Here is a 68050-nt window from a genome sequence, read left to right as displayed (position 1 = left end):
TTTTCTTTTTTTATTGTCTCTTGTTCTTTTTTCTTTTTATTTTGATTCTATTATTCTTATTATTTTATTTTTTCTATTCTACTTATCTTCTTTCATTTTTTTCTTTTTCTTTTTCTTTTTATTTTTATTTATTTTTTTTCTTTTTCTGCTTTTCTTTTCTTTTCTTTCTTTTTTATTTTTTCTATTTCTTTTCTCTTTTCTTATTCTTATTTTTCTTACTTTTTTCTTTCTTTGCTTGTCTATTTCTTCTTCTTTTTCTTTCTTTCTTTTCTTTTTCTTCTTTTTTTTATCACACAAAAAACCACCAACTAATAATAATAATCACTCACATCCCACAACCACACACCCAACACACCACCCAAACCCACCCACCCACCAAACCCCACCACACCACCACCCCACACACCCCACCACACACACCCCACACCCCACCACCCCACCCACCCCTCCCCCTCCACCCCCCACCCCCCCACACCACCCACCCTCCACCCCTCCACACCCCTCCTCCCCCTCCCCCACCCTCCCTCCACCTCCCCACCCCTCCCCACCCCTCCTCCACCACCCCTCCACCCTCCCCCTCCCTCCCCCCCTCCCTCCCCCCTCCCTCCCCACCCCCCTCCCCTCCCCTCCCCCTCCCCCCTCCCCCCTCCCCCCCACCCTCCCTCCCTCCCCTCCCCCCCACCCCTCCCTCCCCCCTCCCCTCCCCTCCCCCCTCCCCCTCCTCCCCCCCCTCCCCACCCCTCCCCCACCCCACCTCCTCCCACCCCTCCCCATCCCCTCCCTCCCCTCCCTCCCCCCTCCCCCTCCCCATCCCCTCCCCATCCCCCTCCCCTCCCCCCCCCCTCCCCATCCCCTCCCCCTCCCCCTCCCCTCCCTCCCCCCTCCCATCCCCTCCCCCTCCCCTCCCCCTCCCCCTCCCTCCCCTCCCCCCCATCCCCCTCCCCCTCCCCCTCCCCCCCTCCCCTCCCCTCCCCTCCCCCTCCCCCTCCCCTCCCTCCCCCTCCTCCCCCTCCCCCCTCCCCCTCCCCCACCCTCCCCTCCTCCCCCCTCCCCTCCCCTCCCTCCCCTCCCCTCCCCTCCCCCCTCCCTCCCCCCCTCCCCCCCTCCCGTCCTCCCTCCCCCCCCTCCGCCTCCCCTCCCTCCCCCCCCCCTCCTCCCCCCCCTCCCGTCCCTCTCCCCCCCCCCCCTCCCGTCCTCTCCCCCCCCCCCCCCCCCCCCCCGTGTCCTGGCAAATCGAATAACTAGGGCAGTAGACAGGGCTTTAAACTAATGAGGGTGGCGGGGTGGGGTAGGAGGATTCAGGAAAAAGTAAATTTAAAAGCAGCAAGTGAAATGTCAAGGCTCTAGAGCAGAGCAGAGTTTTGGGTAAAAATAAACAGCATGGGTCAAGAAGGGACAGAGAGAGTAACATTAGGGCATTAGTGACTAATGTGAAATCAACAAAGAAAAATAGAAAAAAGTCAAAGCTAAAGGTACTATATCTGAATGCGCGAAGCATTCGCAACAAAATAGATGAATTAATAGCACAGATAGAAGTTAACAGGTTTGATCTAATAGCCATAACGGAGTCGTGGTTTCAAAGTGACCAAGGTTGGGAACTAAATATTCCAGGATACTTAACTTTTAGAAGAGATAGGCAAAATGGAAAAGGAGGAGGTGTAGCCCTGATAATAAAGGATGGGATAAAGACAGTAGAGAGAAAGGATCTTAGTTCCAAAAATCAAGAAGTAGAATCAGTTTGGGTGGAGCTAAGAAACAGCAAGGGGCAGAAAACATTGGTGAGAGTTGTTTAGGGAAGAGTGACCATAATATGATAGAATTTTATATTGAGTTTGAAAGTGATTTAGTTAAGTCTGAAACTAGGGTCTTAAATCTAAACAAAGCAAACTACATAGATATGTTGGCTAAAGTAGATTGGGAAACTACATTAAAAGATATGACGGTAGACAAGCAATGGCTAGCATTTAAAGAATTAATACATAATTTACAACAAGTATGCATTCCTTTAAGGCACAAAAACCCCACAGGAAATGTGGTCCAACCGTGGCTAACAAGAGAAGTTAAAGATACAGGTACACTATCCCTTATCTGAAAGCCTTGGGACCAGCTGAGTTTCGGTTTTCAGAATTTTTCGGATTTCAGAAGGTATTATTATAAGACTGGGAAATTTGTATTTAATATAAATTTTAAAAGTTCAGGCTACCTCTTGCGACTGTTCGTGTCTCATTCCCCTTCCTGCTTCTCTGGAAAGCCAGATATCGGCTGACTCCTACTAAGCTGGCCCGCAAATCAGGTCGGGGGTCGGGTGGGGGGGGAGAAAAGAATATCGGACGGGCCGCGGTTCAGGTCGGGGTCGGGGGTCGGGTGGTGGGGGGAGAAAAGAATATCGGACGGGCCGCAGTGCGGTGCGGTTCGGTTCGGGTTGGGTCGGGTGGGGGGGGAAAAGAATATCGGACGGGCCGCGGGTCGGGTCGGGTCGGGGGGGGAGAAAAGAATATCGACGGTGGTCGGGGGTCAGGTCGGGTTGGGTCGGGTGGGGCGGGGGAGAGAAAAGAATATCGGACGGGCCGCTGCAGCTATCGGACGGGCCGCTGTATTGTTGGGTTCACTCTCCCGGTACCTCCTTCACATTGCCCGGCTCGGCCTGCAATCTCCTACCCAGGAGGGAACTCTGTGACCCTCTGCCCTGCTCAGCGCAAGTCATGCACCACTCTGGTCATGTCGTGCGCACGACTTACGCTGAACGAAAAAACTTTCGGTTTTTAGAGGTTTTCGGCTTTCGGAAGTTCGGATAAAGGATAGTCTACCTGTAGTATTAGATCAAAGGAAGAGGCTTACAATGTTGCCAAAAAGAGTGGTAAGCCTGAGGATTGGGAGGATTTTAGAATTTAGCAAAGGAGGACTAAGAAATTGATAAGGAAAGAGAAAAAGGAATATGAGAGTAAATTAGCAAGAGACATAAAAACAGATTGTAAACGTTTCTATAGGTATGTAAATAAGAAGAGATTAGTGAAAATAAACGTGGGCAGAGACAGGAAAAATTATCATGGGCAATAAGGAAATGGCAGACGCATTAAACAAATATTTTGTATCTGTCTCCATGACAGGAGACACAAAAAACATTTTGGAAATAATGGGGAATCAAGGGTCCAGAGAGAAGGAGGAACTTAAAGAATTCCCTGTCAACCTTCATCCAATCATTAGCAAAGTGATGGAGGAAGTCAATATAGTGCCAACAAGCTGCACATACTCATCAGTAACCAGCTCACATATACTTAGTTATGCTTCCATCAGAACCACATGATTCCAGTCCTCATTAAAGCCTTGAGCCCATAATCTAGGCTGGCACTCCAGTGCAGTACTGAGGGAGTGCTGCACTGTCAGAGGTGCCATCTTTCAGATGAGACATTAAACTGAGGACCCGTCTACTCTCTCAGGTGGGTGTAAAAGATCCCATGACACTATTTCGAAGAAGAGCAGGGGAGTTATTCCCGGTGTCCTGACCAATATTTATCCTCAATCAACATCATTAAAAAAACAGATAATCTGGTTATTATCATATTGCTGTTTGTGGGAGCTTGCCTTGCACAAATTGGCTGCCACATTTCCTACATTACAACAATGATTACACTTCAAAGAAGTACTTCATTGGCTGTGGTCTGGTGCTCATGAAAGGCGCTATATAAATGCAAGTCTTTTTCTTTTTGCTCCAGATATAGACATAAGAGCTGTATGCCAGAGAGATGAGAGCAACTGCTCATAACATTAAGGCAGCATTTAACAGGCTATGACACCAAGAGCCCTAGTAAAAGTGAGGTCAATAGGAAAACCCTCCAGTGGCTGGGAATCATACCCAGCATAAAGGAAGATGGTTGTGGTTATTGGAGGCTAATGATCATTGCAGGAGTTCATCAGCGCAATGTCCTCAGCCCAATAATCTTCAGCTGTTTTATCATTGAATTTCCCTTCATCATAAGATCAGTAGTGGGGCTGTTCATTGATAATTCCACAGTCTTCAGCTCCATGCACAATTCCTCTGATAATGAAGCAACCCATGCTAGCCTACAACAAGACCAGGACAACATTCAGGCTTAGGCCGAGAAGTGACATTTGCACTACACAAGTGCCAGGCAACAACCATCTTCATCGTGAAAGGGCCCAACCACCTGCCGCTGACCTTCAATAGCAACACCATCATCACTGAGTCCCCCACCATCAACATCCTGGGGGGTGGGGGGTCACCCTTGGCCAGAAGGTTAACTTGACCAGCCATATCAACAACATGGTTGCAAGGACATATCAAAGGCTGGGTACTTTGTGAGAAATGGGTCACCTCCTTACCCCTCAAAGCCTCTCCACCATCTACAAGACAAGAGCGTGATGGAATACTCACCACTTGTCTGGGTGGATGCTTATTGCAACAACACTCAAAAAACTCATCATTATCCAGTCTGCTTGATTGCTACCAACTGTACAGAATTATTACTAAGTATTTATCTTTTCTTGACAGCTAATCTGAAAGGTGTATTTAGAGATATACAGAATTCTGTTTCCCCTCACCCATCTGCAAGATCTACTGCGTTCTCAAATTTGTGAACTGAGATAAATATTCCATAATAGTACAAGGCTTGTTGACTATTTCAATTAATTAGATGAGAACTCATGATGCTTGGATACCAAAATTTTCTTTGTAATTTATAGGAATGAAAGGAACAAAAAAAACTATTCTGAACAAGAAAACTCATATCTAACTGGCATGGTTTAAGTTCAGGTGGGGTTGTGTGTGTATTTATTGTTTCCACATCATTTACTACCTGGTGAATCTCTGTCAGGTTTCCTCTTCGTTGCTTCTTCTAAAAGTTGAAAAGCTTGTTTACCAACCTTTCCTGATAACTGAAGCTAGGGAATAACTAGCTACGTGGCTCTTCTGCGCACCAGCTCCATCATTTTCAAGAAAGGAGGGAGAGAGAAAACAGGGAACTACAGGCCAGTTAGCCTGACATCAGTCGTCAGGAAAATGCTGGAATCCATTGTAAAGGAAGTGATATCAGAGCACTTAGAAAGTCATAACATGATTAGGCAGAGTCAACATGGTTTTATGAAAGGCAAATTGTGTTTGACAAATTTATTAGAGTTTTTGAGGATGTAACTAGCAGGGTAGATAAAGGGGAACCAGTGGATGTAGTATATTTGGATTTCCATAAGGCATTCGATAAGGTGTCACATAAAAGATTATTACACAAGATTAGGGCTCATGGGGTTGGGGGTAATATAATAGCATGGATAGAGGATTGGTTAACGGACAGAAAACAGAGAGTCGGGATAAATGGGTCATTTTCAGGTTGGCAGGCTGTAACTAGTGGGGTGCCACAAGGTGCCACAAGGATCAGTGTTGGGGCCTCAGCTATTTACAATCTATATTAATGGCCTAGATGAAGGGACAGAGGGTAATGTATCCAAGTTTGCTGATGATACAAAGCTAGGTGTGACAGTAAGCTGTGAGGAGAACAAAGAGTCTGCAAAGGGATATAGATAGACTGAGTGAGTGGGCAGTAAGGTGGCAGATGGAGCATAATGTACGGAATATGTGAGGTTATTCACTTTGGTAGGAAGAATAGAAAAACAGAATATTTTTTAAATGGTGAGAAACTTTCAAATGTTGGTGTTCAGAGAGATTTGGGTGTCCTCGTGCATGCAGGTGCAGCAAGCAATAAAGAAGGCAAATGGCATAAGAACATAAGAACATAAGAAATAGGAGCAGGAGTAGGCCAATCGGCCCCTCGAGCCTGCTCCGCCATTCAATAAGATCATGGCTGATCTGATCCTAACCGCCAATCCACTATTGTTGGCCTTTATTGCAAGGGGGTTGGAGTATAAGAGTAAGGAAGTCTTGCTATAATTGTACAGGGCCTTAGTGAGACCACAGCTGGAGTACGGTGCACAGTTTTGGTCTCCTTATCTAAGGAAGGATATACTTGCCTTGGAGGCGGTGCAACGAAGGTTCACTAGATTGATTCCTGGGATGAGAGGGCTGTCCTATGATGAGAGATTGTGTAGAATGGGCCTATACTGTCTGGAGTTTAGAAGAATGAGAGGTGATCTCATTGAAACATACAAGATTCTGAAGGGGATTGACAGGATAGATGCTGAGAGGTTATTTCCCCTGGCTGGAGTATCTAGAACTAGGGGGCATAGTCTCAGGATATGGGGTAGGCCATTTAAGACTGAGATGAGGAGGAAATTCTTCACTCAGAGGGTTGTGAATCTTTGGAATTCTCTATCCCAGAGGGCTGTGAATGCTAAGTCTTTGAGTATATTCAAGGCTGAGATAGATAGATTTTTGGACTCCAGGGAATCAAGGGATATGGGGATCAGGCGGGAAAGTGGTGTTGAGGTCGATGATCAGCCATGAACTTATCAAGGGGCCATTTGGCCTACTCCTGCTCCTATTTCTTATGTTCTTATTTGAACATCTTCCTTGTGCTCGGCCAAAATGGACACAATACTATTTTAACATTGCCTCCTCTGACTTAACGTCGAGGAACCAACCAGAGATCAGGCCATCTCAGACTGGGTATTATGTAATGAAAAAGGATTAATTAGCAATCTTGTTGTACAAGGCCCCTTGGATCAGAGCGATCATAATATGATAGAATTCTTCATTAAGATGGAGAATGAAGTAATTGACTCAGAGACTAGGGTCCTGAATTTTAAATAAAGGAAACTACAATGGTATGAGGCGCGAGTTGGGTAGGATTGATTGGGGAAGGTCACTCAAAGGGTTGACAGTGGATAGGCAATGGCAAACATTCAAAGACCGCATGGATGAACTACAGAATTTGATCATCCCAGTTTGGCATAAAAATAAAACAAAAAAGGTGACTCAACCGTGGCTAACAAGGGAAATTAGGGATAGCATAAGATCCAAGGAGAGGACATATAAATTGGCCAGAAAAAGCAGTAAACCTGAGGATTGGGAGCAGTTTAGGATTCAACAAAGGAGGACAAAGGGATTAATTAAGAAGGGGAAAATAGAATATGAGAGTAAGCGTGCAGGGAACATAAAAACTGACTGTAAAAGCTTTTATAAATATGTGAAGAGAAAAAGATTGGTGAAGTCAAGCGTAGGTCCCTTGCAGTCAGAATCAGGGGAATTTATAATGGGGAACAAAGAAATGGCAGACCAATTAAATACATATTTTGGTTCTGTCTTCACAAAGGAGGACACAAATAACCTGCCAGAGATGCTGGGGAACATAGGGTCTGATGAAAGGGAGGAACTGAAAGAAATCAGTATTTGTAGGGAAATGGTGTTAGGGAAATTGACAGGATTGAAGGCCGATAAATCCCCAGGGCCTGATAATCTACATCCTAGGGTACTAAAGGAAGTGGCCCTAGAAATAGTAGATGCATTGCTGATCATCTTCCAACATTCGATGGAATCTGGAACAGTACCCATGGATTGGAGGGTAGCTAATGTTACCCCACTATTTAAAAAAGGTGGTAGAGAGAAAATGGGGAATTACAGACCGGTAAGCCTGACATCGGTAGTGGGGAAAATGCTAGAGTCCATTATAAATGATGTAATAGCAGAGCACTTGGAAAACAGTGACAGGATCAGACAACGTCAACATGGATTTACAAAAGGTAAATCGTGCTTGACTAATCTACTGGAATTTTTTGAGGATGTAACTGGTAAAATAGATAAGGGAGAACCAGTGGATGTGGTGTATTTGGACTTTCAAAAGGCTTTCGATAAGGTCCCGCATAAGAGATTAGCATGTAAAGTTAAGGCACATGGGATTGGGGGCAAGGTATTGACTTGGATAGAGAACTGGTTGGCAGACAGAAAGCAAAGAGTTGGAATAAACGGGTCTTTTTCCGAGTGGCAGGCAGTGACTAGTGGGATACCGCAGGGATTGGTCCTTGGACCACAGCTATTCACAATATATATTAATGATCTAGACAAGGGAACTAGATGTAATAGCTCCAAATTTGCAGACGACACAAAGCTGGGTGGGCGTGTGTGCTGTGAGGAGGATGCCGAGAAACTCCAGGATGATTTGGACAGGTTGGGTGATTGGGCAGAAGCATGGCAGATGCAATATAACGTGGATAAATGCGAGGTTATCCACTTTGCTGTCAAAAACAGGAAGGCAGATTATTATCTGAATGGCAATAGATTGGGAGAAGGGGAAGTGCAACAAGACCTGGGTGTCCTTGTGCACCAGTCGCTGAAGGTAAGCATGCAGGTGCAGCAGGCGGTTAAGAAGGCAAATGGTATGTTGGCCTTCATAGCGAGAGGGTTTGAGTACAGGAACAAGGATATCTTGCTGCAGTTGTACAGGGCCTTGGTGAGACCACATCTTGAGTATTGTGTGCAGTTTTGGTTGCCTTATCTGAGGAAGGATGTTCTTGCCATGGAAGGAGTTCAACGAAGATTCACCAGGCTGATATCTGGGATGGCAGGAATGACATATGAGGAGAGATTGGGTCGATTGGGCTTATACTCGCTGGAGTTTAGAAGAATGAGAGGGGATCTCCTTGAAACTTATAAAATTCTGACAGGACTGGACAGACTAGATGCAGGAAGGATGTTCCCGATGGTCAGGGAGTCCAGAACCAGGGGTCACAGTCTAAGGATAAGGGGTAAGCCATTTAGGACAGAAATGAGGAGGAATTTCTTCACCCAGTGAGTGGTGAACCTGTGGAATTCTCTACCACAGAAGGCAGTAGAGCCCAATTCATTAAATATATTCAAGAAGGAGTTGGATATTTTTCTTAAGGCTGAAGGGATCAAGGGATATGGGGAGAAAGCAGGGACAGGGTACTGAATTTGGATGATCAGCCATGATTGCATTGAATGGCGGAGCAGGCTCGAGGGGCTGAATGGCCTACTCCTGCTCCTATCTTCTATGTTTCACTATTCTGTAAAATTCTATTTGGTTTGTTAAATGCTTCTCCACAGTGACTGAACACTTACATGCCAAGTTTGGTAATAGCTTTAGATTTCTTTCAACCTCATCTTTAGCTATTTTGACACTCTTTGTGATGTATGTCACTCATTTTTTTCTTCGTAAGTGCAATAGTTTACACAAATCTACCTGCATTAAATGTCATCTGTGATGTGGTGTATTTGGACTTTCAGAAGGCTTTCGATAAGGTCCCGCATAAGAGATTAGCTTGTAAAATTAAGGCACATGGGATTGGGGGCAAGGTATTGACTTGGATAGAGAACTGGTTGGCAGATAGAAAGCAGAGTTGGAATACACGGGTCATTTTCCGAGTGGCAGGCAGTGACTAGTGGGGTACCGCAAGGATCGGTCCTTGGACCCCAGCTGTTCACAATATATATTAATGATCTGGACGAGGGAATTGGATGTAGTATCTCCAAATTTGCAGATGACACAAAGCTGGGTGGGAGGGTATGCTGTGAGGAGGATGTTGTGAAACTCCAGTACGATTTGGACAGGTTGGGTGATTGGGCAGAAACATGGCAAATGCACTATAATGTGGATAAATGTGAGGTTATCCACTTTGGTGGCAAAAACAGGAAGGCAGATTATTATTTGAATGGCAATAGATTGGGAGAAGGGGAAGTGCAAAGAGACCTGGGTGTTCTTGTGCACCAGTCGCTGATGGTAAGCATGCAGGTGCAGCAGGCGGTTAAGAAGGCAAATGGTATGTTGGCCTTCGTAGCAAGAGGGTTCGAGTACAGGAACAAGGATGTCTTGCTGCAGTCGTACAGGGCCTTGGTGAGACCGCACCTTGAGTATTGTGTGCAGTTTTGGTCGCCTTATCTGAGGAAGGATGTTCTTGCCATGGAAGGAGTGCAGCGAAGATTCACCAGGCTAATACCTGGGATGGCAGGAATGACGTACGAGGAGAGATTGGGTCGATTGGGCTTGTACTCACTGGAGTTTAGAAGATTGAGAGGGGATCTCATCGAAACCTATAAAATTCTGTCAGGCCTGGACAGACTAGATGCAGGATGTTCCCGATGGCCGGGGAGTCCAGAACTAGGGGTCACAATCTAAGGATAAGGGGTAAGCCATTTGGGACTGAGATGAGGAGGGATTTCTTCACCCAGAGAGTGGTGAACCTGTGGAATTCTCTACCACAGAAGGCAGTGGAGGCCAATTCATTAAATATATTCAAGAAGGAGTTGGATATATTTCTTAAGGCTAAAGGGATCAAGGGATATGGAGAGAAGGCAGGAATGGGGTACTGAATTTGGATGCTCAGCCATGATCTCATTGAATGACGGAGCAGGCTCGAGGGGCCGAATGGTCTACTCCTGCTTCTATGTTTGTATGTTTCTATGATCATCCCACTTGCAGATTTTACCCAAAACATGTTTTCACATGTTATTGTCTTGTGTGTCAGCTGTGGGTCAGTTGGTAGCACCCTCGACTCTGAAGGTTGTGGGTTCAAGTCCGACTCCAGAAACTTGAGCACAAAAATCTAGGCAGACACTCTAGTGCAGTGCTGAGGGAGTGCTGCACTGTTGGAGGTGCCGTCTTTCGGATGAGATGTTAAACTGAGGCCTCATCTGCTCTCTCAGGTGGATGTAAAAGATCCCATGGCACGATTTCGAAGAAGAGCAGGGTGATATATCTGGTGTTCTGGCCAATATTTATCCCTCAATCAGCAGCACTAAAACAGATAATCTGGTCACTATTACATTGCTGTTTGTGGGAGCTTGCTGTGCGCAAATTGGCTGCCGCATTTCCTGCATTACAACAGTGGCTACACTTCAGTAAGCACTTCATTGGTTGTAAAGCGCTTTGGGACGTCCGGTGGTTGTGAGAGGCGCTATATAAATGCAAGTCTTTCTTTTATGCACAGCTATTATTAAGTTCAGCTTTTGTTTTTGGAGCTATTGTTCAGCTTTTGCTAGGTTGGCATGTAGGATATTGATAGTATGATTCGAGGTATATTTCCCCCCTCCCTCCTTGTCACAGAGACAGTTCAGGAAGAGTGCCTGGTGCAGGTGGACTGGAGTTGAGAGCAGTGCTGCCGTTCAGAAGGCGCTGTGGAGCAGCACAGGCCGGAAGCCGGAAGCCGGCGTGTGGAGTTGCCGGGGAGAAGGCGGTGGGTGTGTGGCAGCAGGGCGGAGGGGACGCCAGCTGTGCCCTGGCGTGGGGGGAAAGAGTCGCTGGCTGTCCGGCAGAAAATAAATCTTTTCATCTCTTTCTGATTTTGCGATTTTCCTCAATTAAAATGGAGCATATCAGGACCCCGAAGGTGGGTGATTGACGCAGCGCTTAATCATATGGTGTTCGGCAGAAATGTTTTCTCAATAATTGTTTATTTCGGGCCCTGTCACAGTTGCCAAATCCCATGGTATTGGTGAATAAAGCGGGGAAATGGTGCTAGGCTGAGAGAGACGTTGCACGCATCTGGGAACCCATTTAAGAAGGCATTTAAGAAAAATACACAGTCAATATAAAACTCTGCCCTAGGGTCTATTTATTACAATACAGATGCAAGTTTTATCAGCTGAATTTGCGTTTCCAAGCATTCAGCTCCCCTTTGCGGCTTCAGTTGAGGTAACGTGTGGACATGGTAGGGGCACATTCAGTGCAGCTCCGGCTCTGTGCCATCAATAGAGACATATGTATAAACGTATTCATTCATTCATTCATTCATTCATCTCTATGTTACAGAACACGCGAATTTGTTTAGCTGCCAGACTACCCTTCCGAGATTGAAAAGTTTGCAATTGTTTTACGACTTGGGTTAGGCTGGTTTTGTTGTTTTAAGGTGGGGGCGGCTATGCTCAAACAGATTTGCTCAGTAGCTTGTTGCTCCTTTGAAAATGGGAACTGTCCGTGGCTATTTTGCATTTTTAAAATCATTTCTCGTGTTCCAAGTCTTCTATTAACACCTTTTCACTTAGCTTTTACTATTTGATGTTGAACTATAGTTAGACTGGTTTGATAGGTCACTACTATTTTGAGAATGATTAAGCAAGGCATTGTCATCTAAAATAAATCGTGACACTTTTCCTTTAACTTGCCTTCTAGCGACTATTTGTCAAACAGTGAATTCTTTTTGAACAACTATCTTGCTCTCCTGCATTGATACTGCACATGTTCAATTTGTAAATTATAACTTAATCACTTCACTAACCACAATACTTTATTAACTGGATGCCACACCTTATGTGATTACTTCTGAATAGCATCTTGGTTCACTTTTTAAATGGACACAGCACAAAAAGTCAATTTGACCATCAAGTCTTTTCCCACATGAGCCACATTCCCTTCAATTCCACATAGTGTTATCTTTGCCGTAGGCCTAATCCCATGCTGGAAACTTTAAATGCTGATTGCCATCTTGTTTTTTTTGAAAAGCCATGGTGTTTTGCCGATTTAAAAAAAAAACTGTGTGTAAACAATGCGTATGATATGATTGGGTGTGTATAAAGGAAATGTGTTATTTTTGGATTTAACTGATGTGGCACTGAAATTGCACAAACCTATTTTAAGACAGCAAGCAGGCAGAGGTATCAGTTTAGGATGGATTTGAATTCAACTACCAGTAATGAAAGATTATAGTTATTTAATCAGTGACTGCACTATATCAGTATTCAGGAGCCAAACAGCATCACAGTTGCCCACTGTGCAGCAAATATATCTGTGGGAGTAAAACTAAGCCTGCCTGAGAACTCACCAGAGGGCAACATTCACCCTTTGAACCACAGTTTCATGATGTGTTCTGATTACTGTCTTCACATGAGCAGAACGATGTTGAGTGGAGGAGGATGAAAAGGGTTGGTTCTCTATTACTATTAGAGTGAGAGTGTACAGTTACTTACATTGCTGTTTCTGAACATATTTCTCTAATTGTATTTAGAGTATTACCAACAAATGATGCACTGAAATAATGCCTGACTCTGTTACTAGGTTTGGAATGTAATTTAAAGGTTTGGTCTTGCACTTCTTAAATCCCCATTAGGCAAGTTCCCTCCACCTAGGGCCTCTGCTTTTCAGTGACATGTTAGATGCATGAGATTTGTTTGGGGTTATTAAAAATACTTTATTTACTTATTCTCCATTTGTGTGGACATGTGGCACTGGGTCACCAAGGATGGAGGGGAGTGGGTTCTGATCACAATTTGAGTGAAACTTGGGTAATTTCTGTGACATTACAACTTTTGGATATACTCAAGGCATTATTAAAATAACATTTCTGTATTTTTCCCTCCTTTTTTAAGCCTTTCTGTTAGAATCTGTATCTCACCTTGGAATTACAGATGCCTTGTTTTGTTCAAAATCTTAAAGCAGCAGAGATGTTTTCATAGAATAATTGCTAAGCTTTACATAACAATATTTTAATCGTTATGACTTGGTACTGATGCTTTTTTTGTCCATAGTGAGTATTTTTAGAATTTTTATGTAACCATTACATTTGCACTGTCATAAGCCGAGATGTGGTGTTTGTTCAGTGAAATGAGTTTAAAATCTATATATGCACATCCTGTACTTCTAAGAAGTAACACTTAATTTCTTCCTCCTGTCAAGATATTTCTGTCATGCCTGCCTGTCATTCTTAAAATATAACAACCTATATATTTGTCCTCTATCTCTCTTGCTTTCCGAGTCCTGCCAGCTCCGAGGTAGGTGGCGTGTGCTCTTCCGTCCTCCTGCTTCCTATTTACACTGTAGGTGGTGCTGTGCTCTCAGTACCTGAGGCTCATTCAATTTAGGCCTCTTGGCACTTTAATTCTGTTGCAGTAGAATTACATAGAATATACGGCACAGAAACAGGCCATTCGGTCCAGCCAGTCTGTGCTGGCGTTAATGCTCCACTCGAACCTCCTCTCATCCTCATCTAACTATCAGCGTAACCCCCTCTTCCCTTCTCCCTCATGCTTATCTAGCTTCCCCTTAAATGCATCTATACTATTCGCCTCAACTACTCCCTGTGGTAGTGAGTTCCACATTCTCACCGCTCTCTGAGTAAAGAAGTTTCTTCTGAATTTCCTATTTGATTTCTTTGAGACCATCTTATTGATGGCCTCTAGTTTTGTTCTTCCCCTTCCCCCCTCCTCAAAACCTTTCCTAATTTTAAAGACCTCTATTAGATCACCCCTCAGCCTTCTCTTAAGAGGCGAGACATGAGCAGGAACAGGATTTAAGTTAAAAAATATTAATTGTTTATATTCTTAGAAATGTTTAAGAGTGGGAACTTGGCTTTTCAGCCTGCGGAGGCAGGATTCCCTGCAGTGGTTTCTAATGCTCTTGTGATGACCCTGCTGCTTTCTGCCTACATCTCACCCGCCCAACTGTTGTGACCCCTGTCAAGACCCTGGGCACCTCACCCCCCCCCCCCTTCTCCATTGATATTTTTGAAGTGTTTAAGAAATAAAACTGGTTCTCGCAAATTGGATTTTGATATTGCATGACTGGGATTCCCACACAAATGGCACTGTTACTTAAATAAAACAGGGCTTTTCAGCAGAGTATGGGAAAGCACTGGAGATTTTGAACTAATCTGTGAGTTGGAGAGGAAGATATCTCATTCATCCCTGTCCACGCCTCAAGTGGCTGTTCCTTCCACGCCCCTCTGTTCTCTCCTATTGCCTTTCCCTAGCTTCACTCGAGTGCCTAATTCTCACCCACTCCCTTGTGATTCTTGTTACTGCTACTTCCTGAAGCCCATTTATTTCTTCCTCCTTGCTGTTACATGCAATAGTGTTGCCACCTAGAATCAAAGCATCATAGAATTTTACAGCACAGAGAAAGGCCATTTGGCCCATCATGCCTATGATGTCTCTGTGTTATTGTTAATAACTTGTGTAATTTGGTCCTGTCTGTACTATGAGTTATGGGGCATCCACACCAGTAACGCCTGTTACTTAATCCTATTCCCATACTGCCATTCTTCATTTGTCATAATTGTTTCTCAAATCTTTCTTACAGGTGGAGCAGGTGAAGTTATTAGATCACTTCAGAAGTAACAAGTCAATTACTGGAACCTTGTATCTGACTGCAACCCATTTAATTTATAGGGAGCTGACTACAGTCAATCCAAAGGAAGTTTGGGTATGTGCTTAATTTGTATATTCACAGTTGTGCTAAATGATAGCAAAATACTGCAGATGCTGGAAATCCAAAATAACAACAGAAAATGCTGGAAAAACTCAGCAGGCCAGGCAACATCCGTGGAGAGAAATTACAGTCGACGTTTCGGGTCTAACCCTTTTTCAAAACTGGAAGGGAAATTAAATAGATTGAAAGGCAGGACTGGGAGGGAACAAAAGAAGTGGAGAGACATTAAGAGGTATTCAAAACAAGATGAGATGGTGATAGGACTAGTGGAGACAAAAGACGGCTCTAGATTAGGTGTGAAATGCGCTGGCAGAATGAGACAGCTGCCATGTGGGAGAGAGGAAAAAAAAGGAAGGGGGGGGGGGAGGGAAAAACCGAAACCAAGGGGTGGATAAAAAATATAAGTAAAAATGTAATAGGGGCCGAGGTTATGATCTGAAATTGTTGAACTCGATATTGAGTCCGGAAGGCTGCAAAGTGCCTAATTGGAAGATGAGGTGCTGTTCCTCAAGTTTACGTTGAGCTTCCGTGGAACAATGCAAGAGGCCAAGGACGGTGAGGTCCGAGTGGGAATGGGGCGGTGAATTAAAATGACAGGCGACCGGAAGCTCGGGGTCACCCTTATGGACTGAACGGAGGTGTTCCGCAAAGCGGTCACCCAATCTGCGTTTGGTCTCCCCAATGTAGAGGAGACCGCATCGTGAGCAGCGAATACAGTATACTAGATTGCAAGAAGTACAAGTAAATCGCTGTTTCACCTGGCAGGGGTGTTTGGGGCCCTGGACAGTGGGAAGGGGGGAGGTATAGGGGCAGGTGTTACATCTCCTGCGCTTGCACGGGAATGTCTCTCATTCTGCCAGACCATTTCATATCTAATCTGAGCCGTCTTTTGTCTCCACTAGTCCCTTATCACCATTTCGTCTCGTTTTGAATACCTCTTAATGTCTCTCCACTTCTTTTGTTCCCTCCCAGTCCTACCTTTCGATCTATTTCATTTCCCTTCCAGTTTTGAAAAAGGGTTCGACCCGAAACGTCGACTGTAATTTCTCTCCACGGATGTTACCTGGCCTGCTGAGTTTTTCCAGCATTTTCTGTTGTTATTTTGTGCTAAATGATACTTGAAGTTTGCACCTTTACTTTTGTCTAAAGAAAATTTCCACTACTGGAAAATCATGAAGCAAAGTTACAACAATGGAGTAAAGCACCAGAGAATTTATTTACTAACTGACAAAATAAGTATACTTTTTCAGTATTTTAGTTAGAAAGCCAAGCTGATGAAGTGCATTTTGTAAAAATATTGTATTGTAAAAACACTATATTGTAATAAAGGAGTATTTTAGTTACTTTTCTTTGAACAAAGTGTTTTCTTTATTGCCAAATATTTCACTCCCTCCCTTAGGCCTCCATGCAATAGACCATTTCCTAGCTCCAAAAGTAGACATGTGACCAATACCAGGCCCCCTCCAAGTGCTCTTCCAGTGTAACTCTGGCTGATGAAAAGTGTGTATCTAGCTGTCTTGCTGTCCCATTTTATCCTTCCCTTACTGTACAATGTCTTGTTGCTTGCCACTCCCGCCGCCCCCTATGGCCTTGATTACACAAAAATCTAATTATTTTGGCAATTCTATCTTACCAATACGATACAATAGAAAATATAAAGCTATGTCAGTTGAATAAATTGTTTGGATTTAATCTCCAGAATAAGGTACAAGGCAGACAATTTCTTGACTTTTTTGGTGATTTTTTTTTTAGTCCCTAAGTGCTAAAACTTTAAATACAATAAAATCTTGACAAGTCAGGTTTGATCACCTTCCAAATTTGCTATGGCCTAAGGCAATCTCTTTCCAGCTCAGAACCTTGCATTTTTATAGCACCTTGTAACAAAATGTTCCAAAGTGCTTCACAGAGCCGACAGCTGAACACTGAACAGTCTTGAGAGAAAGGATAGAGGAGGTGACTGAACGCATGGTCAAAGAGAGGTTCTAAGGCTTTAGATGGAGGGGAAACAGGTTGTGAGGAAGCTATTTTAAGGAGGTAGCAAAGCAAAATCGTTTAGGGAGAATGTCCAGCGTGTAGGGCCAAGACTGTTGAAAGCTTTGCGATTGAAGGTGGTACAGAGACAAGGGGTTGGGAGTGGAAAGGGAGCCAATTTTGGAAGAGTGAAGGACACACACTGGAACATGTGGCATGAGCACATTGGAAGGTAGGGATGGGCAAGGTCATGGAGCGGCTTGTAGATGAGGATGGCATTTTAGAGTTTGATTGAAGCTCAAATCAGGATCAAAGAAGACATTGAGTTATTGCTGAGTTGAGCCTAAGGAAGTAACTAGCAGGAGATTGGAATTGGGGGTGTGGGTACGGAGGTTTTGGTAATAGCTGAACAGAATGCAGGGACACACATTTGTCCCTGGCATCCATCATTGCTATGAGAAGTAGAGGGGCGCGAATAACATTTCAGTGGCCAAGAAGCCTATGTAAATTATCATAAAGTAACTGACTGCATAGAGCTAGGCAACATGTTCAAAATGTAGAATTTCCTTTTCACTTTACAAGGTAGCACAGAAACCACTTGCCACTACGGTGGCAGGCCTCTGAGGCAGGAATGTAATCTAGATCTTGTACTACACTAATGGTCTTCTCCACAAATGTAAGTGCTTGAAATATTACCTAAGTCTAAAATCTTGTGTGACAACAATCAAACTTCCCTGCTAACCACCCCCCCCCCCCCCCACCTCAACTATCAAACTTCCTTGCTACTTCCCTCCCCCCCCCCCCCCCCCCCCCAACCACCACTCCAATCCGCTGGACTCCCTGGCGGAGAGCAGAAAATTGCCTGGCATCGGGGTACATTGTTATATTAGGTGAAGTCCCACTCTGCTGCATTTCCACTGACACAACATTTGAGCAGAAGTTCTAGGCCAAAATATTTTCAAGAAGCTGTTTGAACTTCAGATTTAGTGTCCACCTCATTTACATTTCTAATAATCACATTGCTACGGTTTGTTTAGAAACTCTCCAAGTTCCTTTGTGTTTAATTCTATTCAATATTTATAAATTATGGTGCTTAATACCATGTTATTAAATTAACTATTGATGGTCAACATAATGCATGCTGTAACTGCACCATGCAGTGTCTGTTGGTGCGAAAGTGGCCAACCTGCTCTCAATCCTGCTCAGAAACTAGCTATAAGGAAGTGGACAAACATGGCCTGCGGATGACTATCTTTATTAAATTATTATTCTCCATAGCGAAATGCCTGATTTTTACTTGGCGATTCATCATGTTGTGGTCTTGGCACATTCCACCACTCCATGATACTGTAGAATACATCTGTACTGCCTGTAATAAGCATTTTTGAGAACTGTAACCATAGAAATAATGTAGTCCTGTGAAAATCTTAAATCACATTTCAGTCTAGGCTGGCTGCATTTAAACAAGGACAGCTGTGATGGCAAACATGGTGGGAAGTGCCATAATTCTTTTCTTCCCTGAAAACAACATTGTGTTTACTCTTTAAAGGCATTTGTTAGGTCATGCTCAGGGTCATGACAGGAATGTAATCTAGATCTTGTACTGCACTAATGGTCTTCTCCACAAATGTAAGTGCTTGAAATATTACCCAAGTCTAAAATCTTGTGTGACAACCGTTTCTGTTGTCATTCTGATTTAATGAGCAATCTGATTCGCTAGTTCTTAGTTACTTAACTTCACTGTTTGGATATGTGCAGCCCTTCCCATCACATGAACAACTCATTATTGGACCACTGTTGGAGTTTCAACACTGATTTAAAAGCTGTTTTTGCTAGATTCTGTCCTTGATTCTAGTTACAACACATAAATTTGGTGCTCTCACTGCTTTTACAGATGACAACACCCAAGTGAACAAATATTGGAATAAATTTTGTAATTTTGAGATAACAACTGTTCCTGTTCATTTAACAATGTTACTGTTTGTTGTAACAATGATGGGCTGTTGGGATACAGATGTCATCACATAATCTAAGTATTGTTTACACTGTGATGCCTTCAAACTCAGCCTGGCATGAACCTACCCTGAAGGCATATTGAAACTGCAATGAATCTCTGGATAGAGTTTGGCACCATGTGCACATTTAGTTAAAATAGATTCCAACAGATCTTATGTTCTGGCGTTTTACTGATGCCAGACTGAAACTCGTTCTGCCTAACCCTCTATTGAGGGAGTGGCTGCTTCAACACACATTTGCAGATATATCCTGATGTGTAAGGCAAACTTTCCATCCTGGTGTGTACCTGTCCCACAATTGGGTCTGTATTGGCAGAAAGTAACTCTGTTCAAATTCAAATAGTTTTATCATTTAAAAGCGCTGAGACGTATAAGCAATTGATTTATTGACTCATTTAGTGTTGGTTCATTTAGGAGCATAGGAACAGGAGTAGACCATTCAGCACCTCAAGCCTGTTACACCATTCTATTAGATTGTGGCTGATCTGTACGTCAACTCCATTTACCCACTGTTGCTACATATCCCTTTATACTGTCAGCTAACAAAAATCTAGCGATCTCAGTCTAACACAGCAGTTAGATTACCCTGCAACATTCTAAATTCAAGGGAATACAAACTAAGTTTATGCAACCTATCCTCATAATTGAACCTTTTAAGTCCCAGCATTATTCCGATGAATCTACACTGCACCCTCTCCAAGGCCAATGTATCCTTCCTGAGATTTGATACCTAAAACTGAACATAGTACTTCAGATTGGGGTCTGAGCAAGGCTCTATACAACTGAAGCATAATTTTCTGCCCTTTGTATTCTAGTCCCTTAAGCTAAAGGCCAACATTCCATTAGCCTTTCGATTATTTTTTGTACCTGTGCACTAGCTTTTAGTGATTTGTGTGCATGGACACCCAAATCCCTTTGAACCTCCGCAGTTCCTCAACTTTTGCCATTGAGAAAATATTGTGATTTGTCTTTCATGGAACCAAAGTGGATGACCTCGCACTTCCTGACATTAAACTCCATCTGCCATAGTTTTGCCCACTCACTTTGTCTGTCCTTTTGTAACTGCCCCTAACTTGGTGTCATGTGCAAACTTGTATATACAACTCTGTTCGTTCATCCAAGTCATTGATATATATGGTGAAAGCTGAGTCCCCAGTACAGATCCCTGGGGAACACCACTTGTCACGTCCTGTCAATCAGAGTACTTTCCCTTTATCCCTACTCTCTGTCTCCTACCTCTAACCAATTATAATTTTCTATTTTAAATTTGTGTGATATTTCTATGTCATGAGTACTTCTCAGGCTGGCGGGTGAAGATATATATTGGCTTGCCTTTGCCCTTTCCCAGGCTGGCGGGTGAAGATATATATTGGCTTGCCTTTGTCCTTTCTCAGGCTGGCGGGTGAAGATATATATTGGCTTGCCTTTGTCCTTTCTCAGGCTGGCGGGTGAAGATATATATTGGCTTGCCTTTGTCCTTTCTCAGGCTGGCGGGTGAAGATATATATTGGCTTGCCTTTGTCCTTTCTCAGGCTGGCGGGTGAAGATATATATTGGCTTGCCTTTGTCCTTTCTCAGGCTGGCGGGTGAAGATATATATTGGCTTGCCTTTGTCCTTTCTCAGGCTGGCGGGTGAAGATATATATTGGCTTGCCTTTGTCCTTTCCCAGGCTGGCGGGTGAAGATATATATTGGCTTGCCTTTGCCATTTTCCAGAGGCATTCTGAAGATTTGAAGTTGTAAGATTTTTCCTTGACACAAAAATCAAAAGCAATCTCGTTTACACCTTTCTCCCATGCTAGTGGTGTAGCTACATAGAGGGCTTGTCAGTTTAATGCTGTGTAGATTGTATCTTCTGATGTGCTTTTTTCCTTGTGGAAAAAAAATGACTAAATAGGTATTTTAAATGTACACAAGACTTCCTTTAATATTTGGGAATTTATTGTTGATTATTTCTTGTTACAAAGAATATTTAGGGATGGGGTAACTTGGAGAATTAAAAGATATTTATAATACACTGCTAAACTGAATACCATTAGTTTGCACAAATCAGTAACTTTGACAGCAAAAGCTTTGATAAGGGTACTGCCTATTGGTGCAGTCTTTTGCAAGCTTAAATCACAGGAATTAAGGGCAGAAGGAGGCCCATCATAGGGTTTAGCTCTTTAACTAGAGCTATCTATGGCAATCCCACTTCACTGTATGCTATCATATTTTTCCTTTTCACATGTGTCCTTTTGTAATGACATTGGTTAACCATCAGAAGTGGACGTTCTAGCTACCTTAATCTTTTTTTCTGTTTCCCTCTCCCTCCCCCAAATAGTTGGACAATTGAAATTATTAATTGCATGTTACAGTATTTGAACATTTCTGAACATTTTAAAATTTCCACGTTTAATTTCTGTTCTTTAGATAATGCATCATCACATTGCCATAGTAGAGAAGCTTCCTCTGACAACAGTCGGGTGTCCACTAGCAATTCGGTGCAAGAATTTTCGGGTCATTCACTTCATCATTCCAAGGGAAAGGGACTGTCATGACATTTACAACTCTCTACTCAAGCTCTCGCGACCAGGTATGTATGTTGGTAAATAAAGATCTCCGAAACACTTTAAATGATTACATTTAACTTTCTATGGGTTTTGCCACTTGTTAGACATCCTTATCTTAGAAAACAATTAGGTGTGTACTCGTACCTGTTCATTATACTTTGTTTAGTATGACACTGTGCATGTACGATTCACTTGCTAATTTTGTTAAATTGGACAGTTCTTGGGAATAGTAGCTCTGAACTGAGACAGTTTTTGCAATTAGAATTTGGCCACTGCCTCGTCTGACTGCTTCAACTCTTCTATAGCTAACTCGCCAACTCCCGAGTAAGTAACTCTTCTATAGCTAACTCCCAAAGTCCTGAGTAAGTAACTCTTCTATAGCCAACTCCTGAGTAAGTAACTCTTCTATAGCTAACTCCCAAAGTCCTGAGTAAGTAACTCTTCTATAGCTAACTCCCAAACTCCTGAGTAAGTAACTCTTCTATAGCTAACTCACCAAGTCCTGAGTAAGTAACTCTTCTATAGCTAACTCACCAAGTCCTGAGTAAGTAAGGGGATGGCTACTACAAAGGATCTAGCTGAAGAAACCTTGGGAGAAGATTTACTCTGTGATCTGCATTAAATTCATAAACTTGTTTGTAAAGAACAGATTTACAATTTTGTAAAGCATAGTGTACAGAGAAAATCTTCCTGTCTCCTTGCTTTTAATAACTGTTTTTGTGGATGGGGTAGAAAGTTGCTCATCTTTGGGAGCGCACATGCTTTCTTTGAACTATTTTTCAAATAGGCCTGCACAGTAGCCAATGTAGGTGAGTACAAAACTGCTGCCCAATGGCGTGCAGTGGTTATGGGAGTCGGGAGCAGTTGGGTGTGCACTCTCCCAAGGTACCAGTACTACCTGGGTGATGCAGTAGGTTAACTCATTGCCCTTTCGTATCTGGGACCAATTATTTAATCCAGGCCAGACTGATTAATTAGATGGCTCTCCTATGTCAAATGAGTTTGGGTAGTCTCAACTGAGTTCCTAGATGCTGTGGACCCATATCACCAAACTGTTCATAATTGTGAATCACACTGCCATAGGAAATGGGAGCATTCATGCTGGTTCAGTAGGGGGTGCTTTTTGGAGATTGTGTAGAGTTGAGGGAATTTTATTGTGCTAAAGCTTATACTAAACCTGACTTGGTTGTACTTACTGAACACTCAAAATGTGATGAGCTCAAAAAAAATGTTTTTGTTAAATAACACTAATGCCTTTATGCACCACTTTTCTTCCCCCTGAGGCATTCATCAAGTGGTCAGCTGGGTTAACGGCTCCCATACATCTGCCAATGTTAATCTTGAGCCAACCACTGGATGGTGTGCAAGAGCAGCCCACAGTTTTGGGGTCTTTGTCTCTGACCTCCCATTACTTTTCCATACTTGCCTGTAGGAGAAACACTTAACTTCAGTTCTGCCTCTTGCAATAGCATAACTGGCATTTTGAACACTCCATGTGGGAAAGGATATAATGTAAATTAAAATTTTTATCACTGTATGACATAGTGCCTATCACGATTTCTGAATGCATCTTTAGTTAGTATAATCATTGTCTCCCGTTACAATTTTGGTTCTGCAGAGTTGTAATTTTGTAATTGAGTATTGTGTATATACATTTTCCAATTATTTTAAATGTATGATTTAATTGTCTTTAGGATCAATACTTTATGTTCTGCCAAATTAAGGTTTTATCACTTTGATTAAGTGTATGGGTGATGGGGCAGATGTTACTTTTTGTCATCTATACCTAACAAATGCTTGAAGACTTCATAAGTATTTACATATATTGTTTAATTTCAGTAAGGTACGATGACCTGTATGCCTTCTCATACAATCCTAAGAAGACTGAATATGATAGGGCAATGGGCTGGAAGATCATTAATTTAAATGATGAATATCGACGTATGGGAATCCCAAATGAAATCTGGCAGTTAACTGATGTAAACCGGGGTTACAAGGTAAGAGGGCATTGGAAAGTGATGTAGTAGATAACGTTTATTGGAACTATTAATATAAAGTGGAACATTTAGTCAGGCATTCAATATTTTTTTGTCCTATTACTAACGTGCTAAGAATATTTAGCTAACCGGAGCACTCTGTGTGGTGCAGCAGGATAGCAGCAACACATTTGAACAAAAGTTGTGTACACATACTTGCTTCATTGCGTTCTGATTGGTGGTTCCTATAACCTCTGCCTCGTGTCTGCCTATGCTAGTCACCAACCAAGAGGCTGGTGAGGCAATGTACTCCGTTCTCTGGCAGTGGTGACCACCCAGGAGTGCACAATAACAATTTGGATGCAACAACTCTTCCCCCTTTATTCATTACTCGCATTTATTTTCTATCATCTTCTTCCATTAGGAGCTGCTTATTCTTTCTTCTCCTTCCTCGCTTCACCACCATAATGTAGCCATGTTTGGGAAATTGTTCTGTAGGGGATCACAGGCACATACTCCAGGATTTGTTGTCTTGTCACCTAAACATTTATTTAAAAAAATACTGAGAGCTTCCTTGTGCATAATATGGAATTGTTCTATTAAAAGGCTGCTATTGTGTTTTTTTATACTCTTGAGAGGTTCAATTAAAAACACTTTTTTTTCCTAATTAAGAACCTGTATAGTCATTTCCCCCTTGCAAGATGCGACTAAAATGTTAAACGTTCATTGTAACTCTTGTATTGTTTTCATTTTTACACCCAAGTCTGATACTGGGACTCAATTTAAAATGTCTTTCTTCCCCCCCCCCCCCCCCCCAAAATAGCTGTAAAATGCCATTCCTACATGTTTAAAATTTGTAATCCCTTTATAAGTTGAATAAATTAAATTTCATGCTGCAACATAAAGCCAGTGTTGCCAAATCTTTATTTTTAAAAAAAAACCAACTGTGGATAGTGAGTATTTCTTTACATTGGGGTCTTTGCTATTTTATTTCATAAATATCCTTGTTCTTTTTCCACCAATAGGTTTGTGATACATACCCAACAGAGCTATATGTTCCCGGAAGCGTCAGCAAGCCTATTATAGTTGGGAGTTCCAAGTTCAGGAGCAAAGGAAGATTCCCTACTTTGTCCTATTTTTTCCACCAAAAGCAGGTATGATTTGTGATGTATTCATGTTCATTGTCATGGCACTAGCATGCACACTAGAGTAGCCTAGTGACAGGGTCCCATAGTTAACTTTTTTCGCTCTTAGAGAAGTAGTTGACCCTTAATGAATTAACAAAACAATACAAGAAAAACAAATTCTACAAATATGTGAGAGAAACTACAGAGAATGATGCAGGAATTCCTTTAAAAAAAAAAGGCAGGCAGAAAAACAAAGAGGAAACTAAAAGTAAGCTTAACTATAGAAGCCAAATGCAGCAGTCAGAATTTAAATATATATATTATAGCAGCAGGAGGGTTTTCAAAGAATAATTAAGGGTGCAGTCAGGAGCAAAATTGAAGATCAATTAAAATGAAACCAACTACAGGAAACTTTGGTTTATCCGGAGGTTGTATGTCCGGAAACCTCGATCTACCGGCAGAAATCAGGAGCCGTTTTGTTAGGTTTTTTTTTCTTCTCGTGGCTTTGTTTTCAACAGTCGGGCTCTGGAAAGTCTCTCTGAAGCTGTTGCTAAGCTACAGAGACGCTTCCAAGGTACGGGCCGACTGTTTACAAGCTGTTGCTAAGCAACAGTGTTTGTTGTCAGATACGGAGATGAAAACCACCGTATGCGTCACCATTAACTTTATGTCCAGCAGTTTTGATAGATCGGCAACAGCTCGGTCCCGTCGGTGCCAGATATAACAAAGTTTCCTGTAAATGAATACTTCCTGTGCTGTCAGACTGCTTGTCTGACATCCAGTCCTGGGTGAGCTGCAATTTCTTCCTCTGTTTCTGTAGCTGTCACTTGATGTTGTCCAACCAAATCTGGTGGTTGGTGGTTGGGTGCCCGATATGTTCAAGTCTGTGCCTGTTTGACTTGAGGGAGTGAAGGTGGGGGCAATACCAAGGGGAACAATCAGGATGGGAGAGAGTAAAGGTTTTACTGGGGACAAGGGTATCAAAGATGGAGTTGAGGGTGTGGTTGAGGAGATTGACAGCTGCAGAAATTTCATGGTGACTGGAAGGCCACAAGCTAGGCAGTTGGCAGCTTGAAAGTGCATGTGACTTGGGAAGAGTTTTTTCCAGGTATGGAAACAGATGGAAGTGGATTGGAAGGGGTTATGGGGATGTGGGTGGTGAGACATACAAGGAAGTGGTCGGAGATGGCCTTGTCTGATTGAGAATATGGGAGTAGAACGGACATGTGCGACTCTGGCGAAAGCCAGTGTCTGCCTTGGTTCACCGATAGCATTCTCGCCTCTGAGTCAAAGCCATGAGTTCAAGCCCATTGCAGGATTTGAGCACACACATTAGGCTGACACTTCAGTGCAGTATGGGAGGAGCCGTCATTTGAATGCAATGTTTATTATGTTAAAGGTGCTATATAAATGTAAGTTGTTGAGATGTTAAACTCAAGTGGACTTAAAAGATCCCATGGCGCTATTTGAAGAAGCGATGGGTCGTTCTCCAGGACAGCATTTATCTCTCAACCAAGACCAACAGAAAAGATGACGTGGTTGGTCATTTTATTTGCTGTTTGCTTATTAACAGTAATGTGGTAAACCACTGTTATCGTTCACAACCATTCACTATTGTTACACTGTTGTTATCACTGTTTACACTGTTGTTATCACTACACAAGGTTACCTCTTGCCACGCACGCTGTTATACCTAGGCATACCTCAGCTGACTCCGCCCATGGCTCCGCCTGCTTGCCCAGGTATAAAGGTGACCGCTTGGCTAGTATTCTTCCTTGTTGGAACCGATCACCCACGAGGGTGGGCTCTGTTATTTAGCCAATAAAAACCTATAGTTACTATCTTAACTCGTTGCTTTTCATGGAATGAATTGATAGGTATATCAATTTTATTGGCTAAATAACAGAGCCCACCCTCGTGGGTGATCAAGTAACTATACTTAAAAAGTAATTCATTGCCTGTGAAGTGCTTTGGGATGTTCTGAGGACATGAAAGGCACTATATAAAATGCAAGTTCTTTCTGTAATGTGGTGCTTCAGCTCCATAGAGCCTCTCCCACTGCTGTAAATTTGAAATTTGAAAAGGGATACGGGCCAAAGGCGGACATATGGAGTTAGATCGCAGATCAGCCATGATCTCATTGAATGGCGGAACAGGCTCGAGGGGGCTGAAAGGCCTACTCCTGTTCCTGTGTTCCTCTGAAACAGGCAAGCAAGGGATGGTAACAGGTGCTGTTTTTGTAGACCTGTCAGCAGCATACGATACAGTGAACCATAGACGTCTCCTCTGCAAGATTCTAGAGATGACAAAAGAGATTCACTGAACAGAGCTGTTAGAAAGCATGCTTCAGAATCGCTGGTTCTATGTTGAACTAGGTGGGAAGCGCAGCAGGTGGCGTATTTAGAAGAATGGTCTTCCTCAGGGAAGCGTGCTTGCACCGCTGCTGTACAACATCTACACGAATGACCAACCTATAGACGGTGTTACACGCCATTTTATATATGCTGATGACTTCTGTGTCACTGCCCAAAGCACTGATTTTTAACACCATGGAGAAAACGCTTTCTGAGGCCTTGGAGGGACTAAAATCCTACTATGAAGAAAACCACCTTCGCGCAAACCCATCAAAGACGCAAGTTTGTGCATTCCACCTCAGAAACCGTGAAGCCAAACGCCAGCTGAAAGTAACCTGGTGTGGAGCAACACTGACGCATTGCGAGCACCCTATCTACTTAGGAGTCACCCTATGACCGATGCCTCACCTTCAAGAACCACATCAAGAAGACAAAGGCAAAAGTGAGCGTACGAAACAACATCCTGAATAAGCTCACTAACACAAGATGGGGAACAAGCCCGAAAACATTCCGAACCAGTGCACTTGCTCTTTGCTAGTCCACTGCCGAATACGCCTGCCCTGCATGGGAAAGGTCTACTCATGCCAAGAAGATGGATGCCGTTCTGAATGCAAGCTGCCGATTTATCACAGGTTGCTTAAAACCAACAAACACCAACAGCCTACATATCCTGGCGGGTATCACTCCCCCTGATAGAAGAACGGTAGCCAGCAAGAAAGAACGACTCCATCAAACATCAGATGAGAGACACCCTCTGCATTGTCATACACCTACACCCAGCCGCCTAAAGTCAAGAAAGAGCTTCATGAACAGTGTTGTTCCATTACAATCAACCTCATCTGAAGCCCGCATCGCCTTGTGGAAAGACCGGCTCGCTAGTCTTGAACAACCCCCAGCGATGGAAATTTTACTTGATGAAAGCCTTCCCCCAGGAGCTAATTGCAACTGGGCAACCTGGAAGTGCCTTAACAGACTTGGGACCGGTGTAGGTTGCTCAAAGGTGTCACTAAGCAAATGGGGATATTCAACCAGCCCGACAACTTGTGAATGTGGAACTGAGGCACAGACTATGCAACATCTCCTGCAATGCCCATCGTTAGAGGAACCCTGCACTGTTGCAGATCTTGCTGAATTCAACAACAAGGCGCAAAAATGTGTCCAGTTCTGGCTGGGCTATGTATAGACTGTCCGTGGACACGATAAGAAGAGGCAAGCAGATTGGGATCTAAACTTCCTAAGACAATTGTCCAGACAATACTCACTGCTTTCCTTGAAGAACACCCCAGATCAAATCAGTCCTTTCCCAAGGGGCAGGCTATCAATCAATTGTATGATCAGGTAGATAAACTGTAAACAGCAGCCCCTTGGTTGTCTGTTGGTTTTGTTTTCTTTTGCAGCTAAGTAGAATATCAAGTAGTTTGGTTCTGTATCCAATAGGTATATTTATCTTAAAATCTTGAAGGCAATGTCAAAGGAAATTGCGGATGCAATTTATTTTACAGCACAATTAATGACTTTCTTTGGTAGTATTTGTATACTGTTTTTCCACGCAGAGGTAAAGGAACTCCTGAAGAATATAGCTTAGATATCCATTTTAAATTTACAATATAATGGGCTATCTAAAATGTACTTATGATGTAATAGAGATATTATAGTTTGAAGCAAGATGGAGCTCTGTTTCTGTCATATTTACAAACCAGCAAAAGGCAAGTTCAGGACAGATGTTGGGAAACTCATCTTCATACAAAGATTGATTAATACCTGGAATGATCTTCCAGGTAGTTCAATGGAGGCAAAGACTCGTCCTTCAAGAGACTTTGAATACTGTTCTAACAGCATGGTATATTTCTATGGAAGGGTGAGCTAGATGGTAAAATAGCCTCCTTATCTGTACATACCTTTGTGCTCAGCCGCTCCCCGTGGAAATGTGAATGAGATCAGACACTCGGCAAAGTAATGATTGAAGCTGCCTGCTACAGTGCCCCATGTTTATCAAACCATAGTTAATTCACTAACCATTAGCTTTTTGTTCTCTTTCCAGGCTGCCATATGCAGATGCAGTCAGCCATTATCTGGCTTTAGTGCCAGGTGTCTAGAAGATGAGCACATGCTGCAAGCTATAAGTAAAGCCAATCCCAACAGCCACTTCATGTATGTAATGGATACAAGGCCAAAAGTACGTGTAAATCTTACCTTTAGTAATTTGTCAATTCCCATTTATTGCAAGGTATAACTTACCGGTGATCTTAAACAAAGAAGCACTGCAGTACTACTGGTTGTATATGAATTATCACAATAGATTTATTTTTATATTTTTCAGTTAAATGCAATGGCAAATCGAGCTGCAGGTAAAGGATATGAAAATGAAGACAACTATTCCAACATTAGGTTCCAGTTTGTTGGGATTGAAAACATTCATGTAATGAGAGCGAGCTTGCAGAAAGTCAATGAAGGTATGTTTTGATATGCTATTCCTACAGGACGGTATGGAACCCTTTCAGGACTGCGTGCTTTCCCCTTTCCCACGTCCTCCCATTTGCGGTGAAGCATGCTGAGCTACATTTCCATAAGCAATGAAGCTCTTTAGTACCTTACCAGCGTTCAGATTCTTTGTGTGTGAGCCAAGATGCTAAGTGTCAGCAGACTATTTGAGTTCAACCCTGTCTTGCCTGCCACCTGCAGGTGAGCTTTCCAGCAGGGGTCACTGGACATCAATCAGGAGATGGAGCGTTGGCTAATAATCTGCTCATTATATCAAATTCTCTGACCCAGCCCAGGGGTTCCGAGTCCAATTATAATTTCCCCATAGTTCTCCTCGCTGAGCTGAGCTACGCTACTCGACGTAGGACAGGGACGGGAGCTGGGACATTGCTCGTCTTCATGGCTAAGTATCTCACCATCTGGTAGTTTACGTAATTTAAAAAAATTCTATGGAATTTTCCATCAGTAAGGAATGCTGCATTCTTCAGTCTGCCTAAAGTTATTTCTGCTACAAGGATAGGTAGATATCCTGCGCTGCCTTCCACCAGTGGCATATTTTAATGTAGGGTCCACATCCAAAACGTTAACTCCACTGTTCTCTCTACAGATGCTGCTGACCTGTTGAGTGTTTCCAGCATTTTTGTTTCTGTTTCAGATTTCTAGCATCTGCATTTTTTAAAACTTTTTTTATATTTAAAAAAAGCCACATGTCTACTCCTGCTCCTTCAGTGCTCCAGCAAGGAAACCGGGACACTGTCATGGGGTTATTGAACTTGATACACAAATTAGACTATCTTTTAAGGGTTAATGCTTCTGCAGTGTTTACCTTATTAATTTATTTCAGGCAGAACGAGTGACTGAGTTGTGTTAATCAGATAAAATTCAAGTATAATATAAAACAGATGTTGAGAAAAATGCCTTTGTCCCTTTCTGTGTAACAGATGAGGAAAAGCTTGTTCACTTAATTGTAGTTGAAAAAGCAAGAAATATGTTACTTTTACCAAATGTGCAAGCTAAAAAGATAATTTGAATTGTGCTGAATATGTATTTTCCTGTTTTTAGTGTGTGGAACCAAAGCTTTGACTCTGAATGACTTCTTAAGTGGTTTGGAGAGTTCTGGATGGCTTCGCCACATAAAGGCTGTATTGGATGCTGCTGCACTTCTTGCTAAAGTACATGTTGATTCATTATATATATTTTTAAATTTAAGAAATTTTTATAGGCAGAAAGGAAATGGTTTACCTAAGAATTTAGCATGTAAAGGAAGAATATAGCTTTACGAACAAGTAAGCAGGCATGGGGTCAAAGTTCAGTGTATATTACAAAGCTGGGATAGTCTTCACTAGACTTACAGCTTTTTTTCTCCTTTTGCGGGTAATTTTCTTCTCTCCCTTCCCTCTATCCTGAAAGAATTCCCTCCTTCTTGGGATATGGTTCCATTGGCACTAGTCACCTTACAGTACCTTACCTGTGGCCATTTTCATGTTTGAGCCTAGGCCGTGAATGTTGGTAGACTATTCCACCGCAAGGAGCATCACAGCCAAGCTTGATCATGTCCTGATCCAACACCTATACATATATACTTGCAAGATGCAAATCAGGAGCAAGAGTTCATGTCCTCCCCACACCCCCACCCTAGGGCCACTGAATCAATTGTATCTTTATTTCTGCCTTGAATGAAATCAACTGACCCAGCACAGACTAGAGATGGAATCTTCAACCTGCCTGGCTGAGCTCCTTATTTCCCTAATCAGCTGACCTTTGGAGAACATAACGCTGTTTAGAATCTAACTCCAATTGTGATATAGGTGCTGAGCAGTCAGTTTTGAAATTCATTTTTTTTAGAAAACTCTGACAGGTACATTTTAGCATAGACTAAGATTTCATCTCTAACAAACAGTATTTCTACAAAAGGAAGATAGATGGTACAAAAACTTATTGATCAGTTCACATTTTATTTAGTATCCACTATGTATAGGCATGGTGCAGAACTTTTGTGTCTGAAGAATTAAAATAGCACAAGTGGAATGGTGAGCCTCAAGAAGTAGAAGAAAGTTTTTTTTTCTCTACATGGTGGTGGACATGGAATAAACTCTAATGATTCAGGCTCTCCAGATAGTACCTTACTGCAAAAGTCTACTTTCGTAGGCAAAACCTCAGTCCCTATGAATGGAAATGTGTACTTGCTACATAGTAACTGGTATGTGAACAGCAAACAATGAACTGTTTTTCCTCTTTGCTTGTACACTGAAACATTAAAAATTACTTCTGTAATTACTGACCTCCAAATTTAACAGAAAATAAAAAGATGGAAGATTTGCAAAATTCAGGCTGAAAACAGCTAATTAGCTTTTATTGAGGCAGAAGTCCGAAGCAAGCTGAATCAATCCGCACGAAGAGTATAGTTGATAAGCTTTCACACCAGTACTTTAAAACCATTCCAAAATCATAAAATCCAAGAATTATTAGCAATTCTCTACAGTAGCAAGTAACTTGGACCACGTAGCCTTGACTAAATCTTTGCGTGAAAAATACATATAATAAAGTTCTCCATTAGTCTCTGGTTTGTGTAACAGTTCAGTGAGAAGGTAACTGGCCAGCAATGACTCCAGTCCCAGTTATATGTCATGCCTCTTGATCCAAGCTAGTACAAAAGAAGATCGCTATCATTTACAATTTAAAAATAGCCCACTATAGAACACTTCATAGAATCAGCAATTTACAGCACAGAAGGAGGCCATTCGGCCCATCGTGTCTGTGCTGGGGAAAAACCATTAAGTCAGGCTTTCGCAAGTAACAGAGTGGCCTGCTGTACATAATAACAGCTCTTCACCTGCAAGTCTGGTAAACAAGACCCCCCTGTTGAAACAAACAAACAAACAAACATATCACATTATGGGACACAAACAGAAAATGCTGGAAATATTCAGTAGGCCAGGCAACATCCGTGGGAAGAACAGACAAGTTAACCCTTCACCTCCATCGTTAACTTGCCTGTTCTCTTCAAAGATGCTCCCTGACCTGCTGAGTGTTTACAATAATTTCTGTTTCTGGTTTCAGATTACCAGCATCTGCAGTATTTTGCTTTTGTTCACAGCAGATAATGGTTCTGACTCTCTCACAGTAGCCAACTCACATAAGGAAAGGATCAATCTATTGTCCTGACCGGAGACTACCTACAAGCAATTAATATAGTCGTCGGGAATGTGAATTTCCCCACCTTCTTGCAATGCAAAGAAATAAAGACACCAAACTCTCTGAATGCAGATACAGAAGTTATATTAAAGTTGCTACAGGAAGTAGGAGATTGTTTTCTCTCCACATAGTAATGTACATGGAACAAGTTTGATATCTGAAACAAGATAGATCTTTTAGGTCCATAACTCTCCTGTCAAAAGCAGTTAATCAACATAGTGTCTACTACTGATAATGAGCAGAATGGTGAACTGAAGGTTATAGGTGGATGAGCATGTTTTGAAGATAGAGTATAATTCTTTAACCTCTAGTGGGGTTGGTGGTGTACAGTCGTTAAGCATTTGATCCACTACAGCTAAAAACAGCTGATAGTACTGAATGGACATTTAGTCTCTTGGTTTAATTAATGAATTTGTACTTGGATCAAACTGCAAGCCTGCTTCCATGGAATAGCCTGTATATTATGAAGAAATATTTAATAAGTCAACGTGTGACCTTGTGGTTTCTGACATCAAAGCCGTTATAAGTTTTAAGTACCAAAAATATATAAAGCTCAAGTTTCTTTAAGAACTGTAGATTGTGCTTTACTATCCTAAAGAAATAAGTTTGTCTGAACAATTCCATGACACTCTTTCTCTTCTATATTTTGAACAGGCAGTGGGACATGAAGGTGCCAGTGTCTTAGTCCATTGCTCTGATGGTTGGGATCGTACAGCACAGGTCTGTTCCTTGGGTTCTCTGATGTTGGATCCGTACTATAGAACTATAAAAGGGTTTATGGTAAGAAAAGCTTTAGTTTTGACAATTACTTCCAGTATTCCTTTTTATCCATGTGCAGATCAAATTCACTTGGTACATAACAATTCAGAATGTGGTATTGTACCTGACTGGGTACAGTTTTGCTTAATCATGCAAATCTTCCCCTTGTAGATGGCCAGAATGTGGAGATTCAAATTAATTATAGCTGCCCTGGCTGCTGCTGCTTGATTGCTAGTGACTGGTATCTATTAAATCATGTTGCTGTTTGTACCACTGGGTCCTATACAGTCATCAAAATAGTTTGTTTCTGACCAGGATTCAAATTCTTCATGATCTTATTGCCTAGTAGGATATTGAAGTCCATGAAACCATTCAACTGAAGGAGAAGAAATTTACTACCTATCCTTCCAGGGTAGATAATAGTAGTAAAAACAGATCTTTTTGGAAGTTGACAGAAGGTGGAAGTGTTCCATTTCCCACTACTGACATCCAACACTTTGGCGAACACAAAATTAATGGACCAGTGGCACAAACTGCAACATGAGTTAATGTACGTCATTCAGTCAATAAGACTGAAGAAGCAGGAGCCTGGCAGCTATAATTAATTTGATTCTCTACACTCTGGCTCCCTATAAGGGGCAGATTTGCATGATTGAACAAAACTGGTAGAATATTTTATCAATCTCTGTCAAGTAGAACAACAGATTCTGAATTTTAAATAAAGGTGGTTCCTCTGACAGCTCAGGGGTCAAATGCATTGAGTTATACAGACCAAGGAGCTACCAGTTTTGATTCCTAATCTTTGTTGAGTTGACCATAGTAGCAATGAGGGGTAAAAACAGAAAATGCTGGAAATACTCAGCAGGTCAGGCAGCATCTGTGGAGAGAGAAACAGAGTTAACGTTTCAGGTTGATGACCTTTCATCAGAACAGGAAAAAGTTAAAGATGTAATAGGTTTTGAGTAGATTGGGCCTATACTCTCGAGTTTAGAAGAATGAGAGGTGATCTCATTGAAGCATAAGATTCTGAGGGGGATTGACAGGGTAGATGCTGAGAGGTTTCCCCTGGCTGGAGAGTCTAGAACTAGTGGACATAGTCTCAAGATAAGGGGTCGGCCATTTAAGACTGAGCGGGTTGTGAATATTTGGAATTCTCTACTACAAAGGGCTGTCGCTGTTGAATCGTTGAATATATTCAAAGCTGAGAGAGATTTTTGGACCCTAGGGGAATCGAGGGATATGGAGATCCGGCGGGAAAGTGGCGTTGAGGTTGAAGATCAGCCATGATCTTATTGAATGACGGGGCAGGCTCGAGGGGCTGTATGGCCTACTCCTGCTCCTAATTCTTATATTCTAATGTTCTAAGCAAATACAGAGGCAGGGAAAGGGGGAAGGGAAGGAAAGAACTAAAGGGAAGATCTGTGATGGGATGGAAGGCAGGAGTGATTAAATGACAAAAGGGATGATGGTGCAAGGCAAAGGGGATGTTAATGGGACAATAAAAGGAACAAAAGACGAGTCTAGAGGAGCTATTAATGACAAAAGCAAAATCATTACCAGCAACTACTGTCCGAAAAAATAGGAGCTGTGGTTATGATCTGAAATTGTTGAACTCTATGCTCAACCACATACCCCCAAAAATTAGGAATGAGGGGAGGGGAAGATGTGTTTGGTGGTGGCATCACACTGGAGGTGGCGGAAATGGCGGCAGTTGATCCGTTGAATGTGGAGACTGGTGGGGTGGAAGGTGAGGACAAGGGGAACCCTAGCGTCGCTCAGGGAGGGAGGGGAAAGGGCGAGAGCGGAAGTGCAGGAAATGAGACGAACATGGTCCAGGGCCTTGTCAACCACAGTGGAGGGGAATCCTCGATTGAGGAAAAAGACCTATCGGAAGCACTGGTAAGGAAGGTAGCGTTGTCAGAACAAATGCGATGGAGACGGAGAAACTAAGAAAATGGAATGGAGTCCTTACAGAAAGGGGTGGGAGGAAGTGTAATCAAGTGGGAGTCGGTGAGCTTCTAGTAGATATTGATCGACAGCCTATCCCCAGAGATGGAGATAGAGAAGTTGAGGAAGGGAAGAATCTGAGATGGACTATGTCAAGATGAGGGAGAGGTGGAAATTGGAAGCAAAGTTGATTAAATGTGCCAGTTCGGGGTAAAAGCAGGAAGCTGCACCGACCAATACAGTCGTTCGTGTACCGGCGAAAGAGGTGAGGGAGGGGACCCGAGTCAGAATCAAACAAAGAATGGTCCACGTATCCCAGGACGGCATAGCTAGAACCCATGCGGGTTGTCACAGCAACACCTTATATTTGGAGGAAGTGAATGGAGTCAAAGGAGAAGTTGTTCAATGTAAGAACAAGTTCAGCCAGATGGAAGAGGGTGGTGGTGGATGGGGATTGGTTGGGCATCCAAGGAAGAAGCAGAAGGCCCTAGGCTGTCCTGGTGGAGGAATGAGGGTGGCAATGCGGATACTACAATTATTTTCCTTCCCCTTGGTCTAGGGAGGGGAAAATAGTTAGGGTTCCCACTTTTTAATCATTATTCACTGACCCCTTCCAGAAAATACAAATGTTGTTGGAGATGTATCAGATTCATCTTTAATGTCCTCCTGCAGGTGAATAGCATGCCAACTCTGTGTCTAGGTTCACATGAGAAGTAATCACTTGGGTGAGACATTGGAGGGCGACCAATGCATGTGGAATTATACTCCAACATGAATCGCTGCCTTCAGAAGAGGAAAAGGGAAAAAAGCTAAGAAAATTGGGACAAGGGAAAGATTAGTAATGTCTCTCTAAATTACACATGTTAGTCTATTTAGGAAACTTGGTGGAAAAACAGGGACCTTGAAAGAAACTCATTCTAATAATGCAAACAGAATGCAAATTCAGTCTCTGGGGTGTGGTGGTAAGTAGTGGAGCAGGTTTAATAATTACTTTGGATCTACGCTGTTGATTTACATGTGGTTATAGTGTACTGTAATGTTGGCCACAATTTCAGTAACGTAGGCTGCTGAACTGGTTTTTGGAGGCTTTTACTTTTGCATTTGTTCTCGAGGCCTGTTTTAGGAGTGCAACGTCCATGAGCCACTCTTTCCACCACCCCACCACCCCCCTTCACCCCTTCTAGGTTGAGAATCAGGAGCTGGGCTGTGTAGCACTGTTGGGCTCTGCTGTGTAATGCAGAGACCCAGAGTGAAAACATTAGAGCGGTTGCTTGTGTTTACTTTATAGAAACTGGTTCCTTTAATCAGGCACAGGACTCGTAGACCCCCATTTTTTCTGTTTCTACAATTCTGTCAGCTCCCAGAAGCTTGGCTCCTTTACTCTATGGAATGCAGCCAATAGAGGGATAAACGAGGCTTCTGTCTCTGCCTGCATTCCTATAATTTAATAGTGCCTCAGCAGCCAGTCGACTCATTCCTTATTGATCATAATATTATCCACACTTGAAATGATGAGACTTTTAACATTCAATTTAAACTTTAGGGTTGGGATTTGGAGCCTAAAATGAAGGCATAACTGACTTGTAGGTAGATGTGACAGCAGCCAAACCATTGTTATATATAAGATAATGTATAGGCAAGGGAAAGTGTTATAACAACAACAGCAACTTGTATTGATATAGCGCCTTTAACGTAGTAAAACGTCCCAAGGCGCTGCACAGGAGTATTTTAAGACAAAAAATTTGACACCGATCCACATAAGGATAAATTAGGGCAGGTGACCAAAAGCTTGGTCAAAGAGGTAGGTCTTAAGGAGCGTCTTAAAGGAGGAAAGAGAGGTAGCGAGGCAGACAGGTTTAGGCAGGGAATTCCAGAGCTTCGGGCCTAGGCACAGAAGGCACAGCCGCCAAAGGTTGAGCGATTATAATGAAGGATCCTCGAGGGCAGAATTAGAGGAGCGCAGATATCTCGTGTGTGGGGGGGGGGGGGGGGGGTGCAGTTGTGGGGCTGAAGGAGATTAGAGATGGGAAGGGGCGAGGCCATAGAGGGATTTGAAAACGAGGATGAGAATTTTGAAATCGAGGCGCTGCTTAACTGGGAGCCAATGTAGGTCCGCATAATCATGAGTTAATGCAAACACCATAATTCCTATCTTAATGAAACTTGAAGAGGATAATTTGTTTTAGAAATAGTATATACTGATAAAACCTAGTTTGTGTGAGGAAACTGGATTAAATGGGAGGAAAGCTGACTCTTCCCAATGATTAATCTATTGGTTGTGATCTGCTAAATTTACCCAGTACAGTAATCTCATTTCAGTGAGTAGTACATTGTAATACACTGACATAAAAAACACCCATATCTAATTAAGTTAGTTTTGGATGTTGCTTTGTCGGACACAAATCTGTTGCATATACTAAGTACATAATAAATATTTTCATATTTCTTTTATGTAACTAATGTTTTTTTCTATTGCAAGGTTTTGATAGAAAAAGACTGGATTTCATTTGGCCACAAGTGTGCTGACAGGTAATGTAAATACTGCTTTCTGAGTGGGAAAATTGTAATTTTTATAAACTAGATACTTGAAAGGGGCATAATAATTAAGCTGCTGCTAATTCATTTTAGATTCATGGTTCAGGCTCAGTTAATTGTAGTCTTGTATGTTCATCTTATACTAAAATATTTGATCTGTACCCCTTTTGAGTTAAAATCAATTGTCATTCTTTCAGTAAGATTAATATAAATTATAACTCTGGTAGTATAATATGTTTAAACTCTTCATTTCAGGATCACATTTTATTTTAAATTGAATTCTTTTCTTTTGTAAAAAAAAAAAGGCCAGTAAACATTTGACTGTATGGGGATAAAATGTTGATGTAATATTTTTCCAACCCAATTTTACAATAGGTCAACCCTCCAGGATCTCACTCCCAACAATTTCACAAATTTATAATGAAAATTCGATGACCCTATATTTTGCATAAATCAAAATAAAGAGCTTGCATTTATATTACACCGCATCATGTCCTAAGCACCTCCCACACTGCTTCATAACTAATTAATTACATTTAAAGTGCGATCACTGTTATGTAGGCAATCACAACAGTCATTTAGTGCACAATAAGGTTACATGAACAGCAAATGAGATGAATCCCCAGATAATCTGTTTTTGGTTAGTGTTGGTTGAGGGACGAATTTTGGATGTAACACTGGGATAATTTCCTGCTCCACTTTGAATAGTGCCTTGGGATCTTTTGCATCCATCGGAACAGACAGACAGTTTAACATTTTGTATGAAAACAGCACTCTGACAACATAGCACTTCCTCAGAGCAGCATTGAAGTGTCAGAATCAGAATTGTATATTGCATAATGCACATTTATAAGTTCCCAGTTTGGCCGCACATGACCACTTGAGAATTGCTCCATATATCCAATTAAGCATTGTACTCCACTTCCCTTTTTCCCACTCAAAAGCTTAAAGCTATATGTCCCCCAATTTGTCCTTCTACTTTATATACTCCATTTATTATTTCAAAATCCTGAATCATGGCACCTCTTCAATCTTATTTTTCTAAAAGAAATAACCTTAGTTCCTAGGGCGTATTGCCATAACAGGATCCACAAATCATCATTGTTGCTATCATTTGCTCCCTTTACAATGCATCAGTGTTCTATGCAAGGTATGGTAACACAGACTAGATATTCAAAAGAGCTATGTGCATTAAATTGTGCTCAAATCTAGTTAGCTTCTATTTCAAAACCATGCACCTTCAGAAACCTAACTGTAACTGGCTAGCTAATTAAATTCAGTGTTCCCTTTATATTGTCTTTTTGGAGTATCATTGCAAATGCATCTCTGTCTGTATGAATAATGTTGAGCTTTCTAAATTAATACAGCTACCTGTATTTCACATCTTAATGTACAATAGAGCATATATTGCCTTGAACTGCATCGTTGTGGCCCAGTGGCACTCCACCTACCAGTGCATTTGCCTTGTAGCTATGGAATGTCGGTTGGCACCCATGGTTCCTTAAGCGATGTGTTCCTGGTCGCTTCCGTCTGTCAGGCACAGCAAAGACATGGTACCTCACCAGAGGAAGGAAGGCATTTGGAAGGAGCCTCTATATCTCCAAGTTGCTGGTTATAGAGCAGCAGAGATAGTTGTCACCTACCTCTCTTTTTCCCTCTCGCCCTCAGTGGCCCTTGGACCAGAGGAATGGTTTGCTTTCTTAATTTGAAAATAAAAGCGTATCTAAATGAAATTGGGGAATAAAAGATTTATATTAATGCTGCTTTCCCCTCCCCCCCTTTCTATTGTGTAGATGTGGCCAGCTCGATGGAGACCCAAAAGAAATATCTCCGGTGTTCACACAGTTTATCGAATGTGTTTGGCACCTGACTGAGCAGTTTCCTCGTGTTTTTGAGTACAGTGAAACTTACTTACTTGAGATCCATGAACATGTTCATTCCTGCCAGTTTGGGAACTTCATTGGAAACTGCCAAAAAGAACGGGAGGATATGAAGTAAGGATTATTACACAATAGTATGGTAGATTTGATAAAGTAAAAGAAGCATTAGGGTTGTCTGTCTGCATCTCGGAGAGCACATGGAACATGCAGATCACTCCCAATTGAAAAAGAATGATTGCTTCAGGTTACAGCAGATTTGAGGTTAGAAGTGGTGTGTGTTTTGTACAGCTCATTCCTGCTTGCATTCTACTGAACAGTAGTATAATGTAATAAGTTCCATCATGGAACAGTACCGTGACTGTAGAGGTCTGATCATGCTTTGCTGTAAGTAACCACTACAATCAACTAGTTGAAAAATCAAGATTGTACATGATGCAAATCATTTTATTATTGATAGAATTAGGGAATACTATTTTAAAATCTGAACTAAAATGTAACTTTTGAAAATTAATATTTACAACTTCAATCATTTTAATTGACCTGTGGTGTAAATGGAATATATGAGGAGTTGTGCATTCTCATGTATATTCTGCTTCCTCTGACAACGTGTTCATTACTATTAACATAACATTTCATATGATGAGCATTTAAAAAAAAAATTTTTTATTCATGTGGGCGTCGCTGGCTAGGCCTGCATTTAGTGTCCATCCCTAATTGCCCTTGAGAAGATGGTGGTGAGCCGCCGCCTTGAACCGTTGCAGTCCATATGTTGTAGGTACACCCACAATGCTGTTAGGAAGGGAGTTCCAGGATTTTGGCCCAGCGACAGTGAAGGAACGGCGATACAGGTCGAAGTCAGGATGGTGTGTGGCTTGGAGGGGAACTTGTAGGTGGTGATGTTCCCATGCGTCTGCTGCCCTTGTCCTTCTAAGTGGTAGAGGTCGCGGGTTTGGAAGGTGCTGTTGAAGGAGCTTTGGCGAGTTACTGCAGTGCATCCTGTAGATGGTACACACTGCAGCCACAGTGCGCCGGTGGTGGAGGGAGTGAATGTTGAAGGTGGTGGATGGAGTGCCAATCAAGCAGGCTGCTTTATCCTGAATGGTGTCGAGCTTCTTGAGTGTTGTTGGAGCTGCACTCATCCAGGCAAGTGGAGAGTATTCCATCACACTCCTGACTTGTGCCTTGTAGATGGTGGAAAGGCTTTGGGGAGTCAGGAGGTGAGACACTCGCCGCAGAATTCCCAGCCTCTGGCCTGCTCTTGTAGCCACAGTATTTATATGGCTGGTCCAGTTCATTTTCTGATCAATGGTAACCCCCAGGATGTTGATAGTGGGGGATTCAGCAATGGTAATGCCATTGAATGTCAAGGGGAAGATGGTTAGAGTCTTGCTTGTTGGAGCTGGTCATTGCCTGGCACTTGTGTGGTGCGAATGTTACTTGCCACTTGTCAGCCCAAGTCTGAATGTTGTCCAGGTCTTGCTGCATATGGACATGGACTGCGTCAGTATCTGACGAGTCTCGAATGGTGCTGAACAGTGTGCAATCATCAGCGAACATCCCCACTTCTGACCTTATGATGGAGGGAAGGTCATTGATGAAACAGCTGAAGATGGTTGGGCCTAGGACACTGCCCTGAGGAACTCCTGCAGTGATGTCATGTGATTGAGATGAATGACCTCCAACAACCACAGCCAACTTCCTTTGTGCTAGGTATGATTCCAACCAATGGAGAGTTTTCCCCTTGATTCCCATTGACTTCAGTTTTGCTAGGGCTCCTTGATGCCACACTCGATCAAATGCTGCCTTGATGTCAAGGGCAGTCACTCTCACCTCACCTCTTGCGTTCAGCTCTTTTGTCCATGTTTGGACCAAGGCTGTAATGAGGTCAGGAGCTGAGTGGCCCTGGCGGAACCCAAACTGGGCGTCAGTTAGCAGGTTATTGCTGAGTACGTGCCGCTTGATAGCACTGTCGACGACACCTTCCATCACTTTGCTGATGATTGAGAGTAGACTGATGGGACGGTAATTGGCCGGGTCGGATTTGTCCTTTTTGTAGACAGAACATACTTGGGCAATTTTCCACATTGCCGGGTAGATGCCAGTGTTGTAGCTGTACTGGAACAGTTGTGGAAAGGGAATATATTTATTATATATGGTAGCAGGTAATAGTAGGAGGTGGGGTGAGAAATAGACCATGTATCTTGCTCTTAATTATGAATGTTACCATTAAATGCAATATGGCTACCAGAGCGCGCTCCATGATCCAATCCTGAATAATTAATGTTCTCCATTATTTTGAATTTAATTGCAAAGTGAGAATTGATGGTGGTTACTTTAGAACTTTTAAATTTGAGAAAATAATTGACCACATTTGATGAGTGAGAAAATGTGCTTTTTAAACACAAACATTCCTGCAAAAGCAACATTTTCAACAAAATCTTTTTTTGACAGAATTCAACAGAAGACCCATTCCTTGTGGTCATTCCTTTTGGAAAATCAACACAAGTATTTGAACCCTCTCTATGACCCTAATCTTCCCTGCACACATGAAGTGCTTGAGCCAAACACAGTCTCCTTCAACTTGAAGTAAGCTTAAGTTATTCTTCAAATTCTGTAACATACTGTGCATCTTACTTTGTTTCTCTAATTCCCAACTCTTACTTGTGACTTCAGGTTTTGGCACTGTATGTATCATCAATTTGATAAAACAATGCATCCCAGGCAATCACGACTCGGATTAGTTCTGTCTCTCAGTGAACAGAATAAACAACTGGAGGTGGAAGCCAAAAAACTGGAGGAGGTGAGTTGTATATTGACTATATGAGACAGACATGAAGTGCCACTATATGGCCCCACTCAGTGCTTTGCATAATACACTAAGGCTTATTTTACTGAGTAACTTTGAATAAATTGTCCAATACTTTGCACTAGAAACAGTAACATAAAGATGCCCCAGGACATTTGTGCAACAACAGCACTGTGCCACAAAATGGCAGGTTATCGGCTGCACCTGTGATTTTTTGCACATGGTCTGTTTGCAATCTCCCCATAGCCATGGGGGAGTAGCGTCTAATCACCTACAGCTGAGTATTCCTTGGCTGTCTCTACATACCTCATACCAGTTGTCTGAAGTGAATCATTGGCAGTAATCTAGGAATAAATAAATTAATACAGATCTTTGTAAGCTATTCACTTATTCAACATATAATGTTTATGTATGGTTATATACTTCATTTGTTAAATTAGTTCACTGGCGAGTGAAGGAACAGAAGCATGTATTCATGTTCTGAAACATGTTTGGGTTGCCAATTCTGATTGGGCGTATTCCTGGAGGTTTCATCACATGACCCGCTGCCCAGTCAAACAGCCTTTTTTTCCCCCCCCATCTCCAATATGTTTATAACTAATAAATGAAAGTGTTCAAAGAAAATGGGAAACCAGTTTTTTTTTCAATGCCCCTGTGATTTTACTCCCGGGTTGCTCACAGCAGTGTCCAGGAGATTAATCTTCAATTTTCTGAGACTCCAAGGCAATCCTGGAGGGTTGGCCACCCTACTACATGTTCATTAAATTATATCTTAAAAGGTGTGAACTTTGACCTTAGTGTTTTGATTAGGCCAAAGACTTTAATAACATAAGAAATAGGAGCAGGAATAGGCCACTTGGCCCCTTGAGCCTGCTCCGCCATTCAATAAGACCATGGCTGATCTTGGGTTCAAAGCCACTTCCCTGCCCGCTCCCCATAACCCTTCACTCCCTTATCTTGCAAAAATCTGTCTATCTCCACCTTTAAATGTATTTAATGATCCAGCCTCCCCGGCTCTCTCGGGCAGAGAATTCCACAGATTTACGACCCTCTGAGAGAAGAAATTCTTCCTCATCTCGGTTCTAAAAGGGTGACTTTTTAGTTAGTTTAGGATTTCTTGTTGTTAACTTTGTCTTTCTGTTACAGAAAATAATAAAATTGGGACAAAAACCACGTGCAGTCCACAATAAAGAATCTTTTCATCCAGTTAGCCGATTATCACAGATGCTTAAGGCATCTGAAAATGTGTGTAAAGAAGAACTGCAAACAACTGTGGCAAATAACCCGATTAGAACAGTGGAAGGTGGTAACATTCCTGGCAATGGATGCAAAGAACTCAAATCTGCTTTCTCTAAAGCTGAGCCTACATTGGTTAATTTGGAGCTTGGAATGGCAAAGATGACCTGCTAAGTTAGAGTGGGACAAAGTCTTCACAGTGCAGAGTGCTCTCTACACCTGGGGAAGTGTTTGTGGGAATCACAGTAATGTAGAAAAAGATGCATGACTTACAACCAGCCAATCCGATTGGTGGTTAATGGCACGGTTATGCACTTCACTATTTGATTTTGTTCTCATTACTGAAGTAATTTTTCTTAATTCATGTAGTCATCAGATGTGTAACAGTTGAATGTGGTAATTCAAAAAATTCAATTTAAAAAATCTAATATTCTTGATCTAAACCAGTAAGATTTGCACTATGCAAAATGTGTTTATATTACAGTATTTTTCCCAGTTAATTAGGCGATGCATAATAATCCAGACATATGGACCTGAGAATACAGTTGTTGTACAGGGATCCTTTGACTCAGCCGATTCAGTGTGAACATTCAGCTGTGTGTTGTAATTGCGTTTTGCAAATGAAACATCCACAACAGGTGTTGGCAGAGGATGCACTTGATGGCATTGATCCTTTTGAAATTAGAGATATTCATGAAACAATGACATTGCTGTAACTTAATGGAAAAATACCTATTTATGGTTGGCTTACTGTAGAATTTTGTCACCATATTTTATGCTGTTAACACAGTAAATTCAGCAGAAAATCCTGCTATGGCGCAGCTACCTCATACTTAAGTTCTACTGTTCAGTTTCCAAAGTATGTAGTCTGCTGCTGGACTACCATCATGTTCGTTCCAGTGCAATAGATGCATCAGGCACAGCACTATAGTCCTGCAAACCAATGCTTCATGTTTCCCATTGAAACTATCCACTGGCCACTTAATAGAAACAGACTGAATATCTCTTTTCCCCCCCTCCCCTTCCAAAAAGAACTTGTTGACTTGTCCTGGAATGCAGGTTTTAGAAAGGGAAGTTACCTACACATGCTGAGCTTCATGATTTCCCTAATATTTGAAGCAATGCTATACATATGTAGGAACGTTTAACATGATGCATTCAGAGGAAACTGGGCAGTGTACCCTTGCTGGTGTGATTTAGGCAACATTGTTTAATACAGATCACTGGCATTGGAGCCTTAGTATAGCAAGGATATTAGTCATAAGTGTAAGATCAGTTGTTATTGGCATACTCTTATGTTCATTTTATAGCCCACAGTCCCTAAAATTGAGTAGGTTCAAGTCAATTGTTAAAGACTGTAACTTAGTAAAAGTGTCTGTATGGAGAATTTAGGCAAAAAAATGCTTTTTAAAAGTGTATTTTATGTTTGTCGAGTTGCACCCTTAGCAGCTGTGGAGCTGAACTAAGCTTATGTTTCTGGGACAGAACTGAAGTAACATAACTTGAGAGCAACTGTAATGGGATTCTTATCACTGTTTTAAAAATCTAAATTTTTTAAAAGTTATTTTCACCCTTGTTTTCCCCTCGCATGCATGTTCACGGGCTGATGGGAGAAGGGAGGCAACACATTCCCAGTGTTCCTCTGTGACTGTCTTCTAGGAGCTATGAGAGTTGATTCCCTCCCTCCTTCCTTTCTAATGAAAAGCTGGGAGGAGGAAAAGCGTTTCTACTGTGCACCTCTCCGGGATGAGTGAAATGGCTAACCCCACCAAGTGTGGAATTAATTTATCACTGTACACAGTGCAGGAAAGCAAGTAAATATACAGAGATACTGCACTACCTGGTCACTTAAATACAATGGAGCTCTTGATGCCTTTCTCCAGGAAGTAGTAGTAAACTCAAATTGGCCTGATTTTAAGTTCTCATGATGTGAGAATAGACTAGTCTATAGATGTAGTGGTAACAGAAATATTACCCTCTCTTTTTGTTCTCTATTTCTGTCATGGATTTCATATATTTCTGAAAGTGAACTGTAGTGACTAACTTGGTTGATTGTGGGTTAATAAAGTAGTTCAAGGTTTGTTTGATTACTCTTCCTTGCCTCCTGAGGCTGGTGTGCATTATTGAAAAATTATTTATCTATGTTAGTGCTCCTGTCTAGGGTGGATTTGTACCCAAGTGGTCTGCCTGTAACTTGCAAATAAGTTCTGGTACATGGAGTAACTTTTGTTCTAAAGAATTAATCTATTTTGATATGTGTTGAGCTCAAGCACGTTCTCTATAGGCTAGAAATCTACTGAATTGTTGGGAATAGTCTTATTTGTCACGCCTGTAACTCCATACATTATAATCAATATTGAAATACTTGACTCAGCTTCTAATGCTTCACATTTGTTGAAATGTATGATGCATTTGCCAGTAATGCTCCGCATGATTTTGTTTTCTAGAGGTCCAGTGCTTTCTTTTACAGCTATAGCAAAGAATGTAAAAGAGGAAAAAATAGAACATTAATTCAGCAGTATGGAACATATAGACCAATTCTAGAAATCACTCCCATATCGGAAGCTCTTCATGTTTCTCGGGTTTGTGCCTGTTCCTTGCACTATTGATACTGAGCTTGTTATGTTTAAGGTTAGACGCACCTTGCAAATTGTTCTACTGAGAGTAACAGATTCAGAATTATCAAAAAGCTATTAAAATTGCTTTATTGTATGTAATCACTGTGCAAATACTAAACCTATTGACCACTAGCCTTGCTTAAGGCTGTTTAAAAGCCACTGCTTTTTTAACATCTTGATGAAATCTCCTGAAGTAGTTCTGTCAAAATTTCAGAATAGTGTAAATAGCTGTGCAAAGTAAAGCAAGGCTACAGAGGCTTTGTGTTCCAAATAGATACAGCAGTATATCTGGTAGTTCTACGCAACATAAGAAGTTGGAGATAACTGTAGGGAGTTCTGTTGTAGTGCATGTTTTCTGTTAGAGGTATTTGCTCTTTATTGTAGCGAAAGTTTTTATATATAGTTAAAAACTGAGTGTTTGTTTAGAATATTCACAATTCATGGTACAGGAAACATATATTGGAATGCTTTACTAACGATGACACATTAGGGCAGATTTTACAAATGTACGTTCCAGGCATGGATCCCGCCTACTGGGTGCGCATATAAAGAGATCACAGATGGCACCGTACAATTTTCCGTCCATTAATTTTAAATCATGGCGGTTGTGCCTGTAATTTTCCGATATGCATTGCCAGAAGTGAACATTTGGAAAATCGGCCCTATTATGAGTGCCTTCAGAAGCATGAAAATCCACTCTCCTGACCATCTCTCTAACAAAATACCAGTAAAGTGCCAATAATGGGTAGCATCCTATAGATTTACTTCTAAATATTCTAGATCTTGCAAGGCTCAGAACTTTTAAGCAGTGATTGTTGCTACTTTATTTATGAAACCACACAGAATACTTAAAACTGATAAATATTTAAGATGAATGCGTGTACAGCACTTTAGCATTCTATATAAATGCAAGCTCTTTCTAGCTATCTTTCATTACACAATACAAGCAGACTTTCAGAAAAGTAGATAGTGGGACTCAAAATACAAAGCTACATACACTTAAGCTAGAGTGCTCTATGTATCTCTGCAATATCAGTGGTCACCCGAGGAAAGTCACCTATGTTTTAAAAGTTAATGGGAGCGAAAATATTTCTTTTTAAACTGGTACTACTGTAGGTATAGGAATGTGAGATGGTCGAAATGAGAGAAGACATTCAGCTCATCTAAATCACGCCCCCCCACCCCCACACACACTTTGTCTAACGAGGGGAAATTCCATGTTCTTTCACACGTTGTGCCAAATGGTTCCAAGTGGCGTAGATGGAGACACCAGTAAGTGGATGTTTGGCAGAGTAATGATGTATTACATGAGGGAAATTATTTAGAAATAGCAGTGGACAAGTATAAAGTTCGCACTATGAATAGGAAACTAGCTTGATGAAGGTTCAACATTTTCTTTTAAAAGTACTAATTCATGGACTGGTTCAACTATCCATACAACATTCAATCATAATTAATGTATAATTTTTAAACTCATGTTCTGTTTTACCAAATTGCAGTGCAGCAGGTGGTACAGGAAGAACATTTAGAAAAATATTATTTTTCACAAGATGAATTCCTTTACAGCTTTGAAACATTTTGCATAGAAGTCATCTTCAGATATTAATATATTGGAAGCATCCTAACTTGCCAGTGTTGTAGATGGGATGGAGTCGCATCATTAGGCACTACATCAACTTATATACAAGCTGTTTTTGTATTTTTTTAAACCGAAACAGTTTATATTCAAATATTGCCCACCAAGGGGTATGCTTTCCTCCATTTGCTATTTTTGGTGAAATAAATTGCTGAGTCTAAAGCAGGTTTCATGCTATCTATTTGATAACATTAGTAAAGAGAGGAAACTATATACACATGGCTATGTATTGGTATAAATCTTTTTTCCATTCGTCTTCTAGCCAGTGCATTTATTGGTGACATTACCCAAAAATTGTTTGTTTTATACTCACAAGTGCACTATAACACACTATTTATTGTTACCCGTTGTAATTTTGTGTAAGACAGCTGTGGGTTATTAGCTATTTGTTTTGTACTTGAGCTGTATTTGAATGAACTTGTATTTGGAGGTGTAACTTATGTACTGTTTCGGTGATGCTATAAACTTGCTATATTTTTTTAATTCAAGTCTGGGATGGAAACTACTGGGTAGGCCTTGTAGGCTGTACTGCAGAATTTATTTTGTGTTATTTGCTAGGTTGATCTTTTATCAGGGCCAGTAAATTAGGAGTGTGTCTGTTGCCTTTGAATTTTGTTGTTGACATCACTCATTTAGATAAGCAGTGTTGCTACTGTATTTCAAAATAAACTGAACTAATTATTATAGACCAGGTATTTACTGTATATAGAAACCGATTATGAATTATGCTGGTTGATTTATGCTGTCCAGTTTGTACTTTTAATCCCTCCCCATGAACACTAATACTGTGTGCTTATGTATGCAGTTAACAGAATTTTATATATTTGGATGAAACAGAGTTATTGAAAATGCAGTATATTAAGCTTTTTTTTACTTTTCAAAAAGTCACAACTTCTAGTTGCTTAATATAATTAACTTTTTTTTGTATGCAGTTGAATTGGTGTTGAATTAAGTATGCACATGCACCCCTCCACTAGTGTGATCTTTCACTTTGCCATTCCACCTATCTTTGTGGCCTCTGAGTGTGATCTCGGAGACTGGAATAGATTTGTACTGTGGGTGGCTTCAAACTTTTTATTCCATTATGATCTTTAACGGCCTTTAGTGAGAACAAGTATTCTGGGCAGAATTTGAATCTTAACTTCTATGGGTGAAAGGTCTGTGTTTTTGATATGGTGTGCTGTATGACCCCTCCAAATCTATTTTATATTAATAAAGAAAAGTTGATTCAAGGCACCATTTAGTACTGCCTAGCAGAGGTTGATAGTTGTATTACATTAGCTGTGTTCCATAATCGGACATCTGGTGACACAGATGGCATGACTTTTTAGCTGTAGGGAATCTTTGAATTAAAAAAAATGGTTGTTCAGAAAGACAAAAATGTTTGGGGTTTTAGATTTTAAAGCTACTGGCGCAGGTCAGTTAATGGCTACAGCAAATTAGTAATAGATAATCCAGAACAGTGGTCCATTGGTTAGTTCATAAGTTATAAATAAATTATATAAAAGTTTAGTAGTTATTTATTAGAAATATCTCTCATGTTGCTTCTTGTCTGTGTTTTGTTTACTTGATAAATTCCAAGAACTTTTGAGGGACCATGCAGTGGAAAGTACGACAGAAAATATAAGCAGCGAATAAATATATCACAGGAGATATGATTAAGTGATATAATCTCAGACTCTGCTTCAAGTTTAGTGCCTAGTTTTGATATGCAACAAGGCTTTTTGTGTAGGTAAAAGATGGACTAGGTTGATTAGTGGAGCCGATTATTGCACTTGTGCTAAATAACAGAATGGAGATATTCAGGAAAAATGTAACACCGATCTATAAACTAGGAATAGAGTAAGATTTTTTTAAGTTACTTGTTACACTCTAAAGAATAATCCTACCTCTTCTATTTAGATGTTTCTTATTTCTCTGTGTTTTGCTCTATGGACCCAGTAAATAGAATGGCCCCAATTTGCAGTTTTGGAGCAATGTAATACAATTATGTGCACTTGTAATGCTGTACAGCGTTTTGCTTATTGCCCTGATGCATGATTACATGTGCTGCAAAACATTCTGTGAACTACTTGAGAGATGGTGGTGGAGGGAAGAAGTCCTGTGATTCTTCTGAAACAATTATTTAGAAACTCTTGTAGGAATGGTTGGAGCAGCAACCTTTTTGTAAGACTTTTTTCAAAAGAACCCATGCACTAAATATTTCAACATTCAGCTTTGATGTTTTACTATCAACCCTCTTGGAATTAATCCTAAAGTGCAGTCCTGCTGAGAGTTCACTATGTAATCATGGGTAGGGCAGAATCTGTTGTAATTAGTGCATTGAACTATTTAATGTGAGGTGGTTTAAATTTTCAATGCGGCTAAAGAATGTCTAGGAAGATCTTTACATTTTACAGATGATTTGGACACAATGTTGCCTTATTGTAAATCTAAAAATGGAATAAAAATATACTTGGAATGTTCTTGTGTAAATATGTTTGTTCTGTAAAATAAAGCATCCATCACTTGCCCTACATTGCTTGTATCCCCAGATTTGTGTATTCTAAAAATGAAAAGGATTAACCTGTAGAATCATACAGCACAGAAGGAAGCCATTCGGCTCATCGTGCCTGTGCTAGCTCTTTGAAAGAGCTGTCCAATTTAGTCCTACACCCCAGACCTTTCCCCATAACTCTGCAAATTAGTCCCCTTCAAGTATTTATCCAATTCCTTTTTAAAAGTTCCTATAGGATCTTGCTCCACCACCCTTTCAGGTAGTGCGTTCCAGATCTTAACAACCCTCTGAAAATATTTCTCCTCCTTTCCCCTTTTGCAAATTATTTTAAATCTATGACCTCTGGTCACCGACCAGAGGAAACAGTTTCTTCCTACTTGCTCTATCAAAAACCCTCATAATTTTCAATACCTGTACTTCTATTAGGTTTCCCCTTAACCTTCTCTGCTCTAAGGAAAACAATCCCAGCTTCTCCAATCTTTCCACATAATTGAAGTCACTCATCTCTGGTATCATCCTGGTGAACACTGTACCCTTTCCAAGGCCTTTTGATCCCTAATCGGCCCCACTCCTCCTCTTACTACCCGTTTACTATTTATATGCCTATAGAAGACTTGAATTCCCTTTTATGTTAGCTACCAATCTATTCTCATAATCTCTCTTTGCCCCTCTTATTTTCTTTTTCACTTCTCTGAACTTTCTATATTCAGCCTGATTCTCTCTTGTATTCTCAGCCTGACATCTGTCATACGTGCACTTTTTCTGCTTTATCTTACTCTATCTCTTTTGTCATCCAGGGAGCTCTGACTTTGGTTGCCCTACCTTGCCCCCTCATGGGAATGTACCTCAACTGTACTCGGTCCATCTCCTCTTTAAAGGCAGCCCATTGTTCGGTTACAGTTTTATCTGCCAATTTTTGATTATAATTTACCCAGGCCAGATCTGTTCTCAACCCACTGAAATTGGCCGCCTTCCAATTAAGTATTTTTACTCTAGATTGCTCCCTGTCCTTTTCCATAGCTAATCTAAACCTTATGATACTATGATCACTGTTCCCCTACTGACACTTGCTTCACTTGCCCCACCTCCAGCAATGTCTCCTTCTTAAAAACGTACTGATCAAGAAAGTTCTACTGAACACACTTCAGAAATTTTTCCCCCTCTCTGCCCTTTACACTATTACTATCTCAGTCTTACTATCCCAGCTTATATTAGGATAGGTGATGTCCCCCATTATCACTATACTAGTTCTTGCACCTCTCTGTAATTTCCCTTCAAATTTGCTCCTCAATATCCTACCCACTAGTTGGTGGCCTATAGAATACACCTAGTAGTGTAATGGCACCTCTTATTTCATAACTCTAACCAAATAGATTCAATCCTTAACCTTTCCAGAAGAACCTCCCTCCAGCACTGTAACATTCTCTTTAACCAGTGCTGCCACCCCACCTCCTATCTTTCCTTCCCTATCTTTCCTGAACACCTTATATCCAGGAATATTTAACACCCAATCTTGCCCTTTTTTGAGCCAAGTCTCTGTTATTGCCAAAACATCATACTCCCATGTGGCTATTTGCAACTGCAGCTCACCAATCTTAATTACCATGCTTTGTGCATTTACGCACATGCACTGTAAACCTCTCTTAGACCTTGTATTCTCTCTTTGTCTGACCCCACCTAATACCTTGCTATTTCTTTAGTGCTATCTGTCTCTCCCAATCCTTTGTGTACTTTGTTTCTCCCTTCTAATGGTCCATCCTGGTTCCCATCCCCCTGCCAAATTAGTTTAAACCCGCCCTGTCAGCACTAGCAATCCCTTCACCCCCCCCTCCCCCAAACGAGGATATTGGTCCTGGCTCTGTTGAGGTGCAACCCGTCCGGCATGTACAAGTCCCACTTCCCCCAGAACCAGTCCCAATGTGCCAGGAATCTAAAGCCCTCCTGTACCATCTCTCCAGCCACTCATTCACCTGCTCTATTCTCCTATTTCTATATTCACTAGCTCGTAGCACCGGGAGTAATCTGGAGATTACTACCTTTGTGGTCCTGCTTTTTAATCTCTTTCCTAGCTCCCTAAAATCTGCCTGCAGATCACATATCCGTTATATAACTAAGACCGCCTATTTCCACCTCCGTAACATTACCCATCTACGCCCCGCCTCAACTCATCTGCTGCTGAGACCCTCATCCATGCCGTTGTTACCTCTGGACTTAACTATGCCAATGCACTCCTGGCTGGCCCCCCACATTCTACCCTATGTAAACTTGAGGTCATCCAAAACTCTGTTGCCCATGTCCTAACTCGCACCAAGTCCCGTTCACCCATCACCCCTGTGCTCGCTGACCTACATTGGCTCCCGGTTAAGCAATGCCTCTATTTAAAATTCTCATCCTTGTTTTCAATCCCTCCATGGCCTCGCCCCTCCCTATCTCAGTAATCTCTTCAGTCCCACAACCGCCCCCACCCCACCCAGTCGAGATATCTTCGCTCCTCAAATTCTGTCCTCTTGAGGATCCCTGACTAATTGCTCAACCATTGGAGGCCATGCCCTCAGCTGCCTAGGCCCTAAGCTCTGGAATTCCCTCCCTAAACCTCTCTACCTCTCTTTCCTCCTTTTAAAATGCTCCTTAAAACCTACCTCTTTGACCAAGCTTTTGGTTATCTGCTCTAATGTGGCTCGGTGTCAAATTTTTGTCTTATAACACTCCTGTGAAGTGCCTTGGGACGTTTTACTGCATTAAAGGCGCTATATAAATACACGTTGTTGTTGTTGTTGGACCTCATCCCTTTTACTACTTATGTCATTGATACTGATATGGACCACGACCTCTGGCTGTTCACCCTCCCCCCCCCCCCCCTCAATGTTCTGTAGCTGCTCAGTGACATGCTATCCTGGAATCACGTCTGCGGCTGCTGAAACGCCTATCCGTTCCCCTAACTCTCGAATCCCCTATCACTATTGCTTTACCGATCTTCCTCCTCCCTGACCCCGTTTCCCCCCCCCCCCCCCCCCCACTGTTGTGTCCGTGTATAATAAGACACAGACTGCGGAGAACGGTACAACAGGTGGCTCATAGTGGAACTGACTGTACAGATTACTACTCAGTGCCATATACAGGTGTGGTCACTGCCGGTACTGCAGTATACATGAGCTGTAAAAAGTAGTTCCCCCCCCTTAAAGGTATATACATTACAATTCCTCCCCTTTTAGATTAACAGTACCATAACACTCATTTAACAATTAAATATCAAACTAATTACAATTAACACGTTTAACATGCAACATTAGCTGAAAATAGTCTATTTATATATTCAGTCTTTGGGGAGGCTTCCTGATCCTTTCTGGATAGCGCCTTTCCTGAGTGTCTTGCTCTTGGTGCGGAGGCGATTCTGGCCCCCTGTCTATTCGGTTGGTTCATCAGCTTCCGATGCTACTGTTTCTGGGGTAGATGCGACCTGTACATCGGGTTCATCACCAGGTACGTATGGGCGAGGCATGGGGTTGACTTGTTCCTGTGACTGTAGGATCTGGTCAGCATGGCGTCTCACGATGCTCTCCCCAACGTCCACTGTGTACATTAGTGGGCCCTGCCGTGTGCATATCGTTCCTGGTTGCCATTTTTCTGTTCGGTAGTCGCGGGCCAAGACTGGTTGTCCTACATTGAAGCTCCTTGTTGGCTTCTCATGGATGTGCTAGAATTGCTTACTCTCAACATCTCTTCGTACGTTTGGTCTGAGCAAATCCAGGCGAGATCTTAATCTTCGATAAAGGATCCCCTTGGAATGAGTGACCATAACATGGTTGAATTCCATATTCAATTAGAGGGTGAGAAGGTTGGATCTCAAACAAGCGTGCTAAGCTTGAATAAAGGAGGCTATGAAGGTATGAGAGCAGAATTGAGTAGAGTGGATTGGGAAAATAGATTAAAGGGTAAGGCGATACATGATCAGTGGTGTACATTTAAGGAGTTATTTTACAACTTCCAAAAAATATATATTCCACTGAGAAGAAAAGGGTGTAAAAGAAAAGACAGCCATCCGTGGCTAAGTAAAGAAATTAAGGATAGTATTCGACTAAAAACAAGGGCATATAAGGTAGCCAAATCTAGTGGGAGGATAGAGGATTGGGAAAACTTTAAAAGACAGCAAAAAATAACAAAAAGATTGATTAAGAAAGGGAAGATAGATTATGAAAGTAAATTAGCAAAAAATATAAAAACAGATAGTAAGAGTTTTTATATTTATATAAAAAGGAAAAGGGTGGCTAAAGTAAATGTTGGTCCCTTAGAGGATGAGACCAGGAAATTAATGGTGGGAAATATGGAGATGGCAAAAACACAATGAATATTTTACATCAGTCTTTACAGTAGAAGACACTAAGAATATCCCAACACTGGACAAACAGGGGGCTAAAGGGGGGGAGGAGCTAAACACGATCAAAATCACTAAGGAAGTGGTACTCGGTAAAATAATGGGACTCAAGGCGGATAAATGACCTGGACCTGATGGCTTACATCCTAGGGTCTTGAGGGAAGTGGCGGTAGGGATTGTGGATGCATTGGTAATAATTTTCCAAAACTCCCTGGACTCGGCAATGGTCCCGGCAGACTGGAAAACTGCTAATGTAACACCCTTATTTAAAAAGGGCAGTAGACAGAAGGCTGGAAACTATAGACCGGTTAGCCTAACATCTGTAGTAGGTAAAATTTTGGAGTCCATTATTAAGGAGACAGCAACAGGACATTTGGATAATCATAATTTAATAGGACAAAGTCAGCATGGTTTTATGAAGGGGAAGTCATGTTTGACAAATTTGCTGGAGTTCTTTGAGGAAGTAACATATAGGGGGGATAAAGGGGAACCAGTGGACGTAGTGTATTTAGACTTCCAAAAGGCATTTGACAAGGTGCCACACAAAAGATTATTGCTTAAGATAAAAAAAATCACGGGATTGGGGGTAATATTCTGGCATGGATAGAGGATTGGCTATCTAACAGAAGGCAGAGAGTTGGGATAAATGGTTCATTCTCAGACTGGCAATCAGTAACTAGTGGCGTTCCGCAGGGGTCAGTGCTGGGTCCCCAACTCTTTACAATCTATATTAACGATTTGGAGGAGGGGGACCGAGTGTAACATATCAAAGTTTGCAGATGATACTAAGATGGGGGGGAAAGTAGTGAGTGAGGAGGACATAAAAAACCTTCAAGGGGACATAGACAGGCTAAGTAAGTGGGCAGAGATTTGGCAGATGGAATACAATACTGGAAAGTGTGAGGTTATGCACTTTGGCAGGAAAAATCGTAGAGCAAGTTATTATCTTAATGGCAAGAAACTGTAAAGTACTGAAGTACAAAGGGATCTGGGGGTCCTGGTGCACGAAACTCAAAAGGTTAGTATGCAGGTGCAGCAAGTGATTAAGAAGGCCAATGGAATGTTGGCTTTCATTGCTAGGGGGATAGAATATAAAAATAGGGAGGTATTGCTTCAGTTGTACAAGGTATTGGTGAGACCGCACCTGGAATACTGCGTACAGTTTTGGTGTCCATACTTGAGAAAGGACATACTTGCTCTCGAGTCAGTACAAAGAAGGTTCACTCGGTTAATCCCGGGGATGAGGGGATGGACATATGAGGAGAGGTTGAGTAGATTGGGACTCTACTCATTGGAGTTCAGAAGAATGAGAGGCGATCTTATTGAAACATATAAGATTGTGAAGGGGTTGGATCGGGTGGATGCGGGGAGGATGTTCCCGATGATGGGTGAAACTAGAACTAGGGGGCATAGTCTTAGAATAAGGGGCTGCTCTTTCAAAACTGAGATGAGGAGGAACTACTTCACTCAGAGGGTGGTAGGTCCATGGAATATGCTGCCCCAAAAAGCTGTAGAAGCTACATCATTACATAAATTTAAAACAGAAATAGACAGTTTCCTAGAAGTAAAGGGAATTAAGGGTTACGGGGAGCGGGCAGGAATTTGGACAGGAGTCTAGGTTCGGATCGGTCATGGCCCTGTGGGTAGCGGAGCGGGCCCAGGGGCCGTGTAGCCTGATCCTGCTCCTATTTCATGTGTCTAATTCTGTTAGATTCAGGAGATGGTTCTGTGATAGTGGATTGGCGGTTAGGATCAGATCAGCCATGATCTTATTGAATGGCGGAGCAGGCTCGAGGGGCCGATTGGCCTACTACTGCTCCTATTTCTTATGTTCTTATGTAAAGAACATCATGGCTGGGGCCTGGTTGGTGACTGCATGTGTCGCATTCCGGTAGGCGAACAGGAAATTGTCCACCTTGTGCTGCAGCGGAATGTTGTCATCGTACATAGCCTTTCTTGCCTTCTTAAAGGTTTGTACGAACCTCTCAGCCAATCCATTTGTGGCTGGATGATACGGGGCGGATGTGTAATGCCTTACCCCATTCTTTTTCAAGAATCTCCGGAACTCTTCGGACACAAACTGTGGTCCGTTGTCTGAGCAAATCTGTTCTGGCAAGCCATTCCTGGCAAAAATGGTCCATAGGACTGCAATAGTTTTCGCCGTGGTGGTGGAGGACATTTTGATGACCTCAAGCCATTTCGAGTGCGCATCCACGGCTATTAAAAACATTGAGTCCATGAATGGACCAGCAAAATCAATATGCACCCGTTGCCATGGAGATGAGGGCCACTCCCATGGGTGTAGAGGGGCCTGTGGTGGAGCATTTTGGACTTTCTGGCATCCTGAGCAGCTCTTGGTCAGGTCCTCGATTTGTTTATCGATTCCCGGCCACCACACATAAGCCCTGGCTAGGCTTTTCATTTTTACCCCACCCGGATGACCCTCATGAAGCTCATTGAGCACTCTATCCCTTAACTTGGGTGGAATTACCACTCGGGATCCACACATCAAGGTCCCCCGGCACACTGACAGCTGTTCTCTCCTTGTTGAGAATGCTGGCAACAGTGAGTCGCCATGTGCTGGCCATCCCTTCACCGTCAAATCATATACCCGAGACAGTGTCGGGTCATTTCGGGTTTCCTTTTCGATACAAGCGTTAGTTACCGGTAGGTATTCAACTATAGTCGAATGGAATATTTCGACAGGATCCACTGCTGGTGCTTCCTCCGCAGTAGGCAGTGGCAGGCATGATAGCCCATCAGCATTTCCATGCTGTTTCGTGCCCTTATATTCAATCTCAGTGGTGCGCCCCTAGAAAAAGTGACCATCTTTGTAGTCGTTGCGCAGTCATCACCGGAATGCCCTTCTTCGGATTAAAAATGGAGACAAGACGCTGGTGATCAGTCAGCAAGGTGAATTTATGCCCGTGCAGATAGTGATTGAACTTTTTCACTCCCCACACTAGGCTGAGGGCCTCCCTGTCAATCTGGGCGTAGTTACGCTTGGCTGAGGTTAGTGATCGTGACGCAAAGGCTATTGGCCTCTCTGTGCCGTCCGAGAATTTGTGCAACAGCACCGCTGCAATGCCGTAGGGTGACGCATCACATGCCAACCGAATTGGTAATGCTGGGTTGTAATGGGCCAATACCTCTTTCAATGTGATTAGTGTTTTGCTCTTCTGGAAAGCTCGTCTACATTCATCACTCCACTTCCATGGCACCCCAGTTTGCAGTAGGGTGTTCAGTGGGTGTAGTATTGTAGACAAATTTGGCAAGAACTTATGGTAGTAGTTTACCAGCCCGAGGAACGACCTCAGTTGTGACACATTTTCCGGTGCTGGAGCCTTGACTACTGCCTCAATCTTCTCTGGGGACTCATGTAACCCCTCATTATCGATAACGTGGCCACAATACGAGATCTGTTTTCTAAAAAAAAACTCGCATTTGGGGCGGTTAGCTCGGAGCCCATATTCCTGCAATCTAGTGAGCACCTGCTCCAGGTTGGCAAGGCGATCACTGTCATTTTCGCCCATGACCAGGATGTCGTCCAAATAACACTGGGTCCCTGGGATCCCTTGCAGGACTTGTTCCATTGCCCTCTGCCAAATAGCCAGAGCTGATGCTACCTCGAATACCAGCCGGTTGTATTGGTAGAGACCTTTATGGGTGTTGATTGTGAGGTATTTTTTTGATGCTTCTCCTACCTCCATTTGCAGATATGCCTGGGCCAGATCAATCTTAGTGAAGCGTTTCCCTCCAGATAGCGAGGATAAAATATCTTCAATCCGCGGAAGTGGATATTGTACGGTGTGAAGTGTAGTGTATGTACCTTTAAGCGAGAACTACTTTTACAGCTCCTGTATACTGTAGTGCCGGCAGTGACCACACCTGTATATAAGCCTTGAGCATGCCTCTGTACCCCAGTCTTGAGACTACCCTACTCCAGTAAATACCTGTTGATTGTTAAGTTACAGTATCCGTGTGGTTATTGAAAAACATCATACTCTCAGAATCACGGATCTAACAGTGGCGACGAGTGTCGATTTGAATCTACCTGCAACTCTGCATTTCCCTTCGAGGATTCGCTCCGGGAGGGCGGTGGAAGAAAGTCGAGGCCAGAAGCACAGGCGTCGACCACGAGCAACCGCCCAGTCGTCCGGCAGAGAGTGAACATCGCAGGGGAGGCTGTGGAGAGCCAGGCTTGGTTCCCCAGCCATGACGATCAGCAATAGACTGACGACAGGTACAGCGCAGACCCTTCCCGGACAGCGGCGGCTGGAGCCGACCGACGGCGGAGAGAAAGACGAGCAGCGTCGACGGGGTAAGACAGAGGGTGAAGTGCACAGGGCGCAGCCGGGGGTTGAAAACCGAGCGGCGTCGAGGAAAAACAAAATGGAGAGAGAGAGGGTAAAGCAGCAGCCGGGTTCAGGACCGAGCGGCGGAAACGGGAAAGGCGCACAAAAAAAAAATGCGCAGAGCACAGTCAGGGCTCAAGGGCTGAACAGTGTCCGCGGGGAGAAGAAGGGAGAGCGCGGGAGACGCCATTGAGCCGCGGAGAAGGAAGAGAAAGCGCGGGAGACTCCATTTTTAGAAGCCGCAGCGGAGAAGAAGGGCGAGCGCGGGAAGGAAGGAAAGCGCAGGAGACGCCATTTTGTGCCAGCGGAGAAGAAGGGGAAGCGCGGGAGATGCCATTTTTGACAGTTAAATCACACCCAGGGATGCCGAAGAGTGGCAGTATCTCTACGTTCGACAATGAAGTCGAAGATTGGGCGACATATGTGGAATGTATTGAGGTGTACTGCAGGGCAAATGAAGTGCCAGATGCTAGGAAAGCACTGGTTTTGTTAAATTCCATGGGTGCAAAAACTTATGGGTTACTGCGAAACCTAATAACCCCAGAGAAGCCTGTGAACAAGAATTTCGAAAGCATAGTAGAAATCCTACAGGACCACTTAAACCCCACACCGCTGCTGATAGCAGAATGATTTAAGTTCCATAAAAGGAACCAACACAAAGATGAAAGCAATGCTGAGTACCTAACGGAACTGCGCAAGCTATCGAAACACTGCCAGTTTGGAGCGAGACTAGCAGATACGTTAAGGGACAAGTTTGTGTGTGGGCTGCAAAGTGAAGGAACCCAGAAACGGCTCTATCAGAAAAGGATCTTACGCTGGACAAGGCTTTCAGTATGGCAGTATCACACGAAGCAGCCGCAAGGGGCGCTGCAGAGATACAACGGAGACCGCAAGAATATGGCACCAATGAAATGTCCTATGGAACAGGGAAGTGCTATCGCTGCGGCAGAACAACACATGGCCAGCAGGATTGTTGGTTCAAGGACCAAGTGTGCAGACAGTGTGGAAAAGCAGGACACATAGCAAGAGTCTGCAGGTCTGGGAAGAAAACCAACAGTAAGAAATCTCCACAGGAGAAGTACAAAAAGGTACAAAAGGTGATGGACAGTAGTTCAGATGAACAGAAAAGTGACACACACTCTGGAAGCAAGGAGCTGGGTTGTCTGAAACTACATAAGGTAACCAAAATGGAGGATCACCAGACTATCTGGGTTACACTCAAGATAGACGGAGTCCAAGTGAAAATGGAATTGGACACAGGATCAGCCCTAACAGTCATAAACCAAAGGGACTACAAGCGGCTATTTTCACATATACCCTTGAAAGCTACAGAGATTGTCTTGAAGACGTACACGGGGCAAAAAATTCTACCCCAAAGGAAAAATAAGGGTGAAAGTGATATATAAAGGCCAGGAAATACCTAAAATGGACATATATGTATTGCCAGATGGAGGACCACCACTACTCGGACGTGAATGGATCCAGAAGATACTATTAGATTGGCATTCCATACAGGCACTGAAGGTTGAGGCCAAAAAGGATGACGACGTCACACCTGGACGACTGTCAAAAATGCTAACTGACGCAAAAGAAGCGTTCCAGGAGGGACTCGGAACACTAAAAGGCATAACAGCAACGGTTAAAATAGAGGAAAATGCAAGCCCAAAGTTTCTTAAGGCCAGACCAGTGCCTTATGCGATCAGACCAGCTGTCGAAGCAGAGCTGGAAGGGTTGGAACGTTCAGGAGTACTGTCCAGAGTAGACTGGAGCGAGTGGGCTACACCCATCGTTCCTGTAATGAAGAGGTCGTTGAGTAATACGCCTGGGGAACCAAAGAAGGTCCGCATCTGTGGGGATTTTAAGGTGACAGTGAACCCAGTCCTTCACACGGTACAATATCCGCTTCCACGAATTGAGGATATTTTCGCCTCGCTATCTGGAGGTAAACGCTTCACCAAAATTGATCTAGCCCAGGTGTACTTGCAAATGGAGTTGAAGAAGCCTCGAAACAATACCTTACGATTAACACTCATAAAGGTCTCTATCAATACAACAGGCTGGTGTTCGGGGTAGCATCGGCTCCGGCTATTTGGCAAAGGGCAATGGATCAAGTCCTGCAAGGGATTCCAGGGACCCAGTGTTATTTGGACGACATCCTGGTCATGGGCAAAAATGACAGTGATCACCTCGCCAACTTGGAAAAGGTGCTCAACAGATTAAAGGAATATGGGCTACGAGCTAATCGCCACAAGTGCGAGTTTTTCCAGAAGCAGATCTCGTATTGTGGCCACGTCATCGAGAAATGGCAACCCGTAACGATATGCACAAGGCAGGGGCCATTAATGTACACAGTGGATGTCGGGAAGAACATTGTGAGACGCCACGTCAATCAGATCTTAGCGTCACAGGAACGAGTCAACCCCATGTCTCGCGACCCTGGGGATGAACCCGACATACCGGTAGCATCTACCTCAGAAACAGTAGCAGTGGAAACGGATGAAATAACTGACGAAAAGGGGCCAGAATTGCCTCCGCACCAAGAACAAGAACCTCAGGAAAGGCGCTATCCCGAAAGGATCAGGAAGCCGCCCCAAAGACTGAATCTATAAATGGACTATTGTTGTTTAATGTACATGTTAAAGTGTTAATTGTTATTTGAATATTATGGGTACTACTAATCTAAAAGGGGAGGAATTGTAGTGTATGTACCTTTTAAGAGAGAACTACTTTTACAGCTCCTGTATACGGTAGTACCGGCAGTGACCACACCTGTATATAAGCCTTGAGCATGCCCCTGTACCCCAGTCTTGAGACTACCCTACTCCAGTAAATACCTGTTGATTGTTAAGTTACAGTATCCGTGTGGTTATTGAAAAATATCATACTCTCAGAATCACGGATCTAACATGAAGGACCGGGTTCACTGTTACCTTAAAGTCCCCACAGATGCGAACCTTCCTTGGTTCCCCAGGCGTGCTGCTCAACGACTTTTTCATCACAGGGACGATGGGTGTAGCCCACTCGCTCCAGTCTACCTTGGACAGTACACCTGAACGTTCCAGACTCTCCAGCTCTGCTTCGAGGGCTGGGCAGATCGCATAAGGTACCGGTCTGGACTTAAAAAATGTTGGACTTGCGTTTTCTTCAATTTTAATCGTCGCTGTCATGCCTTTTAGTGTTCCGAGTCCTTGCTGGAACACTTCTTTCACGTCAGTTAGGATCTTTGACAGTCGCCCAGGTGTGACGTCGTCATCCTTTTTTTTAGCCACAGTCAGTGCCTGTATGGAATGCCAATCCAGTTGTATTTTCCGGATCCATTCATGTCCCAGTAATGGTGGTCCTCCATCTTACAATACATACAGGTCTAGTTTTGGTGTTTCCTTACCGTTATATATAACGGTCACCCTTATTTTTCCTTTGGGGTAGACTTTTTGCCCCGTGTACGTCTTCAAAATAATTTTTGTGTCTCTCAAGGGTATGTGTGAGAATAGCCGCTCGTAGTCCCATCGGTTTATGACTGTTAGGGCTGATCCTGTGTCCAATTCCATCTTTACCTGGACTCCTGCTATCTTGAGAGTGACCCAAATGGTTCGGTGATCCTCCGTTGTGATCACATTATGTAGTTTCAGACAACTCAGTTCCCTGCTTTCGGAGTCGTTAACACTCTTTTGTTCATCTGAACTATTCTCCGTCATCTTATGTACCTTCTTGTACATTCCTTTGGTAGGTCTGTTATTGCTGGTTTTCTTTCCCGACCTGTAGGCTCGTGCTATGTGTCCTACTTTTCCATACTGTCTGCACACTTTGTCTTTGAACCAGCAATCATTCTGGTCGTGTGTTGTTCTGCCGCAGCGATAGCATTTCTCTGTTCCATATGACATTTCATTTGTGCCATATTCTTGCGGTCTCTGTTGTATCTCTGCAGCACCCCGTGCTGCTGCTTCATATGGTACCGCAATGCTGAAAGCCTTTTTCAGCGTAAGGTCCTTTTCAGATAAAAGCCGTTTCTGGGTTCCTTCACTTTGAAGCCCACACATAAACTTGTCCCTTAAGGTATCTGCCAGTCCCGCTCCAAACTGGCAGTGTTTCGATAGTTTGTGCAGTTCTGTTAAATAATCAGCATTGCTTTCATCCTTATGCTGGTTCCGTTTGTGAAACTGGAATCTTTCTGCTATCAGCAGCGGTGTGGGGTTTAAATGTCCCTGTAGTATCGTTACTATGTCTTCAAAACTCTTTTCCATTGGCTTCATTGGGGTTACTAGATTTCGTAATAAACCATACGTCTTTGCACCCATTAAATTTAACAATACCGACGCTTTCTTGTCATCTGACACCTCATTTGCCTTGCAGTACACCTCTATTCGTTCGACATATGTAGTCCAATCTTCGACTTCATTGTCAAATGCGGTGATACTGCCACTCTTCGGCATTTTGGGTGTGGTTTAAAATGGCGTCTCCCGCGCTTTCCTTCCTCCCCCGCTGCTGCCAACGCCGCTCCCGGCGGTTCTCGTGGCAATGGCGGCACCCTGTAGGTTTTGCGCGCTTCTCCTGCGCTGCTGCCAACGCCGCTCTCAGCGGTCCTCGTGGCAATGGCGGTGCCTCGCGGGTTTCTGCACGTCTCTCTCCCTCTCTCCGACGCTGCTCGGCCCCTGAACACCGGCTGCGCCCTGTGCGCTTTGCCCTCTCTCTCTCTCCCTCCCCCGTCGACACTGCTCAGTCCTTTGCTGTGCCGCTCAGTCGGGCTCTAGCCCGCCGCTGTCCGGGAAGGGTCTGCGCGCTACCTGTTGCCAGCCCGTTTCGCTGGACCACCTCGACTGGAAAGCCAAGCCTGGCTCTTGACAGCCTCTCCCGCAATTCTTGAGTCTCTGCTGGATGACTGGGCGGTTGCCCGTGGTCGACGCCCGAGTCTCTGGCCTTGACCTCCAATCCACTGATCTCCAGGAACGAATCCCCGGGAGGTGATGCAGAGTTGCAGGTAGGTTCGAACTTGCCTCGTCGCCAATGTTGCGTCCGTGTATAATAAGACACAGACTGCAGGAGAAACGGTACAACAGGTGTTTACTCAACGTGGCTCACAGTGGAACTGACTGTACAGATTACTACTCAGTGCTATATACAGGTGTGGTCACTGCCGGTACTACAATATACATGAGCTGTAAAAAGTAGTTCCCCCCCTTAAAGGTATATACATTACACCCACCACCCCAACAGCTGAGCTGCCTGTGGTGCCGTGGACTTGGCTCTGGCTGTACTCCCCAGAGAAACTATTGCCCTCACCGGTATTCAAATACCGATTAGAAAGTGAGATGCACCTGGGACTCCTGCACTACATGCCTTATCCACCTTGTCTGTCTCCCATTCCCTCTCTGCCTGCACACTCTTACTCTGGGGGGGTGACCACCTGTTGAAACGTGCTATCCATGTAGCTCTCGGCCTCATGGATGCACCCCAGTGACTCGAGCTCTGAAACCCGGAGCTCAAGCTCCTCCAGCTGATGACGCTTCCTGCATGTGTGGTTGTCCAGGACACGAAGCGCCCTGGAGTTCCCACATGGCACAAGATGTGTATTCCACGGGACTGAGGTGTCCTGCCATGCCTCTATTTAATAGACTTTTAGCTAACTTACAGAAATAAACTTAAGAATAAGGCCTAGAAATTCGGTGGGCTGCGCCACCAGATAGCGCCTAAAGAGGGCACCTAGTGGTTTTAGCGCCACTGGCCACAACTCCCGCGAAATTTAGCGGGGCGCTAATGGCGGCGTTAGCCTGTAGTGCTGCGCCGCCACCGATGATGTCATCGGTGTGCGCAGCACCCCGCTACCGCCCCGAACGCGATATTGGGTCCCGCCCCCCCCCCTGTAGCGCCGGTCGCAAATCGCGACCGGTTCAGGGGGGCCTACCTGTGGCGGTAGTGGCGCTAATTAAAGGGGCGGTGCGGGGCGGCCATTTTTTCACTGGCCGCCTGCCAGCACCTCCTTGCGCCGCCGTCCCCGGCCTCCTGATCCACCACCCCCCCCCACCGCCCCGGGCAGTGCCGGCTGTGTCCCAAGAGCCCGGCATGACTCCTCGGTGCCGGGCTCTATTGCCGGCACTCGCGATCAGAGATCGCGCTGGTGCAGGCCCCTCCCCTTTAAGAAGGGGAGGAAGGCCTGCCGTACTGCAGCGCACCATGTCGCAGTGTGTGGCGCTGCGGCACGTTGCGCTGCGATATTCAGTTTCAGCGCCCCAAGACGGATGCGGGGCGCCTCGAGCAGCGCCCCGCTTCCGTTTGGGGCGCTGAAACTGAATATCCTGCTGGCGCTCCCGGCTCCTTCCGGGGCAGGACTTCTGGTGCCCAGGCGAGCTTGGCGCCACCGAATTTTTAGCCCTAAGAGTCTTAAAAGTTGGGCCTATCTTTATCTCCGGCCGCTTCTCTCGCTTTCGTAGTTAAAGTCTTAATTTGAACGATTATTTATAGTTATATTAATTAGTTTATCTAGTTAAGTTAGAGAGAAAAAAGGCTAATGCTCACCCACCAGTCACCTACCTGCTGTCCTGTGACGTCACTCCTTATTTTTTGCTGTTCTTTTGGAATTTGCCAGATTTGTACTGCCGCCTCCTTCCAGGTCCGCTGTCCTTGGGTCCCGCTCTCTTTATTCTCTGCCTCCGGTGATGCCAGCTCCTTCCAGGTCCGCTGTCCTTGGGTCCCGCTCTCTTTATTCTCTGCCTCCGGTGGTGCCAGCTCCTTCCAGGTCCATGCTGTCCTTGGGTCCCGCTCTCTCTATTCTCTGCCTCCGGTGCTGCAGACTCCTTCCAGGCCCTTGTTTTTGTATTCAGTACCCCTATTTACAAAGCCAAGTTTCCCATATGCTTTTTTAACTGCCTTATCAACTTGCCCTGCCACCTTCAAAGATTTGTGAATATGCACCCCCAGGTCCCTCTGCTCTTGTGCCTCCCTCAAAATAGTACCATTTAGATCATAGTGCCTCTCTATGTTGTTCCTCCCAAAGTGCATAATTTCACACTTATCTGCATTAAATTGCATTTGCCATGTGTCTGCCCATTTCACCAGCATGTCTGTGTTATCCTGAAGTCTGCTGCTATCCTCCTCACTATTTGCTACATTGCCAAGTTTTGTATCGTCCATAAACTTTGAATTTCTATTACCTATACCCAAATCCAAGTCATTTATATATAACAAGATAAACAATGGTCCTAATACCAACCTCTGGGGGATCCCACTGCATACTTCGATCCAGTTGGAAAAACGTCTGTTCACCACTACCTCTGCCTCCTGTCCCTTACCCAAGTTACCACCATCCTTTGTATTCCATGTGCTTCTATTTTCCAAATAAATCTGTTATGTGGTACTTTATCAAATGCATTTTGAAAGTCCATATATACAGCATCTACTGCACTACCTTCATCAACCCTCTCTGTTACTTCATCAAAGAACCAAAGTTTATGATAAATATGACTACAGTTTTAAAGACAGGTTGTGAAAAATCAACCTATTTAAAGTGAGTTGCCGAAATCCATAGACCACGTACTTTCTCCCACTTCCCTAGGAGAAAAAAACACATCTATTATAACAATGTTTTACATTTTTTTAATGATCAGACTGCAAACAGAAATTCATTACAATGAAATTGCTCATCATGGGTGATGTGGGCAAATCAGGAAAGGATCAATTCTTACTCCTCCCTATCATACATATTTTTGTATTACTGTACTTTAAATGGCTTGTTCATACAGATGAATTGCAGGGTAGATAGAGAGGGGAAGAATCAAGCACACTTAAGTTGCAATGTACAGATGAATAGGATAAACATTGCCCAAAATTTGCTGTCAAAATGACGCAAGGTTAATAGTGCTCACTGTTATTATTGTACAAATGTTGCAGCAACTTCAAGCAAGGGCAGATGCGCGATTAAACGTGGAAATGAAAAAGTTGCTGTTGGAGATGCTCCGCTCTGCTGTTAGCTTCATGAAAATGGTATCTCGCTGTCTGGCTCCCCATTCAAATGTATTGAGCGGCGTGAAGTTCCTGTACTTACACAGTAGATATGAAGTAAACCCGCCTTAGAAAATTAAGTCAAGTCATTTCAAGTCCACGTATACTTTAATGATGTGGTAAATATTAATTACTGCCAGTCAACTTCACTGGCACTGAAAATTAACTATTACACGTGTGGAGTTTTATTCCTTCAGGTTTTAATTGTTGTTGGAGATTTTTTTTTTAATATGCACTTTTAAAACCTTTTTCTTTGTCTCTTTTTTCTCTCTCAATCCATTCTTTCTTCCCCTCTCTATTTCTCTTTCTATACCTGATTTGACATTGAATTTATCATTCTAAATAATACTTCCTTCTCAGTCTTTGTGCTGTTAATTTCAGAATCCTTCAATCTGATTGGTTGAGGAGATGCACAGTTGCTTTCCCGAGATGCACAGTTGCTTTCCCTGTTCACTCAGATCCCAGATGCCCTGTAGAGGCCGTGCGCCGTTGCCATCTCCCACGTCCAGCAACTTGTCAGGCAAAAAATCGTTGACATTAAACGGGCAAGGACAAGTCTAACTAACAGCAGCCGCCGTTCATTGGCCTGCCACAGCAATTTTTGGGGCATTGTGTTACATGTTTGAATGTTGTATATACAACTTAATTTGATTCACAGTATGATGGGGTTCAGTGCCAGGCATTGCT

General features: G+C 42.9%; 1 protein-coding gene across 1 annotated transcript; it reads left to right on the top strand.

The window, feature by feature from the left end:
• Window positions 1-10881: 10881 nt before the first annotated feature.
• On the top strand, window positions 10882-50663 carry mtmr6 (myotubularin related protein 6). Its single transcript, XM_085999219.1, has 14 exons — window positions 10882-11247; window positions 14931-15053; window positions 21458-21620; window positions 23437-23594; window positions 24599-24727; window positions 29096-29230; window positions 29375-29507; window positions 30598-30707; window positions 33385-33510; window positions 37916-37965; window positions 39765-39965; window positions 42303-42437; window positions 42525-42651; window positions 43804-50663. Exons 1-14 carry the CDS (start codon window positions 11224-11226, stop codon window positions 44065-44067), a joined length of 1878 nt encoding a protein of 625 aa, XP_085855345.1. The 5' UTR covers window positions 10882-11223; the 3' UTR covers window positions 44068-50663.
• Window positions 50664-68050: the final 17387 nt, after the last annotated feature.

Source organism: Somniosus microcephalus, chromosome 10 (genome assembly GCF_052327205.1).
Source record: "Somniosus microcephalus isolate GS21.2 chromosome 10, FLI_Smic_1.0, whole genome shotgun sequence".
NCBI lineage: Eukaryota > Metazoa > Chordata > Chondrichthyes > Squaliformes > Somniosidae > Somniosus > Somniosus microcephalus.
The sequence above is the reverse complement of the archived record's forward strand: the minus strand, read 5'-3'. Positions and strand labels throughout refer to the sequence as shown.

What these genes read in the sequence shown, in the direction of transcription:
- mtmr6 (XM_085999219.1), top strand. Translation starts at nt 11,224, where the DNA reads ATGGAGCATATCAGGACCCCGAAG. An exon ending in TAATGGATACAAGGCCAAAA is followed by an intron (nt 29,231 to 29,374) that starts GTACGTGTAAAT and finishes TATATTTTTCAG; the next exon opens with TTAAATGCAATGGCAAATCG. An exon ending in AAGCCAAAAAACTGGAGGAG is followed by an intron (nt 42,652 to 43,803) that starts GTGAGTTGTATA and finishes TTTCTGTTACAG; the next exon opens with AAAATAATAAAATTGGGACA.